Genomic DNA, 72089 nt, shown 5'->3' with positions numbered 1-72089 from the left:
CAAGTTCAAGCCAGATCTGCCTCCTCGCTACGACGGCACTGCCGACCCCGTGGAGTTCCTGCAGCTCTACGAGCTGGGCATCGAGGCGGCCACCGGAGATGAAAAGGTCATGGCGAACTGGTTTCCCATGCCGCTCAAGGATGGTGCCCGCACCTGGCTCCTGAACCTGCCTCCCGGAACGATCTCCTCTTCGGACGAGATGCGCAGCCGTTTCATCGCCAACTTCCAGGGCACTCGCGACCGTCCTCCGTTCATGGGTGACCTGCGTCGCATCAAGCAGTAGCCGGGAGAGACCTTGCAGAAATTCATCCAGCGCTTCAACAACGCTCGCCTCAAGATTCCCAGGGTGACCGAAGAGGCCATCATCTCAGCGTTCTCTGACGGCGTCCACGATGTCAAGATGAAGGAGGAGCTCGCCATCCATGAGGACCTGTGCACATCCCTAGAGCTATTCAACCTGGCGACCAAGTGCGCAAGAGCTGAGGAGGGGCGCCTCTCCATTCTCGAGCTTCCAATCGCTGACCTAGAAGAGAAGAAAGCCAAGGCCAAGGACATGAAGCACAAAGGAGCAGCTGTGCTCGCAACAGAACCAGACACGAAGCATGGCAGGGACCATCCGGAGTCGTCCAAGGGCAACCGATTCTGCGCCTACCACAACCTCTACACCCACAACACCAATGAATGCTAGGAGTTCAGAGCCGTTCGAGAAGGACGCATCGGTCGACGCCCCGAGCGCAACGACCGGGGCTACGGCCGAGGAGGAGGAAGAGGTGGAGGACGATGGGATGACCGAGGTCCTTGCCAGGAGTGGCGTGACCGACCTCGCGAGGATCGCTGGCAGGACCAACCTTGCGAGGGGGCTTGGAGGGATCAGCATTGCGAGAACCGCCCACAGGGCAACATAGGCCTTCCTCCTCTGCCACCACCGCCAAGAAGGAATGACGACCACCACCAGGACAAGGGGGCTGGGGGCTTCAAGGAGCCATGTGCTATCGCTTGCATCTTGGGCGGCGCCCAGGCCCCAGCCTCTTAGCGCATGTTCAAGCAATTTGCTCGCAAGGTGAACGCAGTCCTCCCCAAGCCTGAGGCCACGCGCCCTCTCAGGTGGTCCACGTGCGCCATCACGTTCAGCTCAGCGGATCGGCTCAAGTGTGCGGCTACAACTGGCATCCTCCCAATGCTTTGTTCCCTAGTCATCAGACCTGTGCAAGTTACCAGGACCCTCATTGATGGCGGTGTAGGGCTTAATGTTCTGTCCGTCGAGATGTTCAACAACCTCCAAGTTCCTTATGATCAACTCCATCCAACCAAGCCTTTCTCAGGAGTCACTGATAGCTCCACCACTCCGATAGGGCAGGTTCACCTCCCTGTCACCTTCATACAATGCAAGAACTACCATACAAAGCTCATCGACTTCGACGTTGCCCACATTCGCCTGCCATACGATGCCATCCTCGGGTATCCAGCCCTGGCCAAGGTCATGGCGGTAACTCACCATGGCTACAATGTCCTCAAGATGTCAGGAAGCGGCGGAGTCATCGCAGTCCCCGGCGAAGAGAAGGATGTGGTGTGCTCTCTCGAGCATGCCTTCCAAGCTGCATCAATCGAGGACCCAGACAGCAGGAGCGAGAACCCTCCCGAGGTGGTTCCCAAGAAGAACAAGACATCGCTCAGCTCAAGGCCTCAGGAGTTTGACATCTCCGGAGGCGCCGCTTCAGGATCTGCGCCCAAGCAAGGGGCGCCTCCCACCATCGCATAGGAAGGCATGCCCGGCGCCCTCCTTAGGCAAGGCTTGGGAGCTCTCTCCTGGAGGGCCTCGGACTTTGCCAGGATCATGAGGGAGGCGCTCGGGAACCACTTGGAGGTGTGCTTTGCGGCAGGTTTCCCTCAGGAAGGCATGGGGCAAGGAGGGCCCAGCCCTCAGGAGTTCATCAGCAAGGCCACTCAGGAGCTTCAAGAATCGAGAGTCATACGCGGCGGTTGCTGCCTACCCGGCGTAGCTCCCCATCCAGGCGAGGATGGCGGGCTGCGCGTCTGCATCGACTACCCAGGGCTCAGCCGAGTTGCGTCTCAGGAGCGCCTCTAGCCTTTGCGCGTAGGATGATGTGAGGGTCCGCCGCACAGCTACGTTCGCATGCCTTTCGGCCTGCCGAACGCAGCTGCCGCTCACCAGCGTCTTCTGCAGAGCATTCTGGCAGCTCAGGAGGTCAGACACCATGCAGTCCTAGCAGAGATGGAGATGGTCCTCGAGGAGCCGCCCGGACCCCCAGAGCCTCCCGAGGCTCACGGCTCCGGTGGCTCGTGAGGATTGGCCTATTCACCGCGCGTCGTCAGCTACTCCAACACCAGCTCTATAATGGTATCCGGTGACATCTTTCAAGTTCATTTCAGCTGGGAGCGCCCTCAGTGCTGCATCATTCCCAGGTCACGTGGGTCCGTCCCTACAGCATGTATCCCTTTTGCTTATGCTTTTAGTCTACATTGCTGGGGGCGCCCCTCGGGCTGAATCATCCCCAAGCCGCTCGGGCCTGACCCAATGGCATGTATCCTTCGTGCATTTGTCTAAGCTGATTTTCCTTTCATGCTTAACCTGCCTGTGATAATCGCCTGCTCGATTGACACCTACCTTCGAGGCCGCTCGCACCAGCACGGCTCTTGTGCATCAATCTGTCCCTTCAACGTCGACCAATCTGAGTAGTCGAGCTCTAGCCCGCGGTAGCCCCACAAGTGTCACCTCACCAGGCCCTCAGTGCCCTCACCACTCCCTCAGAGCAGCCAATGGCCGGCTGGCAATCGCAATGGCAACTCTTGCTTTTCTCACATTGGATTACATGGACTACCTGAGGCCTAAAGCGGGAGGCATCGCGAGCTCTCCCTTTCTCTTACCCGTGCAATCCACTCGAGCATTAAAACGGGGGCGCCTGAGCATCGCAACTCAGGAGCTCTTACTGGCTCTCCAACCCTCACCCCCTGGCCTTGTCCACGGCATCGCGACCTGGCATACCAGCAGCGGCTGAGCACGATCGAGGGCCGGGACCTGAGGACGTAGAGCACAAAGGAGAGTGCTGAGAGGTAAGGGGAAAGCTCACGAGGGCCTAGCCCAGCTACATCCCAGCTGCAGGCATGCAAGTCCGGCGCCTCGCTAAGGATCTACCCCCTGCTTTCGAGATAAGTCTCTCCCCTAGAATAAGCTAATTGATGCGACACGAAACCCCCACTTGATGCGGCCCTGTGGTGGCGACGTAGCCTTCCTTTCTCGCCTTTCAGCGGCTGCTTGGGCGCTAAAGGGGACCTCTCGAGCATCGCGCCTCGGGGGCTCTTACTGGACCTCGGGACGCTCACCTCCTAGCCTTGACCACGACATCGCGACCTGGCATACCAGTGACGATTGAAGCCTGCCTGAAGACCGGGACCTGTCAGTGTAGAGCACCAAGTCACCGCGAGGTTAGAAAGGGGGAACCAAGCCGAGACAGGACAAGCATTTGCACCACTACATAACCAGGATCATACCAACAAAAGACATTGCCGACATCTTACATGCCCCCACGGGGTACTCTCTCAATTCCTCGCAAGGAATAAAAGGTCCAAATCCTAAGGAGCCCTAACTAAACACGCCCTCGTGTCCGATGCCATCATCAACAATGGGCCACGGGAGGCCAGCGCCAACCCCATCCAGATCAGCCGCGCCGGCGGCCTGATGCAGCTGCCTTGCTTCAGGCAGGATGTGAGCTCGGAGGCACGTAGCTGTCGTCGCTCGTCTCTGGAGTCTCGAAGAGCTCGGGAGAGTTGCTGGACTCCCAAGCGTCTCCACTAATGCTAGAGGAGCCGTTTGGGAAACGGGTGGCAGGCCTAGCCCTTGCCACATCAACGTCCTGGCTGCCTCCTCTGGTGCAGCACTCCAGCCGGCGGCCTTCTGCATCAAAGACCATGAAGAGCATCAAGGAGGCGCCATCATATTCGAAATGAATCAGGAGGGCACCCCCTGTTCGGCAGACCTGAGCGATCTAGCCCCAGCCATGGGTCATGTAGACCTTGCCCGGAGCGATGACTTCAATCTCCGCTCCGGTCGCTAGGGTACCGTAGTCGGCGTGCTGCAGTCAAAGCTCGAGAGGCCCGCTCGGCGGGATCTCAAAGGCGAAGAAGGGAGGAAAGGAGATCCAGGAGCTCGGAGGCATCACTGCTTGGAGCACGAGCTCGCGAGAGGAGTCCGCAACATGGACCCCAGGAGCAATGGCACGCACTACCGTGGCTCGTCAGCATCGCCGACGGCGCGGAAGGCGTCGCTCGGCGTCTCCTTTTCCAGGGCCCTCAGCCCGGGCGTATAGGCGTAGCGGAAACCCAGGAGGCAGCCGCTCGTACTAAGGCCTCGACATCTCCGGCCTTGCAACCTCGTCGCGGCAGCCGAGGACCGGCCGTTTCTTCGGCGGGAGATGGACGGGTCCCTCCCGGGGGGCCTTTCCTTTCTCTTCGGCTGAGAATCAGCGGATTGGCACCATTGGAGGCAAGGTGGAGGATGAGCAAGGAAGACGAGGCAAGCAAAGCAAGAAGAGATGGACAACCGGGGCTCGCGCCTCTCCGTACTTATAGTCCAGGGAAGGCCAACCATCGGCCTCCATGATCCCAGGTAATCATGACTCTATTTTGCATGTAGCAGGGACTCGTCAAATCGGGCAGTTGCCGAGGCAGCGTGGGGAAGCGGAGACGCCCACGTCCCATCAGCCGCCATGCGGCGGCCAAGGCCATAGGCTGTTGGGGCCCACGGCGCTCCGCACTTGCCCTTTGGCTTCGCTGCTAAGCCAAGTCCGAGCGCGCCATGAGCCCGGGGGCTACTGTTGGCATTCTGGGAATGGGGGTCCCCAGACTTGCCTGCCTGCGGCATGGCTCAAGCAGTGGCCCAGTACGACCCGTCTACATCAAACCAAGCTCAAGACCCTAGCGAGGGGCCAAGCCTCACGGGGTAGACGACGCAAGGCCTCCTCAGGGGCGGCCTCACCAGGCAAGCTCGCGAGGAGGCGGAGAGATCAAGGCAAGAAGTACCTCACGAGGTGCTCATGATGCAAGCCATGACGATCGAGACCAGGTAGCCGCCAGGCGGGCGCCAGCCGGTGCAGTGTCCTCGTTTCCTCTTTGGTGCAAAGGAGGCAAGCGCATGCGTGGAGTACCGAGGCATCAAGCAAAGGTTACCATATTAGTGCAACGAGACCAAGACCAGCAGAGCGGGAGGACGGAGGTCACCATGGAGTCCAAGACTGCGTCATCGCCAGTGCCTTTGGCAGTCGAAGACCAACTTTATTAGGATAGCTTGTACTAGTTGTCCCCCTTCGAAATGGCCATTGTTGGCTCCCTTCCCGCTCAATATTTGGGAAGAGGACCAGGGCCCCTAAATATAAATAGCCACCACAGGAGGTAGGGATCGGATCCTGGACAAGTAGAACTCCACACCAGCTCAAGAACACCCCTTGCAAGGTTGTTCTTCCTCTGTACTGTTAATCATCAGCCCTAGAGGCAATCCACCACACCACACACTAGAGTAGGTTATTACACCACAACGGTGGCCCGAACTAGTATAAACCTTGCGTCCCTTGTGTTGTTCATCATGTAGCTGAGATCCACGGCAAGGCTTCAGAGTGTAGATCGATAGGGAGAAGATCTTCACGCGCACCCCAGAGTTTGAACCTTAAGGGTTTTGCCGGAACCCTATATCCGACAGTGCCCAAAGCCGGATAATCATGGATGCACCAAATTATAACAGCACGCAGAAAGAAATCAGTTGGTGTGCTGCTATATAGGTCTCGAGTGAGAACATCCCTCCATAGCTATTGAAGTTCATCCACAAGAGGCTCCATGAACAAATCAAAATCCTTTCCAGGACTTTTTGGACTTGGGATGAGGAAGGCCATCATGTAGTTTGATTCTTTGGTGCAGACATTTAGAGGCATGTTGTAAGGGATAACAAGCACTGGCCACATGCTATATGTGGCGCTCTGGTGGCCAAATGGGTTAAATCCATCTGAAGCTAAGCCAAGTCTAATGTTTCTCGGGTCAGCAGCAAACTTTTTGTGTTTATGATTGAAGCTTTTCCACTCACTACCATGAGATGGATGGCGGATTACATTCTGATCTCTGTACTCCTAGTTCCTAGACTGCCACAGTACATCCTCTCAGAACATTATGAGGAATCCTCTTCACAAGATCGCCATCTTTCTGTCTTGATGATTTGCATTTCAGGCATTCACTTAAGTTGGCATAATCCTTCCGGAACAGAACACAATTATTCTTACAAACATGGATCATATCATATCCAATTCCAACTGCACGAAGGAAATTCTTCATTTTACTGTAGGTGTGTGGCAGCTCAGAAGCATCTAGGAAAGATTTGCGGAAAGCAGCCAACATCGCATCGAATGATTTGTTGGTCATCCGCTCAGATATCTTCACCTGAAGAAAGGTGACCATAGCTAAGAATACTGACAGCTTATTTCCTGGGGTGACAGCCACATTGCATTGTTCCAACATGCGGGCCCATCATTTTTCTTCTGCAGGTGACAGTTCACGGAATGCACGAGCATTTCATAGCATTGTTTCAATGTTGGTCAAACTCACTAGCTCCGCCACCACCACCTCCTCCTCCTCTTCCACCTGAGCATTAGGCAGATCAAGATGGTGATCTGCTGCTTCCACGTAGTCAATAACATTGACGTTCACAGTTTCACCATGATGAACCCACCTAGTATATGTGACTGACATCCCATACAAGTGTAGATGATTTTTCATAGTTGATTGCGGTCTTGTAACTGAATTCATACAACTGCTACACGGGCAGAGCAAATCTGATTTCGGGCCACCGTACTCAGCTCTGATAAAGTTCATGAAGTTTTCAACCCCCTCAACATATGCAGTAGAGAATCTTCGAGCAGAAGTTATCCAAGTCCTGTCCATCTATTAGACATACAAATTAGTTCTTCTACTAGATATTACAGGAAAAACAAATATGCTTTTTTATGAAGTCCAGAAAAAAATACCTAGGTCGATGTCTAAAGCTATGGCAAGATATTTGGACGAGCAGATCTAAGTAACGAAATATATGTAAAGCTAATTCAGCAAACAAATTTGAGTGCTAAATTATGGCAGGCTGTTTCAGCAGTCAATGAGGCCGAGTAGATAGCCATCGAACTATCGAAGGCCATCGCAGCAACAAAGATTGAGTATAAAACGGTGTAGAGCTATTTCACCTTACAGATTAGCTACTAGCCCATGGTAATCTACGTCACAATAAATATATGGCAGAATATTTTAGCAACTAATCGGCCTTGGCATGCCATCTCAGCTAAGCAGATTGAGTGCAAAACAGGGCAAGGAAGCTTCTTAAGAAGAGCATGTTGACTGTAAACTACTTCGTCAAACAATGAGATTAACAGCGTCTATCAGCTAACATTCAACGCTACACCGATATGCATGGGGCCTCAATCTAGAATGCACGTACCGTGGGAGAAGCTGACCGCCGTGCGTCTCCACACGAACGTCGCCAGCGGTGGCGGCGCTGACCGCCGTGCGCCTCCACAAGAACGTAGCCAGCGGTGGCGGCACGGCTACATGACAACACTCTACGAGAGCGTACTATGGGAGCGATAGGATCACCATGTGTCCCCTTCATGAACCGCGGCGCCGACGTATTGGCGCGGCGGGGAGGGCGGCTTTGGCAGAGCAAATGGAGTGGAGGGGTCAGGGGGGAGGGGGTTTGGCAAATATTATTGGCTAGTTGGCTGAGGGGCAGTTGAATCGGATTTGGGGGGAATTTTTGGGTGGGGGGATGATATTCACCCGTGGGCGGGGGGAGTTTGGCGCATGGTCGGTTTCTCCAAGTGCAGTCCCACATGTCAGTGAAGAGGTAAGTCGAAGCGCGTTCCGTTTGCGTGAGCCGTGTGCATGACCGAACATGTGTGGGGTGCAATTCGACCACGACAGGAGTGCTGTGAGTGTACCTCCTTTTTTCCTTTTAAACTAGGTGCTTCGCCCCCTCAAATAAAAAAATTTATTGCTTCGCGCGATCCATCTATACTACTACTAGTAATCTGGTAATCCCGACTACAATGGGGCGGCCGGGTCTTTTCCCGCACGATATGCTGGGAGGTTGGCTTAGTTGGGTTTTTAGGACGAGTAATGCTACACCTACGTAATCCCAGTTACATAATTAACGTAATGTGAAATGTGTGAGCTGTTGATTGTAGAATGGGGAGAGGGAGGGGCCCACCACCATGAAAATCAGGGGAGAGAGAGAGAGAGGAAATTTACGTTAACCCTTTCGTAGGTTCCCGTAGATGTAGAAAGATGTGAAATGCGTGAATGTGTAGTGGACATACTATTGGTGTGCCTAATATAAATTGTGTATGTATAGACCCTATGTGTTTATTTTACTTCGCATGTTAGCTTTGTCTCGGTTCAATAAAAAGCACAATTGGTGATGATGGTGTGCCTGTCATCCTGCAATATAGGCCGCCCGATCTATATCTAATGGATAGGAAGGAAACTATGACAATTTACCCGCACTCCTCTCCACATTCGCGGATAAGGCTTTCCCTCGTTCATCCTTTTCTCCCAGAAGATCTTGATCTTCCGTGCAACGCACGGGCATCTTGCTAGTACTCCTACAATATACTATATTATTGTGAAAGTTCATATAAACCGGCCGAGATTAATGCAAACACGATATATTTTCATTACATTTCGAACTTTTATAGGACAAAAAAATAAAAGAAACCTGACCCTAAACCTATTCTATGGCGGCAACCGATGTCCTCCATCTGCAATCTCTATGTACGGGGGCGGGGTTCAAGGCCCGTGAAGTGAAGGTGCGGTCTCCGGCGAGAAAGAGTAGAACACGGGATACGGACCGGCCAGTGGGCACACCATGTCCTGCCGCCTCCCATGCCCTGCTCATCCTCGGAGGAGTCCCCGACCTCGGTGGTGCCGGACGTTGGATGGTAGCAAGTAGGACATGTGGCTGACGATGCTCCCGTCATCGGCCGCCAGTGTGGCCACCGCTTGTGAGGTCGCGTCCGCGTCCGGCTGTGCCGCTATTGCATCGTGAGAGGCGACTTGAGCGAGGGCGGCGACCTCGAGCTTCATCCCCGAAGACAAGCTCTCCCGTAGAGCGTTCGCGCTTGCGGTCATGGCGGATGTGGTGCCAGGTAGGAAGACGATGCGCTATGGTGTGGAGGTTAGCTGGGCGTTGCCGCCTTAAGTAGCCCATTCCGGTGAGGCCAAGCATCCGGGTGTGTCATTAAGTCACCGGAGTTGGTTCCTCGGGCACCGAGCCTCTTAACGATGGCATACGAATGGGAGGCATGAATGCAGGAAACTGGCGCCGGCTGGGAACGCACCGCAACGGCGCTAGGGATGAGGGTTTTTGGTGTGCCAGGGTAGTTAGCTGCGGTCGTGGCAACGTTGGATATGCTCGTTGCTCAGATGCGATCCCCGCATGTCATTGAAAAAGCAAGACGAGTCGGCATGGCCTCGGGTCCTGAGGATGCAGTTGGCCGCGCTACACCACTCCGCGGACGCGTCTCGGTGCCCCGTGCATCTTCGACGAGCCGGGTGTTGGGGTGTGTTTGGATTGTGGCCAATGTGCACCTTACCAAAATTTTGGTCATGACCCAAAGATTGGTCTTTGTTTGGATGGTTGGCCTTTTTTTGGCGTGCGAATGAACTCTAGCCACTAGTTCATTTTTCTTGCCAATGTCGACCAAATCATGGGCAACCAAAACCTCAACCAAAATTTTGGCTACCCAATGCTTTGATGGGGCAACCTTGGGCACAAACAAAACATATTGTTGGTCGTGCCACAGCACTAACGCCACCCTCGGCACACTGAAACCGACCATGTCTGCCGACGATGAGTGTGTCGCTCACAGCGGTCGCCGTGTCCAGAGGCGGTGCTGGAGCTGCGCCACGTTGTTGGCCCCCACGGCCCATATGAACGGTTGTCGGTGGCAAGGAGATCGTGGGCCAGCTCCTCCATTGGACTAGTCTGCGATGTGTCGTCCTGACGGGTGTGCCCCACATGTCGGTTTCCCTGTTTTCTCAGCCATATTCAAGCGTCAGTGCTGCGTCTTGTGCATTAGGCCTTTCACTATGTAGTCCAAGCGAGACAACTTATTGTTTATTTGAGCCGTTCAAGTATAATCATGTGGCGTTTGCTTATTTCTCATTCCTCTTCAACCCTCCTCTCCATCGATCATGTCGCCCTCCAGTCGAGTCCATCCTCCCACATGCCTCATTTGAACATTCCGCCGAGTATCATTCGCATGTACCCACCCTAGTCCTCTTTCAATCGATCTCCGGACCCTGAGATGAAATCGAGAGAGAATGAGTGGGGGCACGTGATACCTAAGGAGGATTCAAAATTTTGAACCGGTGATCATAGCATCCGCAAATCATATATAAAGGGTATTCAATGTTCGTTTCGTTTTTGAACGTACAATATACTCCCTCCTATCCTTTCTAGTTTACATATAAGTTTTATGTGTAGTCGAAGTATCTCTACTTTGATCAAAAAAGTATCAACATTCAACAATGCCTAATCAATATTGTTAGATTCGTACGTACTCCTAGATTTGTACTCGAGATGGTTTCCAATTTGTTTTCAACCACGTGAATGTGCTTGTTCACGCGCATGATCTTCCTACTAGGATGTCGCCACGTATAGCCAGTCCAATAGTAACTTTTTTTAAGCTCCCTGTCCAATAGTACTAGTGGAGTACTGACAACATCTGTACTAGAGTATGTAGTGCTCATAGTAGTACTCCCTCCTTCCATTTATATAGGGCCTATGTGGAGGAGAGAGATGTGAAAAAGTAATGGGAGTGAGCTCTCATGCAAGAGCCTAGCTATATACACATTCCTGGTTAAATACAATAAACATGAAGAAAGAGATAGAGAGGAGGTGAAAAAAAAAGTACTAATACAATAGCCAACCTTATAATTTTTTTGCGGAAAATAGCCAACCTTATAGCCCACACTACTGTATGAGTGCATATAATAGATGATGGCTATAGATGACATGGCAGTCCCTCATAGCCATCGACTGGCTATATTATTAACCATGCTCTAATGCGTTTTTCAAAACCGCATTTGACTATTGACAAGATTAATAGTACATGAGATGTATAATGTGAAAATTATATCATTGGAAACTCCTTTCACATACGAATTTGACTGTATGCTTTGTCTAAGTTGCATGTCATATATTATTACTCTAACATTTGGTCAAAGTTAGCATCAAAAAACGCATTAGGCCCTATATTGTATATGGAAGGAGGGAGTAGTAGTGGAAGTGGATCCTCTGATGTACGTATCCCTGCCTTACCCTCCCTTTCGGTCACTTACTGGAGGACCCCATGCTTGCTAGGCCCCGCATGTCAGTTACTCAATGGGTTCGGCCACATCAGTCCCTCTGTTTTTATTTACTCCACGTAAAACGGAGGGACTGGTAGTATAAATGACGCGGGCGGTGGAGGGGGAGGGATGTCGGTTTGCTCTCAATTGCGGTCCCACAAGCGAGCGAAAATGCAAGACGAAGCCAGTTCCATTTGGTGAGCGACGTGGAGGGTCCAGCATGTCGGGCTGCAACGCGAACGCAACAAGAGCAATGTACAGTCAAAACCGATTGACCGGTCGTCACCGAAACCACTATTCACACCAGAACCTTTGCTGCTCGGCCTACACCAGCCACTGCCCTAAAACCACACATAATCTCCAGCCCATTCCCCCACCTTTCGATCCCCTAGCCCGCATCAAGCGTCCCCTAGTTTGCCGGAAAGCCATGGTGCGCCGCAAGATCACTTACTACAAGATGCTGACGCCAGAGCGCCGCGCAGAAATCACGACGGCGGTCGGCGCCACATACCTCCGTTCCCAAGCTCGCTTTGCGGTGGGCCAGTACCCAAGTTCTCTGGAGCCAAGGTAGGAGGAGGAGGAAGCCGATCCAATGTTCATGGTGGAGGTCGCGACGCAGAAGGCCCCCGATGGGTATGAGACGATGGACGTCGACTTCGTGCCGGCGTCCGAGTCCCGATGGTGCAGGCGGACCAGCGGTTCAACATGGCGATACTAAAGGAGGACCGGGAGCCAGAGGCTCAACTCGACATGGAGCGCTCATGCCGCTGCCATCGAGGCTCTCCTGCAGGCGAAACCGGATGTCATGGATGTGAACCGGGAGGCGGAGGCTCAACTTGAGGCGGAGCGCACGGATGCCACTGCCATCGAGGCCCTCCTGTAGGTGGAACCGGACGTCCTGGACTTGAACCGGGCGGCAAAGGCTCAACTCGACGCGGAGCGCGCGGATGCCGCTCTCATCGACGCCCTCCTGTAGGCGGAACCGGACGTCCTGGACTTGAACCGGGCGGTAGAGGCTCAACTCGACGCGGAGCACATGGATGTCACTGCCATCGAGGCCCTCCTGCAAGCGGAACCAGACATCTTCGACTTGAACCGGGCTGTGCTCTCGTCTATGCAGAGCGCCCACAGGCCCCGCGTGAACGAGTAGCTGGAGGCCGAGGACAACCATGGTGCGGAGACACACGGCGGGTTCGCGTCGGCAGCCAAAGATGACGAGGTCGTCTCGTTCCGCGAGCAGTGATAGTTTTTCTTTATGTTGTTGTTTTTATGGATCTTTTGTTGTGTAAAAACGTATATTGTTATGCAAGTCGACTGACTTGGGTCAGTCTACCATTTCAGGTGGTTGGATGAATATCCTACGTCTCCTAACCCTTCTTCCTCACCTCTTCTTCTTCCCCAACAGACCACCGCACAGGTCGTACGGATACTACCCAACATGCAGTTGGATAACCATACTCTATGAATGAAAATTATGTGTCAGCGCTAGGATGGCTGAGTTTGGTTTGTTCACATGCGAGGGTGCGTTCCCTTGGTTGGGTTTGCAGCGTGCAGAAGCGACTGTGTGAGGGTGTGGCACGACCGCGGCGTGCAGGAGCGGCCGTGTGACGGTGCGGTGCGACTGTTGGGGAACGTAGCAGAAATTCAAAAATTTTCCTACGTATCACCAAGATCTATCTATGGAGAGACCAGCAACGAGTAGAAAGGAGAGTGCATCTACATACCCTTGTAGATCGCTAAGCGGAAGCGTTCAAGTGAACGGGGTTGATGGAGTCGTACTCGTCGTGATTCAGATCACCGATGATCCTAGTGCCGAACGGACGGCACCTCCACGTTCAACACACGTACAGCTCGACGATGTCTCCCACGCCTTGATCCAGCAAGGAGAGAGGGAGAGGTTGAGGAAGACTCCATCCAACAGCAGCACAACGGTGTGGTGGTGATGGAGGAGCGTGGCAATCCTGCAGGGCTTCGCCAAGCACCTACGGGAGAGGAGGAGGTGTCACGGGAGGGAGGGAGGCGCCAAGGGCTCAGGTATGGATGCCCTCCCTCCCCTCCACTATATATAGGGGCAGGGGAGAGGGGGGAGGCGCAGCCTTGCCCCTTCCTCCAAGAAAGGGTGCGGCTAAGAAGGGGGGGAGGAGTCCATCCTCCCCAAGGCACCTCGGAGGTGCCTTCCCCCTTTAGGACTCTCCCCTTTTTCCTATATCTTGGCGCATGGGCCTCTAGGGGCTGGTGCCCTTGGCCCATGTAGGCCAAGGCGCACCCCCTACAGCCCATGTGGCCCCCCGGGGCAGGTGGCCCCACCCAGTGGGCCCCCGGGACCCTTCCGGTGGTCCCGGTACAATACCGATGACCCCAAAACTTGTCCCGATGGCCGAAACAGGACTTCCTATATATAAATCTTTACCTCCGGACCATTCCGGAACTCCTCGTGACGTCCGGGATCTCATCCGGGACTCCGAACAACATTCGGTAACCACATACAAGCTTCCTTTATAACCCTAGCGTCATCGAACCTTAAGTGTGTAGACCCTACGGGTTCGGGAGACATGCAGACATGACCGAGATGTTCTCCGGTCAATAACCAACAGCGGGATCTGGATACCCATGTTGGCTCCCACATGTTCCACGATGATCTCATCGGATGAACCACGATGTCAAGGACTCAATCAATCCCGTATACAATTCCCTTTGTCTAGCGGTATGGTACTTGCCCGAGATTCGATCGTCAGTATACCGATACCTTGTTCAATCTCGTTACCGGCAAGTCTCTTTACTCGTTCCGTAACACATCATCCCGTGATCAACCCCTTGGTCACATTGTGCACATTATGATGATGTCCTACCGAGTGGGCCCAGAGATACCTCTCCGTTTACACGGAGTGACAAAATCCCAATCTCGATTCGTGCCAACCCAACAGACACTTTCAGAGATACCCGTAGTGTACCTTTATAGCCACCCAGTTACGTTGTGACGTTTGGCACACCCAAAGCACTCCTACGGTATCCGGGAGTTGCACAATCTCATGGTCTAAGGAAATGATACTTGACATTAGAAAAGCTTTAGCATACGAACTACATGATCTTGTGCTGGGCTTAGGATTGGGTCTTGTCCATCACATCATTCTCCTAATGATGTGATCCCGTTATCAACGACATCCAATGTCCATGGTCAGGAAACCGTAACCATCTATTGATTAACGAGCTAGTCAACTAGAGGCTTACTAGGGACATGGTGTTGTCTATGTATCCACACATGTATCTGAGTTTCCTATCAATACAATTCTAGCATGGATAATAAACGATTATCATGAACAAGGAAATATAATAATAATCAATTTATTATTGCCTCTAGGGCATATTTCCAACAGTCTCCCACTTGCACTAGAGTCAATAATCTAGTTCACATCGATATGTGATTAACACTCAAGGTCACATCCCCATGTGACTAACATCCAAAGAGTTTACTAGAGTCAATAATCTAGTTCACATTTACCATGTGATTAACACTCGATGAGTTCTGGGTTTGATCATGTTATGCTTGTGAGAGAGGTTATAGTCAACGGGTCTGAATCTTTCAGATCCGTGTGTGCTTTACAAATCTCTATGTCATCTCCTAGATGCAGCTACCACGTTCTATTTGGAGCTATTCCAAATAACTGTTCTACTTGGAGCTATTCTAAATTGTTGCTCCATTATACGTATCCGGTATCTCTACTCAGAGCTATCCGGATAGGTGTTAAGCTTGCATCGACGTAACCCTTTACGACGAACTCTTTTACCACCTCCATAATTGAGAAAATTCCTTAGTCCACTAGTTACTAAGGATAACTTTGACCGCTGACCTGTGATCCCTTCTTGGATCACTCTTGTACCCCTTGACTGACTCATGGCAAGGCACGCTTCAGGTGCAGTACACAGCATAGCATACTGTAGAGCCTACATCTTATGCATAGGGGACGACCTTAGTCCTTTCTCTCTATTCTGCCATGGTCGAGCTTTAAGTCTTAACTTCATACCTTACAACTCAGGCAAGAACTCCTTCTTTGACTGATCCATCTTGAACACCTTCAAGATCACGTCTAGGCATGTGCTCATTTGAAAGTACTATTAAGCATTTTGATCTATCCTTATAGATCTTGATGCTCAATGTTCAAGTAGCTTAATCCAGGTTTTCCATTGAAAACACTTTCCAAATAACCCTATATGCTTTCCAGAAATTCTACATCATTTCTGATCCATAATATGTCAACAACATATACTCATCAGAAATTCTATAGTGCTCCCACTCACTTCTTTGGAAATACAAGTTTCTCATAAACTTTGTATACACCCAAAATCTTTGATCATCATCAAAGCATACATTCCAACTCCGAGATGCTCACTCCAGTCCTCAGAAGGATTGCTGGAGCTTTGCATACTTATTAGCATATTTTAGGATGGACAAAACCGTCCGGTTGTATCACATACAACCTTTCCTCAAAAATCGTCGAGGAAACAATGTTTTGACATCCTATCTCCAAGATTTCATAAATAATGCAGTAATTGCTAATATAATTCCAACAGACTCTTAGCATCGCTACGAGTGAGAAAGTCTCATCGTAGTCAACTCCTTGAACTTGTCGAAAAATATCTTAACGACAAGTCGAGCTTTCTCAATGGTGACACTTACCATCATTGTCTGTCTTCCTTTCAAAATCCATCTGCACTCAACAGCCTTACGACCATCGAGTTGTTCTGCCAAAGTCTACACTTTGTTTTCATACATGGATCCTATCTCGGATTTTATGGTTTCTAACCATTTGTCGGAATTTGGGCCCACCATCGCTTCTCCATAGCTCGTAGGTTCATTGTTGTCTAGCAACATGACCTTCAAGACAGGATTACTGTACCACTCTGAAGTAGTACGTATCCTTGTCACCCTACGAGGTTCGGTAGTGACTTGATCCGAAGTTTCATGATCAATATCATAAGCTTCCACTTCAATTGGTGTAGGTGCCACAGGAACAACTTCCTGTGCCCTGCTACACACTTGTTGAAGTGACGGTTCAATAACCTCATCAAGTCTCCACCATCCTCCCACTCAATTCTTTCGAGAGAAACTTTTCCTCGAGAAAGGACCCGATTCTAGAAACAATCCCTTATTGCTTTCGGATCTGAGACAGGAGGTATACCCAACTATTTTGGGTGTCCTATGAAGATGCATTTATCCGCTTTGGGTTTGAGCTTATCAGCCTGAAACCTTTTCACATAAGCGTCGCAGCCCCAAACTTTTAAGAAACGACAACTTAGGTTTCTCTAAACCATAATTCATACGGTGTCATCTCAACGGAATTACGTGGTGCCCTATTTAAAGTGAATGTGGTTGTCTCTAATGCTTAACCCATGAATGACAGTGGTAATTCGATAAGAGACATCATGGTATGCATCATATCCAATAGGGTGCAGTTATGATGTTCGGACACACCATCACACTATGGTGTTCCAGGCTGTATTAGTTGTGAAACTATTTCCACAATGTCTTAATTCTGTGCCAAACTCGTAATTCAGATATTCATCTCTATGATCATATCATAGATATTTTATCCTCTTGTCACGACGATCTTTCAACTTCACCCTGAAATTACTTGAACCTTTCAATAATCCAGACTCGTGATTCATCAAGTAAATATACTCAACATCTACTCGAATCATCTGTGAAGTAAGAACATAACGATATTCACTGCATGCCTCAGCACTCATTGGACTGCACACATCAAAATGTGTTACTTCCAACAAGTTGCTATCTTGTTCCATCTTACTGAAAAACGAGGCTTTTCAGTCATCTTGCCCATGTGGTATGATTTGCATGTCCCAAGTGATTCAAAATCAAGTGAGTCAAAACAGTCCATTTGCATGGAGTTTTTTCATGCATATACACCAATAGACATGGTTCGCATGTCTCAAACTTTTCAAAAACGAGTGAGCCCAAAGATCCATCAATATGGAGCTTCTTCATGCGTTTTATACCGATATGACTTACGTGGCAGTGCCACAAGTAGGTGGTACTATCATTACTATCTTTTGGCATGAACATGTGTATCACTACGATCGAGATTTAATAAACCATTCAGGTTTAATACTAATCTTGATGGTAGAGGGAGCCTGCGATGTTTGATTATATCAAACTTGGAAACACTTCCAACACATATCGTCAGCTCTCCTTTAGCTAGTCTCCGTTTATTCCGTAGCTTTTATTTCGAGTTACTAACACTTAGCAACCGAACCGGTATCTAATACCCTGGTGCTACTAGGAGTACTAGTAAAGTACACATTAACATAATGTATATCCAATATACTTCTATCGACCTTGCCAGCCTTCTCATCTACCAAGTATCTAGGGTAATCTTGCTCCAGTGGTTGTTCCCCTTATTACAGAAGCACTTAGTCTCGGGTTTGGGTTCAACCTCGGGTCTCTTCACTAGAGCAGCAGCTGAATTGCCGTTTCATGAAGTATCCCTTTGTTCCCTTGCCCTTCTTGAAACTAGTGGTTTCACCAACCATCAACAATTGATGCTCCTTCTTGATTTCTACTTTCGCGGTGTCAAACATCGCGAATACCTCAAGGATCATCATATCTATCCCTGATATGTTATAGTTCATCACAAAGCTCTTGCAGCTTGGTGGCAATGACTTTGGAGAAACATCACTATCTTATCTGGAAGATCAACTCCCACTCGATTCAAGTGATTGTTGTACTCAGACAATCTGAGCACAAGCTCAACAATTGAGCTTTTCTCCTTAGTTTGCAGGTTAAGAAAGTCATCGGAGGTCTTATACCTCTTGACATGGGCACGAGCCTGAAATCCCAATTTCAGCCCTCAAAACATCTCATATGTTTCGCGATGTTTCAAAAACGTCTTTGGTGCCTCAACTCTAAACCGTTTAACTGAACTATCACGTAGTTATCAAAACGTGTATGTCCGATGTTTGCAACATCCGCAGACGACGTTTGGGGTTCAGCACACTGAGCGGTGCATTAAGGACATAAGCTTTCTACTGAAGCAATGAGGACAATCCTCAGTTTACGGACCTAGTCCGCATAATTGCTACTATCAACTTTCAACTAATTTTTCTCTAGGAACATATCTAAACAGTAGAACTATAGCGTGAGCTACGACATAATTTGCAAAATCCTTTTGACTATGTTCAGGATAATTAAGTTCATCTTATGAACTCCCACTCAGATAGACATCCCTCTAGTCATCCAAGTGATTACATGGTCCGAGTCAAACTAGGCCGTGTCCGATCATCACGTGAGACGGACTAGTCATCATCGGTGAACATCTTCATGTTGATCGTATCTTCTATACGACTCATGCTCGACCTTTCGGTCTCCGTGTTCCGAGGCCATGTCTGTACATGCTAGGCTCGTCAAGTTAACCCTAAGTGTTTCGCATGTGTTCCGAGGCCATGTCTGTACATGCTAGGCTCATCAACACCCGTTGTATTTGAACGTCTGAATAAAACACCCGATCATCACGTGATGTTTTGAAACAGCGAACTGTCGCAACGGTGCACAGTTAGGGGAGAACACTTCTTGAAATTGTTGTAAGGGATCATCTTATTTACTACCGTCATTCTAAGCAAATAAGATGTATAAACATTATAAACATCACATGCAATCAAATAGTGACATGATATGGCCATCATCACTTTGCTCCTTTTGATCTCCATCTTCGGGGCTCCATGATCATCATCGTCACCGGCATGACACCATGATCTCCATCATCATGATCTCCATCATCGTGTCTTCATGAAGTTGCCTCGCCAACTATTACTTCTACTACTATGGCTAACGGTTAGCAATAAAGTAAAGTAATTACATGACGTTTAAGTTGACACGCAGGTCACAAATAAATAAAGACAACTCCTATGGCTCCTGCCGGTTGTCATACTCATCGACATGCAAGTCGTGATTCCTATTACAAGAACATGATCAATCTCATACATCACATATATCATTCATCACATCCTTTTTGGCCATATCACATCACATAGCATACCCTGCAAAAACAAGTTAGACGTCCTCTAATTGTTGTTTGCATGTTTTACGTGGCTGCTATGGGTTTCTAGCAAGAACGTTTCTTACCTACGCATGAACCACAACGTGATATGCCAATTGCTATTTACCCTTCATAAGGACCCTTTTCATCGAATCCGATCCGACTAAAGTGGGAGAGACAGACACCCGCTAGCCACCTTATGCACCAAGTGCATGTCAATCGGTGGAACCTGTCTCACGTAAGAGTACGTGTAAGGTCGGTCCGGGCCGCTTCATCCCACAATACCGTCGAAACAAGATTGGACTAGTAACGGTAAGCATATTGAACAAAATCAACGCCCACAACTACTTTGTGTTCTACTCGTGCAAAGAATCTACGCAATAGACCTAGCTCATGATGCCACTGTTGGGGAACATAGCAGAAATTCAAAAAATTTCCTACGTATCACCAAGATCTATCTATGGAGAGACCAGCAACGAGTAGAAAGGAGAGTGCATCTACATACCCTTGTAGATCGCTAAGCGGAAGCGTTCAAGTGAACGGGGTTGATGGAGTCGTACTCGTCGTGATTCAGATCACCGATGATCCTAGTGCCGAACGGACGGCACCTCCACGTTCAACACACGTACAGCTCGACGATGTCTCCCACGACTTGATCCAGCAAGGAGAGAGGGAGAGGTTGAGGAAGACTCCATCCAACATCAGCACAACGGCGTGGTGGTGATGGAGGAGCGTGGCAATCCTGCAGGGCTTCGCCAAGCACCTACGGGAGAGGAGGAGGTGTCACGGGAGGGAGGGAGGCGCCAAGGGCTCAGGTATGGATGCCCTCCCTCCCCTCCACTATATATAGGGGCAGGGGAGAGGGGGGAGGCGCAGCCTTGCCCCTTCCTCCAAGAAAGGGTGCGGCTAAGAAGGGGGGAGGAGTCCATCCTCCCCAAGGCACCTCGGAGGTGCCTTCCCCCTTTAGGACTCTCCCCTTTTTCCTATATCTTGGCGCATGGGCCTCTAGGGGCTGGTGCCCTTGGCCCATGTAGGCCAAGGCGCACCCCCTACAGCCCATGTGGCCCCCCGGGGCAGGTGGCCCCACCCGGTGGGCCCCCGGGACCCTTCCGGTGGTCCCGGTACAATACCGATGACCCCGAAACTTGTCCCGATGGCCGAAACAGGACTTCCTATATATAAATCTTTACCTCCGGACCATTCCGGAACTCCTCGTGACGTCCGGGATCTCATCCGGGACTCCGAACAACATTCGGTAACCACATACAAGCTTCCTTTATAACCCTAGCGTCATCGATCCTTAAGTGTGTAGACCCTACGGGTTCGGGAGACATGCAGACATGACCGAGATGTTCTCCGGTCAATAACCAACAGCGGGATCTGGATACCCATGTTGGCTCCCACATGTTCCACGATGATCTCATCGGATGAACCACGATGTCAAGGACTCAATCAATCCCGTATACAATTCCCTTTGTCTAGCGGTATGGTACTTGCCCGAGATTCGATCGTCGGTATACCGATACCTTGTTCAATCTCGTTACCGGCAAGTCTCTTTACTCGTTCCGTAACACATCATCCCGTGATCAACCCCTTGGTCACATTGTGCACATTATGATGATGTCCTACCGAGTGGGCCCAGAGATACCTCTCCGTTTACACAGAGTGACAAAATCCCAATCTCGATTCGTGCCAACCCAACAGACACTTTCAGAGATACCCGTAGTGTACCTTTATAGCCACCCAGTTACGTTGTGACGTTTGGCACACCCAAAGCACTCCTACGGTATCCGGGAGTTGCACAATCTCATGGTCTAAGGAAATGATACTTGACATTAGAAAAGCTTTAGCATACGAACTACATGATCTTGTGCTAGGCTTAGGATCGGGTCTTGTCCAACACATCATTCTCCTAATGATGTGATCCCGTTGTCAACGACATCCAATGTCCATGGTCAGGAAACCGTAACCATCTATTGATTAACGAGCTAGTCAACTAGAGGCTTACTAGGGACATGGTGTTGTCTATGTATCCACACATGTATCTGAGTTTCCTATCAATACAATTCTAGCATGGATAATAAACGATTATCATGAACAAGGAAATATAATAATAATCAATTTATTATTGCCTCTAGGGCATATTTCCAACAGCGACCACGACAGCCGTGCGCAAGTGTACCTCCTTTTCATTTTGAAAACTTTAGGCAAGGTTGTCAAAGATGTGTGGCGAAGTATGGCAGTGCAAGGCCTAGACCCAAACAGGATAAGTATGTAGTACGTGCTAGGAGTACTAGTGTTAAAAAACAAAGGCAGAGTTTTCCTTCGCGGGATTTAATTGATACAAATCCTCGTTTCACATGTCAATTAATGCGTATTTTTTTCTCCATAGACCAAAGAGCTAACCATCTCACTCCTCATCACTTGATTAATGCAGCACCATGCAAACCAACCTTCTCACTTCCGCATGCATGCAGGGGATATTAATGTCCTTGTTTGCTAGTACGAGGCAAACCCCATCAACTTTGCCTCGATTGGTGTTAGTGGCCTTTTGTAAAATGTAATTTTGATATACTGGCCTTGTGTACAAAAAAAATGGTGGTAGTAACTATATTTGACTTCCTTCCCCATTGCGGTGACGTCAATGATATCTCGAATGTTGTGGTTTGGCGAAGTGCGTTCGATGGAGAACACCATTGAGGGAGACCACGGTAAGTCGTTTGCAAGTGTCGCCTGCAAGCCGAGACAACCGCCTTATTTGCATCCAGGAAGTCCATTGAACAAAGGACTCGTAAATGTACTAGTACGACTAGTAGTACACAATAGCGTCGTCCGTCCAGCTTAGTGCGGTGAGATGGTTTCTCGAAGAAGACAATGGAGAAGCGGAGTCAGCGAAGAGTGAAATGATGGTTGCTTCGTCCGTGCTTTTGTGATTCGACGCCTCACTGCTTTGTGATTTGTGATAGAAGGGACAGGGGAGTAGACACTATGCTCTATACTGTACATGCGTCCAAGCATGGGAGAAAGAGGAGAGATGTTGCATTTTTCTATTCCTTCTATCAATCAATCAAGGAGCTTCGGTTCCATCTTTTTGGCATTGGCAACACTGTCCACAATGGTTCCCACGATGCCAAAAGATCTTTTCACATTTGGCTACACATTGTGGATGCCCTTAACCGCACCACTTGGTTTTGCTCCTGTGTGCTATCTATACAAATGTCAATTATATTGATCTAAAAAATTATAGAATCAAGATTAGTAAAAAGGAGGTGATTTTGCCGCGCGGATGGTGGGGGAGGTTTCTTATTTTTAGAGGACGTTGTCCTGCGGTTTGCTAACATGCGGTGCCATGTGTCAGTGCTTTACCAAGCCGATCCACGTCCTACATGAGGCACAACAACGGCAGAAGCAACACGTCGTTAAGTCGAAGAAGATGAGGGAGAAGCGGATTCAGCAACAAGTGAAATGATGGTTGCTTCATCCCTCCAACTTCTTTTTTTAGCATTATTACTTCGTCCCTCCAACTTAACTGGGGGAAAGGTGTAGCTTTTTGATTTGACGCCTCATTGCTCATTACTATGCCGGTGCCATGACTGGGGTGCTTCACCCCGGCTGCTCTGCAGTGTATTCCGGTATGGCACGTGGACCCGGTAGCTTGATGTCCCACATGTCGGCAAAAGAGACTAGAAGATTTATGAATGCGAGTGTTCCACTCTTACAACGGAGGAGTACACGACATGACGGCCCAGTGAATTGTCACTTGTACTGTATAGTACTACTATAGTTTTTCTATTTCGCACAATCCATCGATACAAACCCGATTAAACTGGAAAGGGCAGGATTTTTCCCACGCGGTAGATGATACTGGCCATACATTTCAAAGGCAATTTTAATGTAAGCAAACTGAATAATTAAGTAACAATATGATATCTAGTAAAACTAAAAACACATATGATTTATTGTGTTAGAGTGTAGTAGTAGTGATGTATTGCATAGTTGTTAGATGTAACATGCGAGAACGTGTAGAGATGCAGTTTTGGAGGGCCTACAGAGAGAAAAGCGTAATACGGTCACCGAACTTTAGAATAAGCTGATTATGGTCACTATATACGTTTTGCAGTGATTATACGGTCACTTGCTCATGGTTCATCGTAGTATTGCACTCTGGTGACCGGCCAAATAGTCTGTGTGGCACCATGTTGACTAGTTAAATTGACCACATTCCTTGTGGGTCCCACCTATCAGTTCGCATAGGGAAAAGGTCAGATAAACACAAATTTATGCAGGCGCGACAAGACTCCAATCCATGCGCGGGAGTCACCTGGTTGTGTATGTGTCTATCAGGGCCCGATGTGTGCGCATGCACGTGTTGGTTGAGCACTTGAGCGTGAGAGTGTGTGTTGGTCGTTTGGTGTACTGGTGTGTGCATGCATGCATGCGTGTGTATGTGAGTGTTGCATACGTGTGTGGCTGCGTGTGTACATGTGAGTGTTGCATGCGTGTGTGGGTGCATGTGTTCGTGTGAGTGTTGCGTGCATGCAGTTTGTGTGCATGCGTGTGTGTGTGCATAATCACCACACCAGCTCTTGTGTGTTAAAACTGACAGCTCAGCATACCAATACAAGGCCACCTTGTCCGCTGTGCCCGCGGTCATGACTTCGAACCATCTTCCAATATTTTTTTGTCGTTTGTTTTCATTCTTACTAGCAAGATGCCCGTGCATTGCACATAACATCAAAATGCATTTGTATGACTAGTTTATCTTGTGAGAGAAAAGGATTAACGAGGGAAGGCCTTATTTGCAAATGTGGAGAGGTGTGTGGGTACCTTTTTGCAAAATTGCCATAGTTTCTTTCCTATTGGTCATATATAAATCGGACGACCTATATTGCAGGATGGCAGGCACACCATCATCACCAACTCTGTTTTTTATAAGAGTGTATGTATTTTATAAGAGTGTAGATGTAGAGTAGATGCAAGCCGACAGGTGGGCACGATGTTAGTGATATAATGTGATGCAACACTAGAGGTTCCACGTGGAGCGTTTAACTGGTGAACTAGTCATGTCTTGAGCAAATACAGAGTTGTACGATGAGCCTGTGACTGTATAATAACCACAAAACGTAAATGGTGACCGTAATGAGTGGATTCTGAAGTCCAATGTACATATCGTGCTTTCTCTTCAAATACAATGATCGTCATTGTATATATCACGAGAGAAAGATGAAACACGCGTGAGTGTGCTGGGGGCTTACTTTTAGAGGACCTAGAGATAGTTTGTGTGCATACGTGAAAGGGGCGTAGAGGGGGGTATGCGATGGAGAGAGAGAGATGCTCTTCGTTTCTCTTTATTATGACTAACTTTGTATATAGTATAAAAATATACAAATTCACAGTGCGGAATAAATATCATTGTGGGCACCATGCAATGCAAATTAGCGTTCGTACTCCTCCATATAACTTTGTAATGTTATATATATGTAGAAATTCTAAAATAATTTTTTGGCCACACTTTATATAAAAGTAATGTTGTTTGCGAAATAAACATGAAGAGAGGGCTTTTTAGATCAATGGGGTATGTGATGTAACATGTGTGAATGTGTAGTTGATGCATTTGGCAGGGCCTAGAGAGGTATGTGTGTGTATTACGTATTCGAGAGAGGCATGTATAGAGGGGCTGGCAGGGGGAGGGGGCGTGGGAGAGATAGCACGAGAAATGAGAGTGGTCTAGAGAAAGAGAGAGAGAGAGAGAGAGAGAGAGAGAGAGAGACGAATATGATGAAGGAAATATGACCTAGAGGCAATAATAAAGTTATTATTTATTTCCTTATATCATGATAAATGTTTATTATTCATGCTAGAATTGTATTAACCGGAAACATAATACATGTGTGAATACATAGACAAACATAGTGTCACTAGTATGCCTCTACTTGACTAGCTCATTTATCAAAGATGGTTATGTTTCCTAACCATGGACAAAAGAGTTGTCATTTGATTAACGGGATCACATCATTAGGAGAATGATGTGATTGACTTGACCCATTCCGTTAGCTTAGCACTTGATCGTTTAGTATGTTGCTGTTGCTTTCTTCATGACTTATACATGTTTCTGTAACTATGAGATTATGCAACTCCCGTTTACCGGAGGAACACTTTGGGTGCTACCAGACGTCACAACGTAACTGGGTGATTATAAAGGAGTACTACATGTGTCTCCAAAGGTACATGTTGGGTTGGCGTATTTCGAGATTAGGTTTTGTCACTCCGATTGTCGGAGAGGTATCTCTGGGCCCTCTCGGTAATGCACATCACTATAAGCCTCGCAAGCAATGTAACTAATGAGTTAGTTACGGAATGATGCATTACGTAACGAGTAAAGAGACTTGCCAGTAACGAGATTGAACTAGGAATTGGATACCGACGATTGAATCTCGGGCAAGTAACATACCGATGACAAAGGGAACAACGTATGTTGTTATGCGGTTTGACCGATAAAGATCTTCATAGAATATGTGGGAGCCAATATGATCATCCAGGTTCCGCTATTGGTTATTGACCGAGAATACTTCTAGGTCATGTCTACATTGTTCTAGAACCCGTAGGGTCCGCACGCTTAAGGTTTCGATGATAGTTATATTATGAGTTTATGAGTTTTGATGTACCGAAGGAGCTCGGAGTCCCGGATGAGATCGGGGACATGACGAGGAGTCTCGAAATGGTCGAGACGTAAAGATCGATATATTGGACGACTATATTCGGAGTTCGGAAAGGTTCCGAGCGATTCGGGTATTTTTCGGAGTACCGGAGAGTTACCGGAATTCGCCGGGGAGTATATGGGCCTTATTGGGCCATACGGGAATAGAGGAGAGAGGCCAAAAGGAAGGAGGCCTGCGCCCCCTCTCTGGTCCGAATTGGACAAGGGGGCCAGCCCCCTTTTCCTTCTCCCTCTCCTCCTCTTTTCTTCTCCAACAAGGAAAGGAGGAGTCCTACTCCCGGTGGGAGTAGGACTCCCCCCTTGGCACGCCTCCTCCATAGGCCGGCCGCCTCCCCCCTTGCTCATATATATATTGGGGCAGGGGGGCACCCCAAGGACACATCAACAATTGATCATTGAGATCTATTAGCCGTGTGCGGTGCCCCCTCCACCATAGTCCTCCTCGATAATATTGTAGCGGTGCTTAGGCGAAGCCCTGCGACGGTAGAACATCAAGATCGTCACCACGCCGTCGTGCTGACGGAACTCTCCCTCGACACTCGGCTGGATCGGAGTTCGAGGGACGTCATCGAGCTGAACGTGTGCTAGAACTCGAAGGTGCCGTAGTTTCGGTGCTTGACCGGTCGGGCCGTGAAGACGTACGACTACATCAACCGCGTTGTTCTAACGCTTCCGCTTTCGGTCTACGAGGGTACGTGGAAAACACTCTCCCCTCTTGTTGCTATGCATCACCATGATCTTGCGTGTGCGTAGGAAATTTTTGAAATTACTACGTTCCCCAACAGTGGCATCCGAGCCTAGGTTTTATGCGTTTATGTTATTTGCATGAGTAGAACACAAGTGAGTTGTGGGCGATACAAGTCATACTGCTTACCAGCATGTCATAGTTTGGTTCAGCGGTATTGTTGGATGAAGCGGCCCGGACCGACATTACGCGTACACTTACACGAGACTGGTTTTACCGCCGTGCTTCGCACGCAGGTGACTAGTGGGTGTTTGTTTCTCCAACTTTAGTTGAACCGAGTGTGGCTACGCACGGTCCTTGAGAAGGTTAAAACAGCACTAACTTGACGAACTATCGTTGTGGTTTTGATGCGTAGGTAAGAACGGTTCTTGCTCAGCCCATAGCAGCCACGTAAAATTTGCAACAACAAAGTAGAGGACGTCTAACTTGTTTTTGCAGGGCATGTTGTGATGTGATATGGTCAAGACGTGATGAGATATAAGTTGTTGTATGAGATGATCATGTTTTGTTGAAGTTATCGGCAACTGGCAGAAGCCCTATGGTTGTCTCTTTGTTGCATAAGATGCCGGTGCCAAATAATTGCTTTACTTTATCGCTATACGATAGCAATAGTTGCAAGAGCAATAGTTGGCGAGACGACCATGTGACGACACATTGATATAGATCAAGATGATGAAGGTCATGGTGTCGTGCCGGTAACGATAGAGATCATGACAGTACTTTGGAGATGGAGATCACAAGCACAAGATGATGATGGCTATATCATATCACTTATATTGATTGCATGTGATGTTTATCTTTTATACATCTTATTTTGCTTAGTTTCACGGTAGCATTTTGAGATGATCTCTCACTAAATTATCAAGGAGTCTTCTCCCTGAGTATGCACCATTGCGAAAGTTCTTCGTGCTGAGACACCACGTGATGATCGTGTGTGATAGGCTCTACGTTCAAATACAACGGGTGCAAAACAGTTGCACACGCGGAATACTCAGGTTAAACTTGACGAGCCTAGCATATAACAGATATGGCCTCGGAACACGAAGACCGAAAGGTCGAGCGTGAATCATATAGTAGATATGATCAACATATTGATGTTCACTGTTGAAACTACTCCATGTCACGTGATGATCGGACATGGTGTAGTTGATATGGATCACGTAATCACTTAGAGGATTAGAGGGATGTCTATCTAAGTGGGAGTTCTTAAGTAATATGATTAATTGAACTTAAATTTATCATGAACTTAGTCCTGGTAGTATTTTGCAAATTATGTTGTAGATCAATAGCTTGCATTGTTGCTTCCCTGTGTTTATTTTGATATGTTCCTAGAGAAAATTGTGTTGAAAAATGTTGGTAGCAATGCTGCGGATTGGATCCATGATCTGAGGTTTATCCTCATTGCTGCACAGAAGAATTATGTTCTTGATGCACCGCTAGGTGACAGACCTATTGCAGGAGCAGATGCAGACGTTATGAACGTTTGGCTAGCTCAATATGATGACTACTTGATAGTTTAGTGCACCATGCTTAACGGCTTAGAGTCGGGACTTCAAAGACGTTTTGAACGTCATGGAACATATGATATGTTCCAGGATTTGAAGTTAATATTTCAAGCAAATACCCGAGTTGAGAGATATGAAGTCTCCAACAAGTTCTATGGCTAAAAGATGGAGGAGAATCGCTCAACTAGTGAGCATGTGCTCAGATTGTCTGGGTACTACAATCGCTTGAATCAAGTGGGAGTTAATCATCCAGATAAGATAGTGATTGACAGAATTCTCTAGTCACCATCACCAAGTTAGTAGAACTTTGTGATGAACTATAGTATGCAAGGGATGATGAAAACGATTCCCAAGCTCTTCATGATTCTGAAATCGATGAAGGTAGAAATCAAGAAAAGCATGAAGTGTTGATGGTTGACAAGATCACTAGTTTCAAGAAAAGGGCAAAGGGAAGAAGTGAAACTTCAAGAAGAACGGCAAGCAAGTTTCTGCTCAAGTGAAGAAGCCCAAGTCTGGTCCTAAGCCTGAGACTAAGTGCTTCTACTACAAAGGGACTAGTCACTAGAAGTGGAACTGCCCCAAGTATTTGGCGGATAAGAAGGATGGCAAAAGTGAACAAAGGTATATTGGATATACATGTTATTGATGTGTACTTTACTAGTGTTTATAGCATTTTGATACTGGTTCAGTTGCTAAGAGTAGTAACTCAAAATGGGAGTTGCAGAATAAACAGAAAATAGTAAAAAGGCGAGGTGACGATGTGTGTTGGAAGTAGTTCCAAGATTGATATGATCATCATCGCACACTCCCTATACTTTCGGGATTAGTGTTGAAACTAAATAAGTGTTATTTGGTGTTTGCGTTGAGCATGAATATGATTTGATCATGTTTATTGCAATACGGTTATTCATTTAAGTAAGAGAATAAATTGTTGTTCTGTTTACATGAATAAAACCTTATATGGTTACACATCCAATGAAAATGGTTTGTTGGATCTCGATCGTAGTGATACACATATTCATAATATTGAAACCAAAAGATGCAAAGTTAATAATGATAGTGCAACTTATTTGTGCACTACAGTTTAGGTCATATTGGTGTAAAGAGCATGAAGAAACTCCATGCTGATGGGATTTTGGAATCACTTGATTATGAATCACTTGATGCTTGCGAACCATGCCTTATGGGCAAGATGACTAAAGACTCCGTTCTCCGGAACAATAGAGCGAGAAACTGACTTATTGGAAATAATACATACCGACGTATGTGATCCGATGAGTGGTGAGGCTCGCGGCAAGTATCATTATTTTCTGACCTTCACAGATGATTTGAGCAGATATGGGTATATCTACTTAATGAAACATAAGTCTGAAACGTTTGAAAAGTTCAAAGAATTTCAGAGTGAATTTGAAAATCATCGTAACAAGAAAATAAAATTTCTTTGATCTAATCGTGGAGGAGAATATTTGAGTTACGAGTTTGGTCTACATTTGAAACAATGCGGAATAGTTTCGCAACTCATGCCACCCGGAACACCATAGCGTAATGGTGTGTCCGAACGTCATAACCGTACTTTATTGGATATTGTACAATCTATGATGTTTCTTACCGATTTACCACTATCGTTTTGGGGTCATGCATTGAAGACAGCTGCATTCACATTAAAAAGGGGCACCACCTAAGTCCGTTGAGACGACACAATATGAATTGTGGTTTGGCAAGAAACCAAAGTTGTCGTTTCTTAAAGTTTGGGGTTGCGATGCTTATGTGAAAAAGTTTCATCCTGATAAGCTCAAACCCAAATTGGAGAAATGTGTCTTCATATGATACCCAAAGGAGAAAGTTGGGTACACCTTCTATCACAGATCCGAAGGCAAGACATTCGTTGCTAAGAATGGATCCTTTCTAGAGAAGGAGTTTCTCTCAAAAGAAGTGAGTGGGAGGAAAGTAGAACTTGATAAGGTAATTGTACCTTCTCCCTTATTGGAAAGTAGTTCATCACAGAAATCTGCTCCTGTGACTACTACACCAATTAGTGAGGAAGCTAATGATATTGATCATGTAACTTCAGATCAAGTTACTACCGAATCTCGTAGGTAAACCAGAGTAAGATCCGCACCAGAGTGGTACGGCAATCCTGTTCTGGAAGTCATGCTACTAGATCATGATGAACCTACGAACTATGAAGAAGCGATGGTGATCCCAGATTCCGCAAAATGGCTTGAGGCCATGAAATCTGAGATGGGATCCATGTATGAGAACAAAGTATGGACTTTGGTTGACTTGCCCGATGATCGGCAAGCCATTGAGATTAAATGGATTTTTAAGAGGAAGACAGACGCTGATAGTAGTGTTACTATCTACAAAGCTAGACTTGTCGAAAAAGGTTTTTGACAAAGTTTAAGGTGTTGACTATGATGAGATTTTCTCACTCGTATCGATACTTAAAGTCTGTCCGAATCATGTTAGCAATTGCCGCATTTTATGAAATCTGGCAAATGGATAACAAAACTGCAATCCTTAATGGATTTAGTAAAAAAGAGTTGTATATGATGCAGCCAGAAGGTTTTGTCAATCCTAAAGGCGTTAACAAAATGTACAAGCTCCAGCGATCCATCTATGGACTGGTGCAAGCATCTCGGAGTTGGAATATATGCTTTGATGAGTTGACCAAAGCATATAGTTTTATACAGACTTGCGGTGAAGCCTGTATTTACAAGAAAGTGAGTGGGAGCACTACAACATTTCTGATAAGTATATCTGAATGGCATATTGTTGATCGGAAATAATGTAAAATTATTCTGCAAAGCATAAAGGAGTGTTTGAAAGGAGTTTTTTCAAAGAAAGACCTCGGTGAAGCTGCTTACATATTGAGCATCAAGATCTATTGAGATAGATCAAGACGATTGATAATTTTTTCAATAAGTACATACCTTGTCAAGATTTTGAAATGGTTCAAAATGGAACAGTCAAAGAAAGAGTTCTTGCCTGTGTTACAAGGTGTGAAATTGAGTAAGACTCAAAACTCGACCACGGCAGAAGATAGAAAGAGAATGAAAGTCATTCCCTATGCCTCAGCCATAGGTTCTATAAAGTATGCCATGCTGTGTACCAGATATATTGTATACCCTACACTGTGTTAAGCAAGGGAGTACAATAGTGATCTAAGAGTAGATCACTGGACAACGGTCAAAATTATCCTTAGTGGAATAAGGAAATATTTCTCGATTATGGAGGTGACAAAAGGTTCGTCGTAAAAAGTTACGTCGATGCAAGTTTTGACACAGATCCAGATGACTCTAAGTCTCAATCTGGATACATATTGAAAGTGGGAGCAATTAGCTAGAGTAGCTCCGTGCAAAGCATTGTAGACATAGAATATTTGCAAAATACATACGACTCTGTAATATGACAGACCTGTTGACTAAACTTCTCTCACGAGCAAAACATGATCATACCTTAGTACTCTTTGGGTGTTAATCACATAGCGATGTGAACTAGATTATTGACTCTAGTAAACCCTTTGGGTGTTGATCACATGACGATGTGAACTATGGGTATTAATCACATACAGATGTGAATATTGGTGTTAAATCACATGATGATGTGAACTAGATTATTGACTCTAGTGCAAGTGAGAGACTGAAGGAAATATGCCCTAGAGGCAATAATAAAGTTATTATTTATTTCCTTATATCATGATAAATGTTTATTATTCATGCTAGAATTGTATTAACCGGAAACATAATACATGTGTGAATACATAGACAAACATAGTGTCACTAGTATGCCTCTACTTGACTAGCTCGTTTATCAAAGATGGTTATGTTTCCTAACCATGGACAAAAGAGTTGTCATTTGATTAACGGGATCACATCATTAGGAGAATGATGTGATTGATGTGACCCATTCCGTTAGCTTAGCACTTGATCGTTTAGTATGTTGCTGTTGCTTTCTTCATGACTTATACATGTTCCTGTAACTATGAGATTATGCAACTCCCGTTTACCGGAGGAACACTTTGGGTGCTACCAAACGTCACAACGTAACTAGGTGATTATAAAGGAGTACTACATGTGTCTCCAAAGGTACATGTTGGGTTGGCGTATTTCGAGATTAGGTTTTGTCACTCCGATTGTCGGAGAGGTATCTCTGGGCCCTCTCGGTAATGCACATCACTATAAGCCTTGCAAGCAATGTAACTAATGAGTTAGTTACGGAATGATGCATTACGTAACGAGTAAAGAGGCTTGCCAGTAACGAGATTGAACTAGGAATTGGATACCGACGATCGAATCTCGGGCAAGTAACATACCGATGACAAAGGGAACAACGTATGTTGTTATGCGGTTTGACCGATAAAGATCTTCGTAGAATATGTGGGAGCCAATATGAGCATCCAGGTTCCGCTATTGGTTATTGACCGAGAATAGTTCTAGGTCATGTCTACATTGTTCTCGAACCCGTAGGGTCCGCACGCTTAAGGTTTCGATGACAGTTATATTATGAGTTTATGAGTTTTGATGTACCGAAGGAGTTCGGAGTCCCGGATGAGATCGGGGACATGACGAGGAGTCTCGAAATGGTCGAGATGTAAAGATCGATATATTGGACGACTATATTTGGAGTTCGGAAAGGTTCCGAGCGATTCGGGTATTTTTCGGAGTACCGGAGAGTTACGGGAATTCGCCGGGGAGTATATGGGCCTTATTGGGCCATACGGGAATAGAGGAGAGAGGCCAAAAGGAAGGAGGCCTGCGCCCCCTCTCTGGTCCGAATTGGACAAGGGGGCCAGCCCCCTTTTCCTTCTCCCTCTCCTCCTCTTTTCTTCTCCAACAAGGAAAGGAGTCCTACTCACGGTGGGAGTAGGACTCCCCCCTTGGCACGCCTCCTCCATAGGCCGGCCGCCTCCCCCCTTGCTCCTATATATATGGGGGTAGGGGGCACCCCAAGGACACAACAACAATTGATCATTGAGATCTATTAGCCGTGTGCGGTGCCCCCCTCCACCATAGTCCTCCTCGATAATATTGTAGCGGTGCTTAGGCAAAGCCCTGCGACGGTAGAACATCAAGATCGTCACCACGCCGTCATGCTGACGGAACTCTCCCTCGACACTCGGCTGGATCGGAGTTCGAGGGACGTCATCGAGCTGAACGTGTGCTAGAACTCGGAGGTGCCGTAGTTTCGGTGCTTGATTGGTCGGGCCGTGAAGACGTACGACTACATCAACCGCGTTGTTCTAACGCTTCCGCTTTTGGTCTACGAGGGTACGTGGACAACACTCTCCCCTCTCGTTGCTATGCATCACCATGATCTTGCGTGTGCGTAGGAAATTTTTGAAATTACTACGTTCCCCAACATATGACGTCACAGCGAGAGATTCCCTTGAGTGTGTATATGCAAGAGGGAGGGGATAGAGGCACCAGGAGAATTTTTTTGTGTGTGTGGTGTTTGTGTTGGTATGTGTGGGTGTGAGAACATAACGAGACATGGGGGCAGAGGGTGTGTCACCGCGTGAGGTCCGGTGGGTTGAGGTGAGGCCCTTCGTTCGGTTTCGTCCTGCGCCACATTGGTCGGCTCGTGACGCATTTAGGGAGACCCATGGATGACTAGTCGTACATGACAAAGATAGCAGAATTGTGAAGGATTCTGTGTCCACTGACAAAGCCGGCTAGGATTTGTAACCCTAGGTTCTCGTACTAAGGTAACCCCTTTATCTCTGATATTACTATTCATCCAACCTAACTTTAAGGGGCATCCTACAGAATGCTCTGCTAGAATCATACTCGTCGATTAGGAAGAGATGTGTGAGACAATGCGTGAGAGACAGGCCTAAAGATAATGTGCGTACACGAGACACATAGGCAGGTTTATGTATGTAGAAAGGGTCGATGGGGATTGTTCATGTGTATGCTTGCGAGAGGAAGAGTGCTTGTGATAAAGGTTAGTGAAAACAGTCATAAATGGTTATGAGAGGGAGGGAGGGTTATATCGAGAGCGTGTGTGCGAGAAAGACACCTCGGAGAGAGTGTGTGAGCATGTGTGAGATACCACCGACAGAGAGTGAAACTACATGTAAAAGACTGCTGTACACATTGATTAAAGATATAAATAGTATCCAAATATTAGGATGGGATCATGATATTTGCAATTCACGTAAGGAGCGGTCGTTGATCCATCAGACATCTAGATTCTATCGAATTTGAGCAGGTCTATGTTATTATTTGATACAATTGATCCACATAGTTAGTATTTTGAACTCCAGACAATGCATCGCTTTAGCAATCGAATATAAACGTGAGTATAGTTAATGCTGTGTGTGTAAAGCACATTATACATACGAAAGTTACACAATGAACATTATAAATAGCTACCTATGAACTAGCATACATTTGAATTCAACTTAAGGTGGTTTAAAAAAATCAAATTCAACATGAAGTCCATTCAATTATTTGAATTTGATACCATGGCATTTGTAAATCATACCTAAATTATGGGGGCACCAATCTTTGCTCTGATTTTGTACATAATAGCATATGTAGTCGTGTACAAAATAGATTCAAATTTAGCTCTTCCATTCCAAAATAATCGTAGTTATAGGATTTTCAAGTGTTAAAATTTCAAAGAAGCAGATAACTTAATGAGATTTTCAAACATACAAGGTCAAATATAACATTGTCTATTTAGGTCAATCCTCATAGTTCAAGAGTACTCTAAACGTGAATGCTTGTGTTTCGAAATTTCGAACGAAGCGCCAAAAGAGACTCTACTCGCCCAAAACCGCGTGAGGCCAATGTTTGGTTGTACAAGGAAATTACTGTTCTAATAACTCCGATCCGTGAAACCTACCGGCCCTACGTCCAACAGTCTAAACCGGGGTAGGTTTGTAGCTTCATCTAGACGCCACACAACCGCCTCCGAAAAACATTCATACACAATGGCCGCCTAAGCACACATGCACGCGGCCGAAATCGCTCCCACCCACTATTTGGGACACCTGGGATTACCATCCAACCCCCGACTCGCAGTAGGTCCAAAATTTAAGAGGGGGCACAGTTCGTACTTTCCCTAAATTTCAAACAAGTGTGTCCCATCTTGTGTTCAAAAAAGCCAAAAACAAGCGCGTCCCAGACCGAAACATGGTTCGCCCCTCCCCCCGCCCACCCGTCCGATTCCCCATTCGTACTCTGTGGGTGCAAAAACTACCTCTCCACCAGCCGCAAAACCCCGGCATCCTCCGTCCGCCACCCCATCCCACCCATCAACCGCCACCCTCCTCCATCACGCCGGAGCCGATACCCCAACATCGTCGTCCACCGCAACTTCAACCGCAACGCCCTCCATGGCTTGTAGTTGAAGCCGAGGCCGAGCCATTCGTACCCGAGCCAGTTCAACCACACCATCCTGCGCCTCACCGCCGCCGCTCCAACTTCGCCACCATCCACTGCACCGGACCTATTCCTGCTACCTGTCCTTCGCCGCCTCAGATCTGCTTCCCCTCTGCCGATATACGACTACGGCAACACAGTCAACAATTTGGCCATGGGTTTGTCCAAGGATCCACGGCTCTCCAAAACATCAATTCCCCAAGGAGAAAAAAGAAGATCGGCGCGACATATGGAGGAGACCACACTGGCAACCGATAAGGGTACTCCTCTTCCCTTATTCGTGCAAATCTTACGTGTCTGCCTGCACGGTATTCATCCCATAGAAGACACTAGTTGACCGCTTCTTCTTGATACTTGATGTTCCTAGTAACTCGTGATGCACAAGGTTTCTCCTCATATACTATTTCACCTTAGCTATAGGTCCATCGCCCCCCTGAATTTTGATTTCTGGTCAGTTGATTCCCAATTAACGGAAGTATTCCCCAACGTAACAGGCGCTAGTATGCCTATTACACCGGGGAAGCAGCACCTCGATGTTTATCTTAGGGGCGTGTGGGGCCTAGAGCTACTGGCGCCCGATCTGGAGGTCGACCGGGATTAAAGGGATGGCCTGGGGGCGCTGCGAAGCACGACGGTGGTGTGAGGTCGAGGGGAGGGCGGGGCGGCGGAGGCAGGGGTCTGGGCCGGTGGTCGCTAGCGGTTCGAGAAATATCGTCAACGGTGACTGGCGAGAGGTAGATGAAGACCATCTGCCCGTTCCTTATAGATCAGACGGTTCATTAAAAAATTGACTGACCTATTTATTTTTCAGTCGACTGTTATCTTAGATATGACCACATGTGGTGGTGTGCTGGAGGAGTACCTGCATTTTCTGTGCTCATATATTACAAAATCATACGGAGTAGAATCTAATTTTGTTTGCCATGCAATGTTCTAGAGCTTTCGTATGTCTCCTGTCATTTATTTTTCAGCCACCTGCTATATGCTACTTTTACAGTGCACTAGTTCTGCACACACTTCACCCATACTCTCACTATTATGTTGTTATTCAAGGGTATTTCAGAGTCTGCCTCGAGAGAAGCAGCAAAGAAAAGAGAGAAGTCATGCCAGCTTTCTTCGCGGGTAGGCACGACACTTTACAATGCTATAAAGGGTGCGGTGTCAGCAGATGGAGGCGGTAAACGTAGCTCTGGAGTTGATGACCTCGCTCGCAATGAACCACCATCCCAGGTGCTTGCTTTAACTTCGCGGTGTCATATGTGGTTGCATGATCCATATGGTGTCTAGCTTGTACTCGAAAGGCTGAAGTCGGTCTTTATTAAGATAAGGAAAGATATTTTTTACATGAACCACCATCCCGTGAGCACCAGAAAACAAATAGCTAGTCAGGGCACTGGCCGAGCCAGTGACAAGCCCATCAAAGACATGCATCACCTGGAAGCCATCTAAAAAGGCGCGATGGTGGCGAAGCAGCCCTCCTCCCACCAGGCTCTCAAGGCCTAAATGATCATGCTCACCACTCCAGCCGGATGTCTAGCTTGTATTGCTTCCAATTTGGTTAAATTGCATCTGCTTAGCTTACACATTATACCTTTGAATATGACATGCCTTTCTATTTTTGGTACATACTAGTCCATCTGTGTATTAACCATGTTCTTACATCAAACTAATGTTCTTGTGTATCCCTAATCAATCACTTATGATGAGGCAGGCAGGCAAGTGGACTACTCCTCATTTAAAGAATGCAGCGTCAGCCTCCCGACATGATTCTCAAGAAACAACAAGGCTAGATGAAGATAGTGAGCATAGCTCTGTAGTTGATTACCGCATTTCCCCTACACTAGCATCACAGGTGCTTGCTCTAACTTGGCAGCGTGATATGTGGTTGCATGTTGCATATGGTGTCTAGATTGTAATTCTTCCAATCTGGTTAAACTGCATGTGCTAGTCTGCTTAGCTTATACATTATACTTGTTAACGTGACATACCTTCCTGTATTTAGTACATAGTACATCTGTCTATTAAGCATGTACTTACATAAAACTATTGTTTTTTTTGTATGACGCATCAATCAATATGACGAGACACCTTTAGTATATGCAGTGCGATATTAGTTGCATCTTTCATATGATTTATAGCATGCGCTGCTTCTAATTTGTTGAAATTCCATTTATGATGGGACACTTTTAACTTGGCAGAGTCATATTGGTTGCATCTTTCATGTGGTGTCTAGCTTGCATTGCTTCTTATTTGTTGGAATGGTTTCTGCTTAGTTTACACAAACAGTTGTGAACATGCCATGTCGTCCTGTTTTTTGTACATATTCCATCCTGGTATCATGTGTTTGCCTTACATCAAAGTAGTGATTGTCAGTATCATGCATGAATGAGTTCTCAAGAGAGAATTTTATTGCTTTTTCTTGTCGGTTTTACTTGAGAATTCAAAATCAATAAAGCGGAAGGAAGTTAGCAAGGTAGAGGATAAAGGTGCTCCTTCTAAACGGAGGGCCTCTACAGTTTCTACTCCCCCCCCCAAGATGATTTCCAAGACAACACATGCATAGACACTCAACGTAGTCGTGTTTATGATGATCACGTCTCCCCTAGTGCACCATCACCGATGCTCCCTCTAACTTGGGCACTGTTATATGTGGTTGCATGTTATGTGTGATGTCTAGCTTGTATTGCTTCTAATTTTGTTGAATTCCATCTACTTACTTTACACATTATACTTGAATAAGATATGTGTTCCTGTTTCTAGAACATACAATATCTGTCTATCACACCATGTTCTTACATCAAATTACTACTGTTGTGTAACCTACAACAATCAGTTATCATAAGACACGTTTGACTTCGGAGTGTGATATAGGTTACATCTCGCATTCTTTTCTATCTTGTACTACTAATTTGTTGAAATGGCACTTATGACGAGACAGTTTTAACTTGGTAGAGTGATATTCGTTGCATCTTTCATATGGTGTCTAGCTTTCATTGCTTCTAATTTGTTGAAATGCCTTCTCCTTAGTTTAAACATCATAAGCTGAGAATATGCAATGCTGTGAATATGCAATGGCACTAATGACGAGAGACCTCTAACTTGGTAGTGTGATGTTGTTTGCATCTTGCATATGATTTATTTCTTGTACTGCTTCACGTTTGTTTAAATGCCATTTATGACGAGGCATTGTTAACTTGGTAGAGCAATATTTGTAGCATCTTTCATATGGTGTCTACCTTCCATTGCATTGCTTCTAATTTGGTGAAACGTCTTCTGCTTAGTTTACACCTCATAGTTCTGTTTATCTCTTCCGTCCTATTTTTCGTACATATTACATCCTCCTGTCATGTGGTTGTCTAACATCAAAGTTCAGTTCGTCTGCATCACGCATCAATTTGTTCTGAAGAACTAAATTGTTATTCGTTTTTCTTGTCGGCGTGACTTAACATGGCACAAAGAAAGGGGATGAAACACAGAATGGCAGGGAATGAGAAGCGGATGAATCCTGCAGATTCTGCTGGTACTGATGGTGCAATAGAAGGTCAAAGTCCAGCGGAAAATTCTACAAACAGAGCATCCCGTGCTACACGAGCTGCAAAAAAAGCCAAACAGAAATAAAAAGCTGCTACCAAACAAGCAGAGACAGCCCTAGTTCTTGCAACACCTTCCATAGTACTACCAGTTGCACGAGTTACTCGTGCGTCAACTGAGCTAGCAGCACATTCCCAAGCTCCCTTGCCACCTAACACTACTTCCCAAGCACTCTTGACACAAGATGAGTTGGCAAGATCAGATGAACCTTGTGAGCTTCAAGAGCAAGAAGGTAGTTGCTGGAGTCAAGTTACAGTTGCATGCTTCTTTATATGTAGTCTCACAGTTTGATGTACACTAACACTTCCTACTAGTAAATGGCACGTGCCATGCACGTGTAGAATTTTTTTAAATTATGTAAATATAGTTATAAACACACATATCATGTGTCATTTTAAGTATCATGATTTGAAGTTTTGAACTATCATGGGTGGACTCGCACAGCTCATCAGTTAATTAATCAGTAATTATCGAGATATAAATAATTTAATAGTGTAGGTGTGTAATATTAGATTTGCAATATTTCGAATACCAAGATAAATAGGATACCCGCTTCATCCTCAATTTAATGAAATTTAATAGGTCCTAGCTTGAGCAATGCATAGAGTATACATTGCAAGTTATTCATTATTAAAAATAAAATGATTATTTAAAATTATTTCTGTTTTGTTTATCAGATATCTTCACAAATTTATTGCTGAAAACAAGGGCAATGTACTAGTAAAACAAAATTTTAACGGAAAGTAAAAGCTATTTAGCTATAACACATATTACATTTTCCTTTTGTTGTCTTTCTTTAATCATTTAAGTTGCTTCCGCCGGCAGAAAATCGTTTCAGGCATCTGCGCCTATGCCCAGGCTGAACCATCATCATGCTTTTACTCTCTCTCATCTCTCATCACCATACCTACTTGGTAGCTCTGCTAGTCTCTGGAGATTACTACTCACTAGTAGAAAAACACCTAATAGTCCCGGTTCGTAAGGGCCTTTAGTCCCGGTTCATGAACCGGGACTAATGGGCCGTTACTAATACCTCCACCCATTAGTCCCGGTTCAAACAAGAACCGGGACCAATGTGCCTCCACGTGGCCCTGTGCGCCGAGCCCAGTCAGGGGTCCTTTGGTCCCGGTTGGTGGCACCAACCGGTACCAAAAAGCATCCACGCGTCAGCATTCCATTGGTTGGGGTTTTTGTTATTTTTTTCAAAGGAGGGGGGGATTGGGGGTTTTGGGGGGTTAATTTACGTGTTTCATATATTGTGTTAGCTAGCTAATTAATAGAGAGAAGTGTCCTCTCTTATGTCCGTGGTTGGTCGACTCTACGTACTATATATACATAAGTGATCGAGAGAACCATTCGGTACAGAAGTTCATGCATACCGAGAGAAGTGATCGATCGACCTCTCTCCTTCTCCGAGAGATTGGTCGAACAACAAGTATCTGACGCTACTGGCTACATACATGCATGTACAATATGTATAAGATCTCTTATAATTACAATCCCCTAGCAATTGAAATCAATATCCACATGGTATTCTCCAGCTTTATTGATGACGTGGTCAAGAAAGAATCCCGCCAATTCCTCTTGAATTGCTTTCATGCGATCTGGTTCTAGGAGTTCATTCCGCATCTGCCACGTCTAATTTGAAGAAGGGGGTTAATTAATACATATATATGAATGAAACTCAACAGAAATGATGGTGTAATAAAATGAAATTCTGAATATTATTGCTTACGCACTTCATATTGTCTTTGAGAGTAGCCCCGCTTGTTTTTCAAAGTCGCGTTGTGGATGAACTCTTCTTCCTCTCCTCTTCTTCCTCCTCTCCTCTTCTTCCTCTTCTTCCTCTCCTCTTCTTCATCTTCTTATTTTCCTTTTTCCTCTCATTCTTTTTCTTCTTCTTTCTTCCTTCTTCCTTCTTCCTCTTTTCTTCCTTTTCCTTATTTTACTTTAAATTTCTCCTCTACACTAACCTAAAATGCACTAACCTAAAATCGATATCTACTAACAACTTAAAAAAATAATACATATATGAAAAAATGCATATATGAAAAAAACATCATATCATCAACAGAAAAAATAGTATTTTTTCTAAAAATCTATCTTTTGCATATATACATCAACATATATATACACTAACCTAAAATGCACAAAAATGCTATCGGAGAGGGGGTATATCGACCCCCTCATGTATCCACATACATACATCTATACATACATCTATACTTACATATATGTATAAATTTTTGCAGATATAAACTTTTGCAGATATAAAGTTTTTCTAAAATCTAACTTTTACATATATGAACATATATACACAGAGAACATATACATATATACACAGAGAACATATACATAAAATGCACAAAAAAATAAGAGGAAAGGGCGCCGGCGGCCGGACCAAAGGCGGCGGCGTGTGGTCGGGGCGACGGCGACGGGGTTGGGGAAGGGGCGGCGCGCGCGGCGACGGCGATGGGGTCAGGGAAGGGGCGGCACGCGCGGCGACGTCGACGGGGTCGGGGAATGGGTGGCGCGCCGGCGACGGCGACGGGGTCGAGGCTGGGGCGGCACGCGCGACGACGGCTACGGGGTCGGGGCCGGTAGGGGCGGTGGGCGCGGCGATAGTGTCGGGGCAGTGGCTCGGCGGCGGCGACGGCGAGGTGGACCAGCCTGATGGCGTCGGGGCAGGGCTCGGCGGCGACGGCGACGAGGAGCAGAAGGCGTCGGGGCGATAAGAAACAGATGAATTTTGGCGAAAACTGCTAAGTGTTGTATATATAGCAAGAGCATTGGTCCCGATTCGTGGCACAAACCGGGACTAATGCCCCCCTTTAGTCCCATTGGCGCCACCAACCGGGACCAAAGGCCTCTTTTTCGGCAGCCCAAAGGGCTGGAACCGGCGGCCTTTGGTCCCGGTTGGTGGCACCAACTGGGACTAATGCCCCCCCTTTAGTCCTGGTTGGTGCCACCAACCGGGACCAAAGGCCTCTGTGCTGCCCGCCTCGGGGCCAAAGTTTAGTCCCACCTCGCTAGTTGAGAGGGGCGCACAGTGGTTTATAAGCCCCACTGCCGCACCCCTCTCGAGCTCCTCTCCACCACAGGCTTTCGGGCCTACTTGCTATTGCTTTGCCTGATGGGCCTTCTGGGCCTACTGCGGGCCTGAATCCTGGCCCATAGTAGGGTTTCTAGTCGTATTCAGGCCGTGGGGGCCCAGTAGGAGGCATTTTTTTGTTTTTTTGTTTTCTTTACTTATTATTGCTATATTTATTTTTTTTCCAGTTTTTTCTTTTGTTTTCTGCATTATTTATTTTCTTTTGTTTTTTGCTTCATTTTTTAATTGTTTTTTCTTTTAGTTTTAGGAAAATTATAAACTTTCTGTTAGTGACATTAGTTTTCAAATTTGAAAACACTTTTTTTGTTTTTTTGTTTTCTTTCTTGCTTTATTTATTTTATTTTGTTTCTACTTACACCAAAATACTTATTGTTGTTTTTTTCTTTTGTTTTCTGCATTATTTATTTTCTTTTGTTTTTTGCTTTATTTTTTAATTGTTTTTGCTTTTAGTTTTAGGAAAATTATAAACTTTCTGTTAGTGCCATTAGTTTTCAAATTTGAAAACACTTTTTTTGTTTTTTTGTTTTCTTTCTTGCTTTATTTATTTTATTTTGTTTCTACTTACAACAAAATTCTTATTGTTGTTTTTTTCTTTTGTTTTCTGTATTATTTATTTTCTTTTGTTTTTTGCTTTATTTTTTAATTGTTTTTGCTTTTAGTTTTAGGAAAATTATAAACTTTCTGTTAGTGCCATTAGTTTACAAATTTGAAAACACTTTTTTTGTTTTTTGTTTTCTTTCTTGCTTTATTTATTTTATTTTGTTTCTACTTACAAAAAAATACTTATTGTTGCTATTTTTAATTAATACAAGGGTCGAGCCATAAGACATTAAAGCATTTCAAATGAACTCTGAAAAAGTTGAAAGTTGGCATGGTATCATAAATTGACCCACATAGCATGTGCATGTATAAAACGGACAATGGTATCATACTCGTTAGTTACAAAGTTGGCATGGTATCAGCATAATAGTTGCGGGAGAAAGTCTTCACTTTTTCTTCGGTTGTGTCATTTGCTTATTGCGCCGTAACCATGGATAATCTTCATCGTTTATCAGGATGCTGGGGTCAGCATTGACTTTGAAGGGACGAATTTCATGAAACTTTTCATAATCTTCAGACATGTCTGTCTTGTCCTCCACTCCCACGATGTCCCTTTTTCCTGAAAGAACTACGTGGCGCTTTGGATCATCGTATGATGTATTCGCTTCCTTATCTTTTCTCTTTCTCGGTCTGGTAAACATGTCCTTTACATAGATAACCTGTGCCACATCATTGGCTAGGACAAACGGTTCGTCAGTGTACCCAAGATTTTTCAGATCCACTGTTGTCATTCCGTACTGTGGGTCTACCTGTACCCCGCCTCCTGACAGATTGACCCATTTGCACTTAAACAAAGGGACCTTAAAATCATGTCCGTAGTCAAGTTCCCATATGTCCACTATGTAACCATAATATGTGTCCTTTCCCCTCTCGGTTGTTGCATCAAAGCGGACACCGCTGTTTTGGTTGGTGCTCTTGTGATCTTGGTCAATCGTGTAAAATGTATTACCGTTTATCTCGTATCATTTCCAAATCAATACAGTCAAAGATGGTCCCCTGGACAACAAGTACAGCTCATCACAAACAGTGTTGTCACCTCTGATACGTGCTTCCAACCAACTGCTGAAAGTCCTGATGTGTTCACATGTAATCCAGTCGTCGCACTGCTCCGGCTGTTTGGAGCGCAGACTGTTCTTGTGTTCATCGACATACGGGGTCACCAAGGTAGAGTTCTGTAGAACTGTGTAGTGTGCTTGAGACCAAGAATATCCGTCCCTGCATATTATTGACTCCCTTCCAAGCATGCCTTTTCCAGTCAGTCTCCCCTTATACCGCTATTTAGGGAGACCTATCTTCTTAAGGCCAGGAATAAAGTCAACACAAGACCCGATGACATCCTCTGTTTGATGGCCCATGGAGATGCTTCCTTCTGGCCTAGCGCGGTTACGGACATATTTCTTTAGGACTCCCATGAACCTCTCAAAGGGGTACATATTGTGTAGAAATACGGGGCCCGGAATGACAATCTCGTCAACTAGATGAACTAGGACGTGCGTCATGATATTGAAGAAGGATGGTGGGAACACCAGCTCGAAACTGACAAGACATTGCACCACATCACTCCTTAGCTTTGGTATGATTTCTGGATCGATCACCTTCTGAGAGATTGCATTGAGGAATGCACATAGCTTCACAATGGTTAATCGGACGTTTTCCGGTAGAAGCCCCCTCAATGCAACCAGAAGCAGTTGCCTCATAATCACGTGGCAGTCATGAGACTTTAGGTTCTGAAACTTTTTCTCTGCCATATTTATTATTCCTTTTATATTAGAGGAGAAGCCAGTCGGGACCTTCATACTAAGCAGGCATTCAAAGAAGATTTCCTTCTCTTCTTTGGTAAGAGCATAGCTGGCAGGACCTTCATACTGCTTTGGAGGCATGCCGTCTTTTTCGTGCAAACGTTGTAGGTCCTCCCGTGCCTTAGCTGTATCTTTTGTCTTCCCATACATGCCCAAGAAGCCTAGCAGATTCACGCAAAGGTTCTTTGTCACGTGCATCACGTCGATCGAAGAGCGGACCTCTAGGGTAGGTCCCAAAATATAGATTTCTTCTTCCACATGGGTGCGTGTCCCCCAGCGTCACTCGGAACAGCTAGTGCGCTAGGACCCTTTCCAAAGATTACGTGTAAATCATTGACCATAGCAAGTACGTGATCACCGGTACGCATGGCGGGCTTCTTCCGGTGATCTGCCTCGCCTTTGAAATGCTTGCCTTTCTTTCGACGTTGATGGTTGGTCGGAAGAAATCGACGATGGCCCAGGTACACATTCTTCCTGCAGCTTGCCAGGTATATACTATCGGTGTCAAGTAAACAGTGTGTGCATGCGTGGTATCCCTTGTTTGTCTGTCCTGAAAGGTTACTGAGAGCGGGCCAATCGTTGATGGTCACGAACAGCAACGCCTTTAGGTTAAATTCCTCCTGTTTGTGCTCATCCCACGTACGTACACCGTTTCCATTCCACAGCTGTAAAAGTTCTTCAACTAATGGCCTTAGGTACACATCAATGTCGTTGTCGGGTTGCTTAGGGCCTTGGATGACAACTGGCATCATAATGAACTTCCGCTTCATGCACATCCAAGGAGGAAGGTTATACATACATAGAGTCACGGGCTAGGTGCTTTGATTGCTGCTCTGCTCCCCGAAAGGATTAATGCCATCCGCGCTTAAAGCAAACCATATGTTCCTTGGCTCACTTGCAAACTCATCCCAGTACTTTCTCTCGATTTTTCTCCACTGCGACCCGTCAGCGGGTGCTCTCAACTTCCCGTCTTTCTTACGGTCCTCACTGTGCCATCGCATCCACTTGGCATGCTCTCTATTTCTGAACAGACGTTTCAACCGTGGTATTATAGGAGCATACCACATCACCTTCACAGGAACCCTCTTCCTGGGGGGCTCGCCGTCAACATCACCAGGGTCATCTCGTCTGATCTTATACCGTAATGCACCGCATACCGGGCATGCGTTCAGATCCTTGTACGCACCGCGGAAGAGGATACAGTCATTAAGGCATGCACGTATCTTCTGCACCTCCAATCCTAGAGGGCATATGACCTTCTTTGCTGCGTATGTACTGTCGGGCAATTCGTTATCCTTTGGAAGCTTCTTCTTCAATATTTTCAGTAGCTTCTCAAATCCTTTGTCAGGCACAGCATTCTCTGCCTTCCACTGCAGCAATTCCAGTACGGTACCGAGCTTTGTGTTGCCATCTTCGCAATTGGGGTACAACCCTTTTTTGTGGTCCTCTAACAAGTGATCGAACTTCAGCTTCTCATTTTGACTTTCGCATTGCGTCCTTCCATCGATAATGACCCAGCGGAGATCATCATCATCAGGCACATCGTCTGGTTCCTCTTGATCTTCAGCAGCTTCGCCCATTGCAGCATCATCGTGCACATCGTCTGGTTCCTCTTGATCTTCAGTAGCATCACCGTATTCAGGGGGCACATAGTTGTCATCGTACTCTTCTTCTTCGCCGTCTTCCATCATAACCCCTATTTCTCCGTGCCTCGTCCAAACATTATAGTGTGGCATGAAACCCTTGTAAAGCAGGTGGTTGTGGAGGATTTTCCGGTCATAGTAAGACTTCGTATTCCCACATATAGGGCATGGACAACACATAAAACCATTCTGCTTGTTTTCCTTAGCCACTTCGAGAAAATCATGCACGCCCTTAATGTACTCGGAGGTGTGTCTTGAACCGTACATCCATTGCCAGTTCATCTGCGTGCATTATATATAATTAAGTGTGTCAAAAATCATTACAGAACATCATGAATGGATAATTAAGTGACCAAATTAATAGAAGTTCATCATCACATTAGAACCAAAGTACATACATAGTTCTCATCTAACAACATAAAGCTCTGCAGAGCATCTAAATTAATTAAACCATACACTGAAACTATGTAAAACATTTCAATGCGAAAACAAATGTGATCATAATCGCAACCAATGTAACAACTGATCCAACGGCATAATGATACCAAGCCTCGGTATGAATGGCATATTTTCTAATCTTTCTAATCTTCAAGCGCATTGCATCCATCTTGATCTTGTGATCATCGACGACATCCACAACATGCAACTCCGATATCATCTTCTCCTCCTCAATTTTTCTAATTTTTTCCTTCAACAAATTGTTTTCTTCTTCAACTAAATTTAACCTCTCGACAATAGGGTCGGTTGGAATTTCCGGTTCAACAACCTCCTAGATAAATAAAATGTATGTCACGTTGGTCGGCATAATTGACATAAACAATAAATGAACCAATAGTTATGAAAAGATAATATATACCACATCTGAATCATAGACAGGACGAGGGCCGACGGGGCGGATACCAAAACCATCGCACTCTATAAGATGCAATAATAAAAGTAAGAAAATTATACAAGTATCTATATAAATATACAAGTAAGACTTCTTTTCCTTTCAGAAAGAAAATAATAACAAGAGGCTCACCACGGTGGTGCCGGCGACGAGATCGGCGCGGGCGATCGACGGCGGTGAAGACGGGGACGGGACGTGACAGACCGCTAAACCTAGACAAATATTTAGGAAAATGGAGCTTGGAGGTCGAGCTTGGAGAGGAGAAAGCTTAAGTAGTGTGGCTCGGCCATTCCATCGAACACCTCGTGTGCATAGGAGGTGAGCTAGAGCACCACAAAGCTCTCCCCTCGCCGGCCATGAAAAACAGAGCACTGGGAGTGCTCTGCTCGCGGGCGAGGGGTAAATATAGGCAACTAATTGGTCCAGGTTCGTGCCACGAACCGGGACTAAAGGGCAGCCTTTGGTCCCGGTTCACTCCACCAACCGGGACCACTGGTGGTGGGCCAGGAGCGAGGCGCATTGGTCCCAGTTCGTCCCACCAACCAGAACCAATAGGTCCAGCCGAACCGGGACCAATGGCCCACGAGGCCCGGCCGGCCCCCGGGGCTCACGAACTGGGTCCAATGCCCCCATTGCTCCCGGTTCTGGATTGAACCGGGACTAATGGGCTGACCCGGCCTGGACCATTGCCCCCTTTTCTACTAGTGACTCTACCCTACCGCTGCATGCATTGTATCACATGAGTGTGCTAGAAATTTCTATACTGGCAGAATCACGTGCCCATGCGAGAATGGCAGACCAACACAGTGAAGTGGCGCAGCGCGAATCCCTGCGATGTGGGCTGTTAGATGGACATATCCAATGGTCTATGTGCAGCCACGTAGTCCTCTAGCACAAGCCATTAAATTTGAGGCGTCTGATTAGAAAGATCCAACGGTCGATATGTCTTGCTATTCGTATACTATATAGGAGTATAGATGTTCATTGTTGGACTAGCACCTAGGTGCAAGAGGAAACAAACATCAGGGATAATGCTCCATAGGTTAACTAAATCTAGAGGAGGAAGAATGGAGATCCGTTTTGAGGCAGGTTTAAAAAGGCCACGTGATGCTACAGAGTCAGCCAAGTTAGTATCAGAGGCAGCGGTTGCCGTTAGGTGTCGTGTACGTATCCTCCCAACATGGATTCAATACAGGAATGACAAAGACAAAACCCAGTTCAACACCTTCCTCGACCATTTATCTGTAAGTACGGTTATGTACGGAAACTAGTAATATCGTCTTGCTCTGTCCCATACTTTCTAGGTTGCTGATAATGAGACTCCCATAATTTTCAACAGATGAGGTTCAAGTTGGATAGCCAAGATGATGCAACCAGACAAGCTTACACCCATGTTTTGAAGTCTGCTCTGCGACTGTATCGGTATAACTTGAGGAAAACTCACTTTGAAGGCAAGGCTAACAGTGAACTTTCCAAAACATCTCCAGTGGAAAATATATCGGATGAAGACTGGAGGGGCCTCGTTAAACACTAATCTGATCCGAAGTATCAGGTACATTATATATATGTGATCAGATCACATGTTGAAGTCCTATTTACGCATGTGCCACACAAATCTATCTTCTTGTAGGTGAATTGTTCAAAGAACAAGGCCAACCGTACAAAAGTGAAATTACAACAGACGACGGGATCTCGTAGCTATATTGCACACCGCGAGGCTCTTGTAATTAGCTGCTTTTTCACTCTTTTTGTTGTACCATATTATCAGATCTATATTGACTTGTTCCAAATGCAGCTAAAAGCCCACAAGGACCAAAAAGTACATGAACCAAATGATGTGGAAATCTTTAAGGACTGTCACACCAGCAAGAAGAAGGGCATGACTATACCAGTCAAAGCCGTTGTTGTAAGTCCTTAATCCTCATGCCTTTTAACTACTACTTACTCTGACTTGTGCCTTGAACTTCATGGTTTGCAGCCAATGTCTATTACTCTTTTCAATTTTATACACAATTGTCTTAGCGTATCATTGCACCTTACAAGGTTTAAAAGCGAGGAGTGATGTTCCTTTGATCCTGACCCGTAATCTAGTTCCGTGCTAGACTTGCCCACACAATGTTACAATTGCCTGTTTGTCTGTTCTCAGTTGTTTTGTGATATGAATCATGTCATACTATGCTTACCGTATTATAATCTTCGTCTCTTTATCCTTAGCCCTCAATACAATGTGAAGAAATAGACAATACATTGGCGATGGTACATGGTCATATGTTTGGAACCTGGTTTTATTATGTACTTTGCAATAAAATACAACTAATATTTTATATGGGTTCACCAGAATAACTTCTATATATAGACCGAAACTATTTTGTTTGGTTTTGCTGGCTCCTTAATATCTTCTGTTGTGGTACTACTAATGTTCAAACTCAACTTTTCAGTGAGCTATGGAAAAAAATGGTGGAACTGCCACCTTCCGAAGGTGGTGAGGCAACTATAACCGCAATGTCAGCTCTTGCTGCAGTGGGTCAGTACGTGTCCACTAACAGTGCCAAAAGCATGTTCCTGCGTGATACTGGGTTGGTTGTTAAGGCAATCTTGTCCAAACTGCCTCATGATAAAGATATGCAAGCTCAAAGCAATGTTGTATCTGCGCTCCAGACACAAGTCCATTCCCTAACAGAGACCCTTTATGAAACAAGCAGAGACATTATTCGATGTCGTCAAGATATGCATGGTTTTGAAACCAGACTATCAGACATTTGCTATGTTGTTCAGGAGCCTAGGAGAAATGAAGGCGAGGGTTATTGTGCTCCATCGGACAATACAACATGAAAACGTAACAGTCAGGTCAAATGAACTGAGCTTCTAAACTTCTGGTGGTGCATTTATCTGCTAGACTGTTAAGTTTTATGCCAACCTTCCTTTTGTTATATAGTTGTAATTTGTTTTGGTGCGATACCGAATTTGTTCTTAACGTGCAGCCACCGGCTGAAGAAAATAGCACGCCATTTTTGTATAGTGTAGGGTGTTCCCCATATTTGCACTGGTGGCGATCTTTGATGCCAAGTGGATGTAATCTATGCAATTGCCTTAATAGCCTAGCATTAGTTTTGGCCTTATTTATTTCCTAGTCATCTTTTTCCCTGGTTTGTTAGTGGCTGCAACAATTATGGGCCATATACGGGTCGTAGGATCCATGGGTCTCCTACGGGCTGTCGATAAATGGGCCTCCATCAGGGCCGTAGAATCGGTGGGCCTTGGGCCGTCAGATAAATGGGTCTACATGGGCCGTAAACGGGTATAATTAGTATCGGCCCAGCACGGTAACGGGCCGTTAACAGGCCGAAGGACAGCAAAGGCTTAATTCTGTCACATGCATAACGGGTCGTTAATGGGCCAGAATATAGGACGGGCTGGAAACGGCGCAATGGGTTAACAGGCGAGAAACGAGCCAACTCTTGCCATGGGCTGAATTTGGCCCATTAGGGGAAAAGGCCAGTAATGGGCCGAAAGTAATCGAGGGCCGGAAAGGAGCCCAAGAACGTATAGGCCGTCAATAGGACAAAAGCTAACACGGGCTGGAAACGGCCCATGTGAATCACGAGCCGTTAACGGGTACAAAGAAAATTACTGTTCATTATTGGCTAGATCACCGTGGGCCTCTAAAGGGCCAAAAGATACGAAGGCCTCATATGGGTCGAAAGACGTCGTGTGCCATAGATGGGCCGAAAGTGAAATGGGCTGGTGTTATATATGACAGCCCACATGACGTTGTTGGGCCGATTTTGGTTAGGGCCTAACGGGCCGTGAGTTACCGGGCCGTAAAATGGGCTATTTGTGAAGAGACCGTTAACAGGCTTTTCATGGGCCAGCCCGTTAACTTTTGACCAAGTCAAACGGGCCGACTTTGTAAGCTAAATGGGCCAGTGGTGGGCCGTGGCACGTGTCGACATATCATAGGCACCTATCTGACCCAGTGACGAGCTAACACGTGTTTCGCCCAGCCAATAAGAATTTTACACGTGGAAATTTCCCATTGGGCTGGGCTGTTAACGGGTTATAGGATCCAAAACCCGACCCGATAGCTTAACGGTGTTCCGTTACGGTGGATTCCACGTGTCGGTCACCCTTGATGAAAGCACTTCTGTGACGCGCGATTTACCGTCATGGAAGTGGACACTTCCGTGATGATAATTTTGGTTTGTCATGGAACACTTCTATGACAGCACAGGTATGACTATCTTGATTCTGTCATAAAATCGTCATGGATGTACATGCATGACAAAAAACACGACCTACTGTGACAAACACGTATCATCACGGAAGTGTATTTTTTTGTAGTGCGCAAAGGCGACGTAACTGGCAGGGGCAACATTAGCTTACTCCATCTCAAACAGGATGCCACGTAGCCAATCATCGGCATCTAAAGGATTGGTGGGGTTGCAGAAAATGGATGGGTTGAGGCGCACAAATTCTTGTAGTGTTATTGGGGCAGGCTGTTGGTGAGAATTCTGGTTTGGAAACTCGACATTACTCCAGTCATAAACTAACGATTCGGCTCAAACGGCTGCATCATTGCGGCAATATAGGGTCAATGTGGAGGATCGTCAGCCATCCTGATATATGTAATAGGGGGGTAGTTTAGCATTGAGCATTTGCAAAGACAATAAACCGTTCATGACGAAACTTGCATAATGAAAGAAGCACTATGGGTACGTCGTAGTAGTCAACATGATAGTGTATATATTATTCCAAATACATTTCAACGGAATATTCTTAGATAATCCAGCTCTGGGGTGAATTCGGTTACGAGATCCTAATGTTAGAGTGAGCAAATTCATTTAACCCAATAGAAGAGAGATCAGAGTCCCAGAGTAAGGACGAGAAATAAAAGATCATAATACCACCCAATGGCGACGTGGGCCCGTAAGCCGCACAACCATGTTAGTAAAACATTTTTTCAAAGACTAGACTCAACTTCGGTCAAGGAGTTGGAAAGGGGGTTCTTACAGGCAGTTGGCCCTAATTTGTGACGCCCCGATTCAATCATACACTAATCATACACGCAAATGTGTATGATCAAGATCAGGGCCTCACGGGAATATATCACAACACAACTCTCGACACAAATTGAAATTATACAAGCTTTATATTACAATCTAGGGGCCTCGAGGGATCGAATACATAGCTCGATACACAAGAGTCAATGGAAGCAACAATATCTGAGTACAGCCATAAGTTAAACAAGACTGCCTTAAGAAGGCAAACACAAAAGCAACAACGATCAAGAGGCAAGGCCTGCTGCCTGGGACTCCTAACTACTCCTGGTCATCCGCGGTCTCCACGTAGTAGTAGGCACACTCCGGGTAGTAGTAGCCGTCGGCGGTGACATTTGGCTCCTATGATCCACAGTTTGATCAGCAACCGGGTATAGAGGAAAAGAGGTAGCAAAGCAACTGTGAGGACTCATCCAAAGTACTTGCAAGCATCAGGTCTATTCTAGGTATGCATTGGTATCAAAGGAAGGGATGCATCTGTGGACTGAATTGTAAAATGCCAGAATAGAGGGAAGGCCTAGCCTATCAAAGACTAGCATCTTCAAGCATCTTGCAGCATTCAAAAGTGTACATAATAGCAGTTTATATTAACAAGCATTTTGTAGCATTAACGCCTAGATATCCTTCCTCGACTCCCCACGAGAAAGCAATCCCGGAGCCAACATATCCATCTCATGTCTCAAGTATCCATTTCTAGTTGTAATAGATCGGGATACAACTCCGAGCTTCCATTACCATGGACATGGCTATTCGAATAGATAAACTTCCCTATAGGGGTGCACCGCATTACCCAACACGCTTGATTACTCTGGCCGGACACACTTTCCTGGGTCCATGCTCGGCCTCGGAAGATCAACATGTCGTAGTCCTACCTAGGCTCCACAGAGAGGTCGTCACCAGTCTATATCCTAAGCGCTCCAGGATCTTGGGCCCATCACCCATTACACTCTAGGTCGTTGTGCGCAGGGTGAATACCAGCACCACCGATGTAGTCGATGTCACGATCCGACCATGTCACATTGGTGAATTGGACGTCTGACAAAGCTTTCATAAGAAACGTACGACGCCGAGTGCCCATATATGTTCCTGCATGGTGGTTAGTGCATAAAGGCCAGTGGCCAACTCAGATCAAATACCCAAACCCTTAGTGTATTAGGAGCTCACGGAGACGAGCAGAGACTCACGATCATGTGACCCCGTCTCCCTGTCTCGAGGAAATACGACAAGGGCCAGGACCAACCCTCTCACTAGGGTGGTCTACCTGCTCGTCCGTGCCTCGTAATTATCTCGTGGGTGCTCTCCGGGCCGGCTCGACTTTCACATCAACTCGCGGGTACTCCTCAGGGCCAACCTGACTTCAACAATGGTCTCAAGTAAAGGTCAGGTAACCATGTGTCCATAACATCAAGGGGGAATCCGAGGAATCACCCTCTATGAAATCCACCTGATGTAATCGTCACGGTGAACTTAGGAGGAATCACCCTCGAGGTTCACACTTGAGGTGTTGCACGACAAAGTCGTATCGGGTGGTGAAGGAGGAATCACCCTCAATGACCACGACCAAATAGCCACACTACAGAGTAATCATTAGGAGTGCATTACGAGGTATCACCCTCGGCACTTGATAGTATCTCTCCAGAGTCGTACATCTAGCGGTTTGATGTGAAGTATCGGGCTCTGGTCGTCGATCATGTTGATCGAGTCATGATGATGAAGCAGAGGCAACAGGGACAAGGTGGGGTTCACTGATGGATCACTATCCAACCTATACTAAGTAGTTGAGGATAAGCAGGTAAGGTACAACAACAGGTTACAAAAGTAGGCTATGCATCAGAATAGGAGCAATCAAGTATAGTAGCAAAATCTAATGCAAGCATGAGAGAGAATAGAATGGGTGATATTGGAATAACCTAGGGGGGTTTGCTTGCGTGGAAGCTCTGCTGAAAAGGAAGAAGGGTTGTCCGTGACGTAGTCAATCACACTGGCATCAGCAGCGGTCTCGGGATCTACCAGAGAGAAGAGGGGGAAGAAATAGTAAATACAAGAAAACAGATGCATGACATGACTACATGCAGATCTAGGGGTGTTCTAACGCAGTGCTACACGATACGGCGAAGGGGGGAAACATCCGAGAATATTTTCCCGAAGTTTGCATTTTTCGGACGAATGAAATGGAGGGGGACAATTACATGTTCGTTATGCTAGGGGCACATGACGGATGAACAGAGAGCGTATTCGAATTCATCACGTTTTTCTAAGCAACTTTCATATATAAATTATTTTCATCTAACTTACGAATATTTTTTTATGATTTTTCAAAGTTTAAAACAATTTCTAAAATTATTATTAATTCTAAATACAAGGCTAAAAGCTAGGCACATCCAAAAGTAGACCTAGATAGTGGGTCAGCGGGGCTCGCAGTGGGGCCACCCAGCTGAGTCAGTAGCCCAGTCAGTAGTCAACAGTTTGACTGTTGACTACTCAAACCTAACCAGTGGACCTCACTGGTGAGTGAGACATTTTAATATCAGGTTTTATTTTAATCTAATTATCCTATTTAGCAGGTGGGACCGGGCTGTCAGTGAGACACTAAGTTAACTGGGTTAATTTAATTATTGCTAAAACTGACGCTATAGTAGATGGGCCCACCCATCAGTGGGCCATTACCTAATCTAATCTAATGCACACACACAGCAACACACACACGCGGCATAGAGGCGGGCCGGCGGCCATGACTAGCAGCAGCGGGTGCGGGCAGGCACGACAGCGGCCACGGGCGATGGCGGCAAAGCAAAGCGCAGCAGCAGGTGGAAGCAGCGCAACAGGGGTCGTGCACGGGAGCGGGGTAAGGGTAGGGGTTGTTGGGCAGAGCGACGGGCGCGGGCATGAGCGGCGAGCAGGGGACAAAAGGAGCTGCAGGTAGTAGCGGCAGCAGCACGGGCGCACGACACGCGCACGGGGTGTGGCCAGGGAACGGCTAGAGCACGCGGGGGTGGCCAGGGAGCGCGCCGAGCGCGTAGGCGGCGGCCATGGCGGGCGATGGAGTTCAGATTTGCGAGGACAGTGATGGGGCATGCTAGAGCGCGGAAGAGACAGAAGGGAGCATCACGGTGGCTCACCGAGCGGCACAAGAAGGCCGATGACCGTTTAGGAGCTGCGAGGGAGGCTGGGAACAGCGGCGGCCGCCGGTGACCGAGGCAAAGTGGGACGCTCGATCCGGTACCTACAGGGCTCTCCAGCTCCAAGCACTCGGCGTAGGATACGTGGTCGAGCTCGGCAAAGCAGCCGGACACAGTCACGCAAAGTAGGGAGGACGATAGCTATGAGAATGGTGGACGGCGGTGATGAGCTCGTTTGGCCGAGGTGGAGAAGGGAGAGAGAGCGAGATCTAGGGGGAGCGGCCAGAGGGGCGAGTGGGAGTGGGTGAGCACAGGGGAGAGGACCGATGCGACGGAGGGGAGGCCTTATCCCCACGACGCCGGTGGCGAGCCGGCTCAGTGGCGACTGGGCATGCCCTAGCGCGCAGTCGGAGGAACAAGGAGGAGGGGGGCATCCAGTGTGGGGAAGCTGGGCCGACCTAGGTGGGCTTGGCCTGGGGGGTGGCAGAGGCTTCTTCCATGTATTTTAATTTTCTTCTTTTCTCATTGTCTTTTTATTTATTTTCTTTTGCATTTAGTTTCAACTATTTTTAGTTTCGTAAAATATAAACCTAGCCCCAAAATTATTATTAGTAATTAAGCCAGTGCCATAATTAGTTTGTCTCCAAAATAAATAGTTTATTATTTTTAGAATTTTAAAAGGCATTTAAATATATTTTTTAGTCACTGTTTCAATTGTTTTAGGACCTTAAAACACATTATAAAAATGTTGGCTCACCACCATATTTAGTTATGGAATATTTTTCCACATCATGAACATTTTAGTTTTCATGTTTGACAAATTTGAATTTTGGACTTTAAATTTGAATTTGAACTAGAATTATGCCTTGGATAAAATGATGATTAGCAACAGTAATGTGATGAGATGGCATCATTAACTTGGGATTATTGTAGCTTAATTATCCGGGCATTACACTATATCAAGCACGATAAAATCTACGTGCACATAATTCCTATTTGCAACAATAAGAGCATCATTAATTTTCACATAGGTTTTTAATAGTAGAATCCGCTAAATGCAAATTTAAGGAACAATCATCAAGTTTATGGAAACCTAGCACATCACATAAAGTTTGTGTAATAGTTGAAACGCTAGCACCCAAATGATATAAAGCATAACACTTAAAATATTTGATTTTAATCTTAATAGTAGGTTCCCATTCATCAGAAAGCTTTCTAGGGATTGAAACTTCCAACTCAAGTTTTTCTTCAAAAGATTTCATCATAGCATCAACGATATGTTTAGTAAAAGCCTTATTTTGATTATAAGCATGAGGTGAATTAAGCATGGATTGTAACAAGGAAATACAATCTATCAAAGAACAATTATCATAATTAAAGTCCTTGAAATCTAAAAGACTGGGCTCATCACTACTTAAAGTTTTGACCTCGCCAGTCCCACCTTTATCAAATTTTTCATTAAGATCGTCACCCTCCAAATTATAAGGACGCCTTCTACCTAAAGTCGACTCTTCTACAGTCCCTTCTTCATCAATTTTTATATTAGTAAACAAAGATTCAATAGAATTCACACCAATAACTTTAATATCTTCATCATGATTATCACGAAAACTAGAAGAAGATGCTTTTTCTAACCAACTTCTCTTAGCTCGCATTCTAGCGATTCTCTCCTTACTTTCATTAATAGAAATTTGAATAGATTTTAGAGACTAATTAATATCAAGATTGGGTGGCATAGATCTAATCTTAAAGGTATCAATCTCATGAGAAATTCTATCAACGTTATTAGCCAAATCGTCAATCTTAAGCAATTTTTCTTCAACCATGGCATTGCAAATCTTCTGAGAATTAATGAAATATTTAATATTATTCTGAAGATCATAAGGTATCTTATTATAATTTCCATAATAATTGTTGTAGGAATTACCATAATTATTATAGGAATTACTAGGAAACAACCTAGGATTAAAATTGCCTCTATGCGCGTTATTACCAAAATCGTTCCTACCAACAAAATTCACATCCATAGATTCATTATTATTCTAAATCAAGGTGGAAAAAGGAATATCATTAGGATCAATAGGAGCACTCTTACTAGCAATCAATTTCATAAGTTCATCCATCTTCCCACTCAAGGTACTAATCTCTTCAATCGCATGCACCTTTTTACTAGTAGAAGATCTTTTGGTATGCCATTGAGAGTAATTTGCCATAATATTATCTAGGAGTTTAGTAGCTTCTCCTAATGTGATTTCCCTAAAAGTACCACCCACGGTGGGATCTAAAATATTTCTAGATGCAAAATTCAATCCAGCGTAATTATTTTATGATCATCCATAAACTAACCATGAGTAGGGCAATTTATTATCATTAAATTCACCCTCTCCCAAGATTGTGCAACATGTTCATGATCAAGTTTCTTAAAATTCATTATATTGTTCCTAAGAGAGATTATCTTAGTGGGAGGAAAATACTTGGAGATAAAAGTATCCATAAATTTATTCCATGAATCAATATTATTTTTAGGCAAGGATGAAACCAAGTTTTAGCATGATCTCGTAGTGAGAACGGAAACAACTTCAATTTAACAATATCATTATCCACATCTTTGTTCTTTTTCATATCACCCAATTCAACGAAAGTATTAAGATGGGATGCAACAACTTCATTAGGACTACCAGAAAATTGTTCTTTCATAACAAGATTCAACAAAGCGGCATTAATTTCATAAGATTCCGCACTAGTGGCGGGAGCAATCGGAGTACTAATAAAATCATTATTATTAGTGTAGGGAAAATCACACAACTTGGTGTTTTCTTGAGAGACATCATGACAAAGCAAGCAATCTAGCACACAAGCAAAAAAAGCAAATGGAAAGACAAAGGGAAAGAAGGCAAATAAAAGGGCAAATATATTTGTGTTTTTTGAAAATGTTTAACAAGTGTGGGAGAGGAAAATGATAGGCAAATGGCGAATAATGTAAGTGCAAGAGATGAGAGTGTATGATTGGTACTTGGTAGGCTTGATGTAGATCCTCCCCGACAACGGTGCCGGAAATTCTTCCTGCCACTTCTTGAGCTTGCGTTGGCTTTTCCCTTGAAGAGGAAAGGGTGATGCAGCAAAGTAGAGATAAGTATTTCCCGCGGTTGAGAACTAAGGTATCAATCCAGTAGGAGGAACACACATGTCCCCAATGATTGCACCTACACAAACAAACAAATACTTGCACCCAACGCGAAAAAGGGGTTGTCAATCCCTTCACGGTTACTTGCAAGGATGAGATATGATAGAGACGGGTATAAAAGATAAGTAAAAGTGCAAAATAAAGTAAATATAAGTAAATTATAGCAAGGTATTTTTGTGTTTTTTATTTTATAGATCTGAAAATAATATGATTAAAATAGACCCGGGGGCCATAGTTTTCACTTGAGGCTTCTCTCTTGAAAGAAATCATACGGTGGGTAAACAAATTACTGTCGAGCAATTGGTAGAAAAGTGCATATTTATGACGATATCCAAGGCAATAATCTTGAATTTAGGCATCACGTCCGAGACAAGTAGAGGGACTCATGCCTGCATCTGCTATTACTCCACACATCGACCTCTATCCAGCGTGCATGTAGTGTATTAAGTTAACAAGAATGGAGTAACGCCTTAAGCAAGATGACATGATGTACAGGGATAGATCCAATCAATATGAACAAACCCCATCTTTTTATCCTTAATGGAAACAACACAAATACGTGTCATGTCCCTTGCTGTCGCTGGGATTGAGCACCGCAAAATTGAACCCATTTCACCTCTCCCATTGCAAGAAAAATCAATCTAGTTGGCAAAATCAAATCAATAGATCAGAGAGAAATACAAAGCTATAATAATCATGTATAAAAGTGTTCAGAGAAGACTCAAATAATATTCATAGATAATCTGATCATAAATCCACAATTCGTCGGATCTCAACAAACACACCACAAAAGAATATTACATCGAATAGATCTCCAAGAACATCGAGGAGAACATTGTATTGAAGATCAAAGAGAGAGAAGAAGCCATCTAGATACTAGCTATGGACCCGTAGGTCTGTGGTAAACTACTCACACATCATCGGAGGGGCAGCAAGGTTGATGTAGAAGCCCTCCATGATCGAATCCTCCTTCACGAGAACAGAAGCTTGCATCGGTGGAAAAGTATTTTTAGTGTGTCCTCTAGTATACGGGGAATATTTGGGTATTTATAGAGCAAAGAATAGGGTTAGAGGAGCATCAAGGGCCCACAAGACTAGCGGGCGTGCCCCTGGGGCACACCTCTCGAGCTTGTCGCCAACTAGTGGCCCCTCTGAACCCCTCTGAAAGGTTCCTAGGTGTCTTCTGTTCCACGAAAAATCCTCAAAAAGTTTCGTTCTATATGGACTCCATTTGATATTGATTTTCTATAAAGACAAAAACAAGGAAAATACAACAACTGGCACTTGGCACTAGGTTAATAGTTTAGTGCCAAAAAAATGATATAAAATAGCATAATAATGCATATAAAACTTCGAAGATGGATAATATAATAGCACGGAAACATCAAAAATTATAGATACGTTGGAGACGTATCAGTAGTTCTGCTGAAAACAACGCCATTCCTGGTTAATTTCATTCAAATCATATAAAAGTGCTCCCAAAACCATATAATTGTTTTTAAACATTGCATGAATACTTCATAAATTAAAGATGCGTTGGAGACGTATCAGTATCCCCAAGCTTAATTCGTGCTCATCCTCATGTCGGTGCACAAAAGTACGGGCTCTTTTGTACCCCTTGTGAGAGGGTAGTTCGAGCCACGCCTGTGGCCGGGCCTGGCAGGGCAGCAGAAGACACAACACAAAGAATACTAGGGCAGATACTTGAAGAACAAGGAGAAGAAGGCGAGCTAGACCTCCCCCGACAACACCCTTGCCGGGGCAACCTGCGCAGCACCAGCAAGCCCATCACCCTTTGGGTTGAGAGTTCTAACACGATCGACAACCTTAAGACTAAGATTTCGGAGTGCATGCATGGTAGCATGCAGATCTTCATGGAGATTGATAACATGTGGGTCCACGTGGGACCAGAAGATGAAGACCCCTGGCAAGATCCTTGCCGGGGACGATTGTGAAGAACCCTGGCAAGACCCTTGTCGGGGACAACTCCAAGGCCCCCGGCAAGCCTTGCTAGGGACGATCGCTGGGCCGCAGCCAGACCCGCGCCCAGCAAGGGTTCGCCACCTCACCACCACTCCAACGCGATGACCGGCGTGCCAACTAAGCATATGCCTGTGTGGCGGCATGCAGATCTTCGTGGAGGCTCTACCATCGTGCCAACACAACAGCTAGTTAGCCAGCATGGCACTGCATGCCTCGTCAGCCTGGACACGTGTCAAAGCAAGGAGGAGCGGCGACGGATGAGATAGCATCTGTTGCCGTCCCCAATAAAGCAAGGAGGCACGTTGGCAACGCATTAAATGTGTTTTTCCTACAGCACCGAGCGATAATCTCGTACACTATAGCTTGCCACCTCCTGTGTGCCACTGTGGCAACCCCTTTGCATATAAAAGGAGGCCCAAGGTGTATAGAGAGAGGATTCAAACTTTTGGACCGTGCTCACATCGTAGCTACTTCAAAAGCTCAAGAACACATATATCCAGAAAAGCAGGACTAGGGTATTACGCATCTTTGGGGCCCGATCCTGGGTAAAACCCTTGTGTGCTAGCTACTAGACCTGCTCTTCGTGCAGCTAATCCCCCGCCAAACATAGAAGGGATCCTTGTGACCCCATAGGTGTTCGTTTGCCCCGACATCTTTGGCACGCCAGGTAGGGTGAATTAGTTGTGAGAATCTGGTATGTTAGCTAGCGCAGCAGTTTCTTCACCACGATGGCACCGAAGAAGAAGGGATCGCAGCAATTAGCCCGTCCGAAGCCGCCCCGCCCGGTCTTGGTGAAATAATGTCAGGTGAATTAGTCGAATTTGCATAAGGTACTAGGGGTGTTGCTCTGAATTTGGAATCCAAAAATGCTGGGATTGTATTAATGGGCGATGGAAAGTGAATTAGCGCCAGCAGATTTAGAAATGTGCCAGGAAAAATTGGTACAAGAAGCCGTGGATACACTTCTTCATAGTGGGTCCCGCGGGCAACCGACAAGAGATGGTCACAATAAAGTATACAAATCACTTTCAGATGTAATTGAAGGTAAAGAGGGAAGGTTTCGTGAGACTCTGCTTGGGAAACGGCTCGATTACTCGGGGCGTTCTGTCATTGTTGTGGGTCCTTCGTTTTCATTACATCAATGTGGATTACCTCTAGAGATAGCAATGGCTTGTTTTTGGTAATCGGCTAAGATTACCATATTGATATTCGGGCGCATGGTAAACATCAGTACTCCAATGCATTTCACCGTCTGATTCAGAATAAATATGCTTTTGTACCCTTTCTTTAAAATGTAAAGTGGACGTTCCAGCACGAATCTCCACAATTACTTGTTCGGATTTTACATATTGGTCATTTTGCACTAGAATCAAGATTTTTGAGGGGGGATATCAAAAGGAAAGGGATGGAGTTTTTCTCACTTTCGGCGTAGCAGGCCTCCCTTTGGGAGGCCCGCGCGATGGGCTATTAGCTCAGTGGTAGAGAGCGCCCCTAATAATTGCGTCGTTGTGCCTGGGCTGTGAGGGCTCACAGCCACATGGATAGTTCAATGTGCTCATTAGCACCTGACCCGAAGATGTAGATCATCCAAGGCACATTAGCATGGCGTTTCCGTATGATTCGTGCTAATATTGGAATTCTCGGGTCCCTCTTCTTTGAGACCAGGATTCCTTGTGTAATTTCATCCATCTGTTAGTTTTTTTGTTAATCATTGAGTTCATCACTCAACGTAGTCTAGCAGTTCAGTTCGACTCTATTTGAGAGACCTCGCTTGCTTATTGCAATTCAGAATTGAATTGGTTCTATCCCTGGATTCTGGCAATGCAACAGAGTTGGGTCCTCATATTGATGTGAATGAATCAGTCTTTCTACAGAGGTCAATCTTTGCTTATTAGGCAAGAGGATAGCAAGTTCTTGCCCACGCGGACGGCGAAGTGGCAGATGCCAGTGGTGGAGGAGATCAAGATCATCCATGCCACCCAGATACGAGAAGGCAGGCGAGCGGCGTCGTCCGCGGTGGCAACAACTGTCCGCACGCCGCTACGCCCAAGGATGGAGCTGCAATGCCTATGGGTGGCGCGGGGACCTCCAAAGGCAGAAGGACAGCCCCGCTGTCGATGTCAAAACCGGCGGATCTCGGGTAGGGGGTCCCGAACTGTGCGTCTAGGCGGATGGTAACAGGAGACGAGGGACACGATGTTTTTACCCAGGTTCGAGCCCTCTTGATGGAGGTAAAACCCTACGTCCTGCTTGATTAATATTGATGATGTGGATTACAAGAGTAGATCTACCACGAGATCAAGGCGGCTAAACCCTAGAAGCTAGCCTATGGTATGATTGTTGTTCGTCCTATGGACTAAAGCCATCCGGTTTATATAGACACCGGAGAGGGCTAGGGTTACATAGAGTCGGTTACAATGGTAGGAGATCTACATATCCGTATCGCCAAGCTTGCCTTCCACGCCAAGGAAAGTCCCATCCGGACACGGGACGAAGTCTTCAATCTTGTATCTTCATAGTCTTGGAGTCCGGCCGATGATGATAGTTCGGCTATCCGGCACCCCCTAGTCCGGAACTCCCTCAGTAGCCCCTGAACCAGGCTTCAATGACGACGAGTCCGGCGTGCATATTGTCTTCGGCATTGCAAGGCGGGTTCCTCCTCCGAATAATTTATAGAAGATTGTGAACACCAGGATAGTGTCCGGCTCTGCAAAATAAATTCCACATACAACCATAGAGAGAATAATATTACACATGTTCAATCTGCTGACGTATTTTGTGGCGTAACGTCACACCACCACCAAGCCTTCAAATTGTTTTCATTGTTCCATCTCAGCGCATTTAGCGAGGCGGTTTCCTTGGCACGTCTTGTCTAAGCAGAGATCGTGTTCCCCTTATTCCGGGATTCCCATCAATACGGACGTGGGTAACCCAACCGCGCCATTGATTGCGGCGCTTGGGAGATAAGCGAGTTTTATCAGGCCGGTGGGGACGCATGTTTCCGTCCGCCCATATAAGGGGATAAAGATCCAATCCTTTTACCTGCGCCTTCTTCCTCCTTGGCTTATCCATCTCCGCGAACTCGATCTCCAGCGCCCAAGCCCGCACATCCCACCTCAACCTTCTCCGATCATGTCCGGAGTGGGAGGCAAGTGGATGGCCTCCTCCGTCACGGAGGGGCATATCCAGAAGCTGCGCAGCGCCGGATACTTGTCCAGCGACATCGCGCATCGGCTCCTCGACGAGGGAGAGCTCATCCCCACCCCTAGGCCCCATGAGAGGGTAGTATTCCTTCCCCATTTCCTCCGCGGACTGGGCTTCCCACTTCATCCCTTTGTCCGGGGGCTCATGTTCTACTACGGCCTGGATTTCCATGATCTGGCCCTGAATTTTATCCTCAACATCTCGGCGTTTATCATCGTGTGCGAGGCCTTCCTCTGCATCCAGCCCCACTTCGGCCTGTGGCTCAAGACCTTCAGTTTCAAGCCGAAGGTTGTGAAGGGCAGCCAAGCGGAGTGCGGAGGCGCCATGGTGGGTAGGATGTCCCACGTTACGTGGCTGGAGGGTACTTTCGTGGAAACCATTAAGGGGTGGCAATCGGGGTGGTTCTACAGCACCGAGCCACGTGATACCGAATGGGCAGCGGCCCCCGAATTTAGATCTGGCATCCCTACATGGCTCACCTCCTGGAAAGAGAGCGGTCGGATTTGGGGCGATTCGGAGGAGCTGACCCGACTCCAAGCCTGCGTCCAAAAGCTGGTGGACAAGAAGCTCAAGCTTGTCAACATGGTCCAGGTCATGCTCATCCGCCAGATTCTCCCGTGCCAACGACGGGGCTTCAACATGTGGGAGTTCGATCTGGCACAACACCAGACTTTGAGTGGGCTCTTCGACACTACGTACGAAGATGTCTGGAAGGTGTTGTTCAAGGGTGCCGAGGCTCCCGCATCCGCTACCGAAGATCGCGGATTCAGCTCGCAGTGTCCAGCTGATGAGGTAAGTGATATTGTCCTTTATGGGACGCTTGTTATTCATAGTTTGACTCCATGCGGGATCTAAACTCCCTTTCCTTTGACAGGACTGGCTGAAGAAGGCCGCACAGGCTATCTGTCCGGCCCCATTGCCAGAGGACCCAGCTGACGCCCGCCTAACGGGGTTGCTGGCTCCGGCACCCCACGTGGTGCCGGAGAAGAAGGCCAAGAAGAAGGCCACGGGGACTCGGAAGAGTTCTCGTTTTCACGTGCTATTGGACGATGAATCTGAGGCCGACTCCTCCCACCAAGGCGAGGAGGAGAAGAAGAAAGCCTCTCCCCCAGCGGGGGGAGGGAAGAAAAGGAAGGCCTCCCCAACAAGGGAGGCCGAAGGGTCCAAGAGGGGAAAAACTCTTCCCCCGGACTGTTCCGCCAACGCCAGTGACGATGACGAGGACTAGCCTCCAAGGGCTAAGCCTCTGGCGAGATCACAAGTATCCGGACTCCCGAATAACTTCAAGGTTTTTTATTTTCTGCCACATAATGTCTTTCTAATGCCGCATTCAACCCTGCAGTCCGCCTAAGGATGATCTCCCCACTTCGTTGAGCGGGTCCTTAGGGGCATCGGATATGGATTCTCTTTCGACTGCCTCCACCCCCCGTGATGCGGGCGATGCCGAGGTGGGATCCCAGGAAGGGACCCACCAGGAGGAGAGGGCCCCGGAGGTGTCGCAGGACAACCTCCCGGACTTTGCACCGGACTCAGCCCCGGAACCCATAGTGGCTCCGGAGTCCGGCGGGCGACCCCTTCGTAAGAAGGGCAAGACCGCGACGCCGGCTGCCTCCGTCCAACCGGAGGTGCCGGATAATTTGCTGGAGGCGCTCAATGGCGCCTCCATCGAAGAGGAACACTGCACTGTTATGAGTGCGGTGATTCAGAAGGTTCAGCTCGCCAAGAGCGGGCTGACCGAAGCCTGCAGTAGCCTTCTAACAGGCTTTGGGGTAAGAATTTCAATATGTAAAAAGTGGTACCACATAGATAGTAGCCCCTGATGCTCGGTTCGGTGTTCGGAAAGAAAAGCCGGACTGAGGATCTTTAGAAAGATAAACGCAAGAGTCATGAAAATATGTCAATATGGGATTGCAGGCTGTGCTGCTGACCTCTGCCGCACTGACTGCGGAGGTCAATACTTTGAAGGAAAACCTCGAGCGTTCCGAGGACGAGCTCGGCCTTGCCAAGAAGCAGCTCGAGGAAAAAGAAGGTGAGTAATACCTTATGAAAATTGTACCTTACAGAAAAGGATTTGGTTGCAAAAAATGACAAGGATAACTAGGGTATTGCAGGGGCCACTAACGAGGTGGCGACCCTGAAGGAGGCGGTGGCCGCGGCCGAATGCAATGCGGCTGCGGAGCGCACCGAGCGAGAGAAATAGGAGGCGCAGGTGGCGGTGGTACAGCAAGAGCTCCAGGATCTCGTGCAGAAACATGAGAGCCTGGAGCGTGACTCGAAGACTCGAGAGTCTGAGCTTGCAACGGCTCTTGAGAGTGCCAAATCCGCTAAGGCCGAAGCCTACAAGGCCCTCCAGGAGATCGAGGCGGTAAAGAAAATAGCAGCGGGTAAGGCATTTTTCATGCAAAGTAAGCATGTGAGTGTTAATTACCTGTCGCTTACCCGAATTCAAAGCTCTCCAGGAGCATTCGCTGATCTTGCTCGCAGCGTGTCCGATGCTGCCGCATTCTACCGGGCCGAGGAGGGGAGCTCAACGGAGAAGGTCTTCTGGTCTCAGTATGCTGAGGCCGAACATCCGGTGCCCCTTAGCGACCAGCTGAAGCAGCTGGTCGAGCTCCACAAGGCAGCCGAACAGGCCATGAAGGGCCTCATAGTTCGGTTGTAGCCTAAGGAGGCCATGCCTGGGAGCTACTTCGGCCTGGTGCGGCGGCTGGTGGACGCATGCCCGTGGGTTGAAGTTATCAAGCACTCCGCCTGTATCAAGGGTGCGCGTCGGGCCCTTGCCCGCGCAAAGGTGCATTGGGGCAAGATGGATGCCCAGAAGCTTGTGACGGACCCCCCACCAAAGGGCAAGGAGTATCGTACGCCCGAGATGTATTATAAGAGTGTGCTGAAGGGCACCCGCACTATTGCGGGTGAGTGTTCCAAAGATGTAATATTTGAGTAGACTTGCATTTTGTTATCCTGTGCGCTGAAAACTTGGTTCATATGCGCTAAGACACGCTTGTTAATTTAAAATATTACCTTCTGTGCGGCTGTTTATCAAATCTGAGAGATGGCAAGTCGTCGGCTTCAGCCCCCATGCCACGAGTGCTGGGGTGTTCGGGATAAACTCGAGCGCTCTTGTTCCCATTTTTGGGTCCATCTAGGGAGGCGCTCAACACAACGAACAAGGCAACCGGACTTATAATGCTTGAACACTCTCACTTAGCCATAGAATTCTATAATTTTAAATTTCGGCAAAGCCCCTAGTTTTCGGAAGGCCGAATTTGGGGCGCTATCCACGCCTTGGCCGGACAGAATCCGGCTCCTCGCTCGAAGCATCATAAGTCTTTAGGGACTCGCAAAGAACCTCTTGAACAGCGACCAGCTCTCGCCTCATCATGACGGTCAGTTTTAGCTTTCTCCACTGAGGCGTTAACCCAGCTCAACTGGGGTGCAATCGCAGTGGTTCTCCCAGTGCTACCTTAGCCGATAAAACGGAACGTAAGGTACCAAAACATGGGAGCCGGGCAAACCCAACTATTGACCCAAGAACATGATTCGGAGCCGATGCATATAATGCTATAAGTTCGGGGTGCCGCACTTGTGAAAGTGTTCGGACTTATCACACCATAACGCGGGAAACATAAGCCCCTGGTGTATTTAGCCGTACCAAAATGTATGGATGCAACATGTCATAGATGAACATATGTGTAAGAAAGAAATGCAATTAGAAGCAAAAATGTGCTGCATTGCTTTATTCAATAAAAACTGCTGTAAGTGCAGGACGATACAAGTGGTGCGGTAAGTAAGGGATGGGACTGTTTAACATGTCCCCCTTCAGGGGTAGGCTACAGAATAATGCATAAAATAGATTTAATGCTCATGATGGAGACCACCTGGATTTTCGTTGTAGCCTTTCTCCTTCCCTGGCTGTTGCATCGTGGGTTCGGCATGTCTGCTGCCAGACAGGGCCTCTGACGAACGGAGTCCTGTAGGTAAAAAATAAAAGGAAAAGAAAAAGAAACGACACACTTAAGAGCCCCTGGTGCAGTTGAGCTGCAGTCTGGGCTTATCGTGGTCGAGCCCCTTGCCCCATGCCCATGGTATCTTCGGAGCGTAATGTAGTACGCGAAGGGTCTGTCTTAATGTTTGACAGGGGCTGGGGTTGGGGCCGCACTGCTACGCGTGCTCAGAACGTGCCAGGTGGTCGTGTTGTAGGTTACTCCGAGCACGCTTAGCTGTGTCCGGCCGCTTGGCAGCCGGACTCGAGAATTGCCTTAAAAGGCTGCTTTGTACTTCTGCCGCGAGAGCCGCTGTATGTTCCTCCGTTCGGAGGGAGCGTTCAGTGTTTCCATTGACCGTGATGACTCCTCTAGGGCCTGGCATCTTGAGCTTGAGGTATGCGTAGTGCGGCACCGCGTTGAACTTTGCGAACGCGGTACGTCCGAGCAAGGCATGATAGCCGCTGCCGAACGGGACTATGTCGAAGATTAACTCCTCACTTCGGAAGTTATCCGGGGATCCGAAGACCACTTCCAGCGTAACTGAGCCTGTACAATTGGCTTCTACACCTGGTATGACGCCTTTAAAGGTCGTCTTGGTAGGTTTAATCCTTGAGGGGTCTATGCCCATTTTGCGCACCGTGTCCTAGTAAAGCAGGTTTAGGCTGCTGCCGCCGTCCATCAGGACTCTGGTGAGATGAAATCCGTCGACGATTGGGTCTAGAACCAATGCGGCGAACCCACCATGGAGAATGCTGGTGGGGTGGTCCCTTCGGTCAAAGGTGATCGGGCAAGAGGACCATGGATTGAACTTCGGGGCAACTGGCTCCATCGCGTATACATCCCTGAGTGCACGCTTCTGCTCCCTTTTGGGTATGTGCGTGGCATATATCATGTTCACCGTCCGCACCTGTGGGGGGAAACCCTTCTGTCCTCTATTGTTCGGCGGTCGGGTCTCTTCCTCGTCGTTTCTATGTAGCCCCTTGTCGCTGTTTTCGGCAATTAACTTGCCTGCCTGCTTGAACACCCAACAGTCCCTATTGGTGTGGTTAGCTGGCTTTTCAGGGGTGCCATGTATCTGGCACAAGCGGTCGAGAATTCGGTCCAAATTGGACGGACCCTGAGTTGTTCTTTTGAATGGCTTTTTCCGTTGACCGGGTTTAGAGCCTCTGAATCCGGCATTGACTGTCGTATCCTCACTGATATCGCCGTTAATGCGGCGTTTGTTTTTGGTGCGACGCGACCTGCCACTACGGTCCTTGATATCCGGACTGCCAGAATTTTTGTTGAGGTTGTTGCTGCGTGCTAGCCAGCTATCTTCACCCGCACAGAAGCGGGTCAAGAGTGATGTAAGGGATGCCATGGATTTCGGCTTTTCCTGTCCCAGGTGCCGGGCAGGCCACTCGTCGCGGATGTTGTGCTTGAAGGCCGCGAGGGCCTCGGCATCCGGACAGTCGACGATTTGGTTTTTCTTGGTTAAGAACCATGTCCAGAATTGTCTGGCCGATTCGTCTGGCTGCTGAATTATGTGGCTTAGGTCATCAGCGTCTGGTGGTCGCACATAAGTGCCCTGGAAGTTATCGAGGAATGCGGCTTCCAGGTCCTCCCAACTCCCAATTGACTCTGCTGGCAAGCTGTTGAGCCAATGCCGGGCTGGTCCTTTAAGCTTGAGGGGGAGGTATTTGATGGCGTGAAGATCGTCGCCGCGGGCCATGTGGATGTGAAGGAGATAGTCTTCAATCCAAACCGCGGGGTCTGTTGTGCCATCGTAGGATTCAATATTGACGGGTTTAAACCCTTCTGGGATTTGATGATCCATTACCTCATCTGTGAAGCACAGTGGGTGTGCGGCGCCTCTGTACTGGGCGATATCGCGACGGAGCTCAAAAGAGCTTTGTCTGTTGTGTTCGGCCCGGCCGGACTTACTGTGTCCGGGGTGACGGTGATCGTCACGTGTCGTGGGGCGCCCACGTGATCCATAGATCGATCTTGATTGTCTTGCCTTATCCTCCAATATGTCTCGCAGGTCCGGAGTGTTCCCCTGTGGCCTTGTGCTTTTCGAGCGATGCCGGGGTACGGGTCTAGTGAAGGGCCTTGAGGCCTCTCTGTCGCGACCACGGGGTGGTCGATCAGCCGTATTGTCTCCTGGTGAAGCGGGATCATATGCCTCCACCTCTAATCGGGGGAGCAGCTTACGTTTGGGGTAGCTTTTGGAGGGGCGTTCGAGTTCATGCTCTTCGGCTGTGAGGACTTCGGTCCATCTGTCGGCTAGTAGATCTTGATTAGCTCTAAGCTGCTGCTGCTTTTTCTTGAGGCTGTTTGCCGTGGCCATAAGCCTGCATTTGAAACGCTCCTGTTCGACGGGATCCTCAGGTACGACGAATTCGTCGTCGTCGAGGCTTGCCTCGTCTCCGGAGGGAGGCATATACTCCTCTACCTCTTCTTCGGCCGCTCTCTCATGAGGGCTGGCATCCCCCTCCTCCTGTGCTGGATCTTGCTGGAGTTTGTTGTCTTCGGCTCTATCCGGTGTATTATTGTCTCCGGTGCCGGAATCCTCGTTGTTGCTATGGCGGGATTTAGAGCGGCGCCGCTGACGTCGGCGCTTGGGCTGTTTCTTGGAGGGCTCATCCTCCACTATTCCTTCGCCCTTCCCATCCTTTGGGATATCCACCATGTATATGTCGTATGAAGAGGTGGCTTTCTAGTGCCCGGTGGGCGCTGGTTCTTGGTCATCTCCGGCATCGTCGTCCATACCGTCGATGTCCTCAGAGTCATAATCTAGCATGTCGGTTAGATCATCGACAGTGGCTATCAAGTGGGTGGTGGGTGGGCTCTGAATTTCTTCGTCGTCCGCATCCCAACCGTCCTGGCCCGCAGTCCGGCTAGGCCTCTCCTGATAACGAGAGGTACTTTAGCAAACTCGAGATGTCGCCAAAAGGTGAGTGTTGAAAGATGTCCGCCGCGGTGAACTCCATGATCGGCGCCCAATCGGATTCGACTGGAGGGGGCGCGGGAGGTCTGGAGTCCAGCAAGGAGTCCGGCACCTCGGAGTCACGAGCCTCATGGGGGACAAGATCGGTGTTCGGCTCTATCGTCGTAGAGGTTGCAGCCCCCGAGGCGGTGTCTAGCCATCCATCCTTGGTCTGCGCGGCCGGCTCCGAGTCGAAGATCGGAGCGGGTTCGAGTGCGGCCTCTAGGGTACTGTCCGGCTGCAGAGCTAAATCATGCCCATCATGACAGTACGGCACGCTCGGCTATGGCTCGAATCCGTCGAGGATCAAGTCCCCGCGGATGTCAGCCATGAAGTTCAAACTTCCAAATCTGACCTGACGGCCAGGGGCGTAGCCTTCAATCTGCTCCAGTTGGCCAAGCGAATTGGCCCGCAGTGCAAAGCCGCCGAATACGAAGATTTGTCCGGGGAGGAAGGTCTCACCCTGGACTGCATCGTTCTTGATGATCGAAGAAGCCATCGAGCCTATCGGTGACGACACAGAGGAACTCTCAATGAAAGCACCAATGTCGGTGTCAAAACCGGCGGATCTCGGGTAGGGGGTCCCGAACTGTGCGTCTAGGTGGATGGTAACAGTAGACGAGGGACACGATGTTTTTACCCAGGTTCGGGCCCTCTTGATGGAGGTAAAACCCTACGTCCTGCTTGATTAATATTGATGATGTGGATTACAAGAGTAGATCTACCACGAGATCAAGGAGGCTAAACCCTAGAGCTAGCCTATGGTATGATTGTTGTTCGTCCTATGGACTAAAGCCATCCGGTTTATATAGACACCGGAGAGGGCTAGGGTTACACAGAGTCGGTTACAATGGTAGGAGATCTACATATCCATATCGCCAAGCTTGCCTTCCACGCCAAGGAAAGTCCCATCCGGACACGGGACGAAGTCTTCAATCTTGTATCTTCATAGTCTTGGAGTCCGGTCAATGATGATAGTTCGGCTATCCGGACAACCCCTAGTCCGGAACTGCCTCACCCGCCAACGCACGCGCGGCGGCCTTCCTAGCTCGCGCGTGATGAACAGTGCGGTGATCGTGAGGACCCCGGGTGTCGCCGTGGCAGGAGCCCTCAGCGTCACTCTCACGATGTGCAGGGCCGACATGCATGCCAT

The sequence above is a fragment of the Triticum dicoccoides genome, chromosome 2B (assembly GCF_002162155.2).
Source record: "Triticum dicoccoides isolate Atlit2015 ecotype Zavitan chromosome 2B, WEW_v2.0, whole genome shotgun sequence".
In the NCBI taxonomy this organism is placed as follows: Eukaryota; Viridiplantae; Streptophyta; class Magnoliopsida; order Poales; family Poaceae; genus Triticum; species Triticum dicoccoides.
The sequence above is the reverse complement of the archived record's forward strand: the minus strand, read 5'-3'. Positions refer to the sequence as shown.